The sequence below is a fragment of the Phragmites australis genome, chromosome 1, assembly GCF_958298935.1.
Source record: "Phragmites australis chromosome 1, lpPhrAust1.1, whole genome shotgun sequence".
Lineage (NCBI taxonomy): Eukaryota > Viridiplantae > Streptophyta > Magnoliopsida > Poales > Poaceae > Phragmites > Phragmites australis.
Genome location: NC_084921.1, coordinates 14,855,071 through 14,927,159, shown reverse-complemented (window position 1 = coordinate 14,927,159; position 72,089 = coordinate 14,855,071). Strand labels below are relative to the sequence as shown.

The window sequence follows — 72,089 nt, the reverse complement described above, 5'->3', positions numbered from 1 at the left end:
TAGTTACCTCCCGATTGTGAAACATGTCGTCAATCAGGTATGAGGTTGGCATAGTAATGTTGTGGGTGAGGAAGTAGTGTCGGAGCTTACGTGGGGCCATCAAGAGGGCATATGCCGTCTTCTTAAACTCGGTGTAGCATGTCCTGTCCCCCACCATGGCCTCCAATACGTAGGACATGGCTCACTGTATAGAAAGACTTTCGTTGTCCTCCTCCCGTATTAGCGTAGCACTTATGATAGAGGTGGAGGCGGATAAGTACAGAAGGAGCCCTCACCGAGAAGGGGTGTCGCAAGTATCTTAAGGGCAGAAAGGTGGGCCTTGAGTGCCTTAAAAGCGGCTTGGCACTCCGAGGTCCATGTAAAAGGCTCAGAGCTCCTCAGTGTTTTGAAAAATGGAAAGTTATGCTCAGCAGATTTGGCGAGGAAACAACTAAGTGCTATGAGGGTGACATTTCCATGATGGGGGTGACATTTGGCCAGGAAACGAATTTGGTGAGACTTCCTTCGTATTGTTTGGGGTGAAATTTCCATGATGGCATGAATTTACCAGGGTTGGCCTCAATGCCCCTCTGAGAGATGATGTATCCCAGCAGCCTGTCAGCCTTGGCAAAAAATACGCACTTCTTAGGATTAAGCTGCACGTTTGCAGCCCGGAGGCTGTCAAATGTTTCTTGGAGGTCAGTGATGTGGTCGGCCTCGATATTACTCTTTAAGACAATGTCATCGACGTAAGCCTCAATGTTTCGGCCTAATTGCTGCTCCAGAATCTTGTGTACCAAGCGGCAGAAGGTGGCTCTGGCGTTTCGGAGGCCAAAGGGTACCCGAATGTAGCAGTATACCTCGAAAGGGGTGATGAAGCTAGTCTTGCTCTCATCCTCCGTAGCTGTCCACACCTGGTGGTATCCGAAGTATGCGTCCAGAAAGCTCAACAACTCACAGACGGCGGTGGAATCTACTAGTTGGTCGATGCGAGGAAGGGGGTACAGATCTCGGGGGCGGGTTTTATTAAGTGAAGTAAAGTCGATGCACATGCGCCATTTCTCATTGTGTTTCTTGACTAGGACGGGGTTCAAGAGCCACTCGGAGTGTATGACCTCTCGAACGACGCTAGCCTTTAGCAGTTTCTGGACTTCCTCCTTTGCGACCTCCGTCTGCTCAGGGGAGAGTTTGCGGAGCCCCTAGTGCACTGACATCCGTTCGCTCGGGGGAGAGTTTGCGAAGGGCATGCTCGATGATGCAGCGATCGACCCCAAGGACGTCCTGTGGGGACCATGCAAAGACATCTAGGTTACCCCGCAGGGTAGTCAGGAGCTGGGCTTCCCGCCGTGGACTGAGGTCTGGCCCAATTTGGAAGGTTCGGTCGGGCTGGTCCAAACATGCTGAAACAAATTTCACTTCCCCCTCCGGTCATGGCTTTAGAGGGCCATAGTGCCCGGGGTATACCGAAGGGGGTCTTCGGAGCTCTCTGTGGCCACTTTATGGATGTGGCGTCTGAAGCATCTAGGCCTCTAATTCGTGTTTTGGTAATTAATGACAATATATCTTTTATGGACTAACATGTTTGAATGAGTTATTAAAAGGTTAGTCACAAAGATGTTGCGGAGTTAGAAGATGCATGAGAGGAAAACATGAAAATAACTAGCTCAAGGCAAATGTATAATTGTATGGTATTTTCTTTTGCTGGTCAAAAGAGATTAGAGAAGAAAAATTGACTAGATTGATAGGATAAGAGTCGTACTATTAAGAGAGGTTGATGTGCGTTTACTTGAGATATCTATAGTCACTATGTAAGAAACCATCAAAGGAGACAAGTAATTAGTGATAGTTGCTTAGTACGCATCACTAATGCACTAGTAGTGACGGATTAAATGATTACCTGTCACTAATATATGACCCGGGTTGGGACTCGGCCAAAACCCGTCACTAATGCGAGGTCATTAGTGACAGCGAGGGAATCTCCCGTCACTAAAGATAGTAGTGACGGGTTACCTAGAAACCCATAACTAATGATGGAGTTATTAATGACGGGTAGAGAGAGCACACTCATTAGTGACGAGTGACCTCAAAACCTTTCACTAATGATGGAGTCATTAGTGACGGGTAGAGAGAGCACACTCATTAGTGACAGGTGACCTCAAAGCTCATCACTAATGATGGAGTCATTAGTGATGGTAAAGAGAGCATACTCATTAGTGATGGGTTACCTAAAGGCCCACCACTAATGAGTCATTCATTAGTGACGGGTAGAGAGTGCACTCTCATTAGTAACGGGTGATAAAGACACCCGTCACTAATAACTGGTTGGATCCCGAGTCATTGCTGGTAGGGTAAAAAATTCATAACTTTTTATACTAACTCAGATGGGGAAAATTTATATGAAAATTTTAGCCATCAATGAGGTCTACAACTTTGTAGTTGATCATATTTTTATTTGAAACCATATAGATGCACAAATAAATATATAAAGACTATTGATGTAACCACACACAAGGCCACAAACTAAAGTGCTGGATCTAATATAAAATTAGTAGCAATCATTAAAAAAGACACACATATGGTCACAAAGTTGAAAATTGCAAATTCAAAAAAAATTATCGTGAGTTTGGAAACTTGGATTGATGAAACATCTGCGCAGCACTAACTTTCAGATGTAGCACTATGTCTCCAAAATTTTCCAAGAAAATCGGAGAAGGTCAATTTTCGATGAAATACTTCAAAAGGTCCTGTCAAGGGTCTTCTGAGCCTTTTTGGGGGTCAAGAAGACTTGTATTTTTTTCCAGATGCACCTCCTTGTTAACTTCAAAAGTAGAGGTCAAATGTCGAAATCGGATTCCATATGCAAAAGTTATGACTATTTTACTGAACATTGCACGGGTTGGATATAAACTTTTTCATATGGAGTTGGATGGAGACAAACTTTATATGAACGTTGTAGAACTCAGCGAGATTTACAACTTTATAGTTGACAAAATTTTCATATAAGATCATTTAGCAAAATTATAACCCTCGACAAAATTTGGTAAAATTAGTCATTAGTGACAGGTCATGGTTATGACGTGTTACTAATGACCTTTGGCAAAGAAGGTTAACAAGATAAAATATCCAGTTTCTATTACAATTACGTGATAGCAGAGGTGGTAAGGTGGCTACACAAGCGAGGAGGAGGTCGTGGGTTCGATTCCCATGGAACGCAAACTTGAAAACAATATGAAAAAGTGTGGCTTGTGAAGCATATGGGATAGGCCTGCATTGGGATGGCTCGAGTGAAAAAATATATTTTTTGACTTTTTTGTGTCAAAAAATATGAAAAATATTAATTGGTCATTAGTGACGGGTTAAGATTACATCGATGAAAATGTTACATCCCCCCCCCCCAAACACACACTGACACAAGACTCTTTGAAGAACCATGATAACAATGAGCCTATGCGACAAGTAGGAACTCAGAAGCAGAAATAATGGCATTAGAAACAGAAACAGTGTTGCTGCATATATACATCTTAACCTGTGAAAGAATAACATATTGACCTGCCAATAAGTCCAGAAAGGGGTCCATTTGTTATCCTGTGAAAAAAGAACATGTCAATAGTGGCGGATCACGGTTACGACCCGTCACTAATAATTGAACATTAGTGAAGGGTCATGATTATGATCTGTCACTAATGATCGTATGATGACAAAGCATAACTTTGAAGAGTTTGAGCATCTAATGGCATGTAGGGGAGAGTCGTGATCTTTACCGGGGCCTCGTGATGACAAATCCGAGGCTCTGGAAACTACGCACTGACTGCAGGGGGTGCCTCGTGGCGATGGGCTATGGGTATGAAGCCCTCGTCAGTCCTCGAAGCCAGGTCGAGGTGGTTCTAGCCGTTAAGGGAGAGGATGTGGTCCCACGGGTAGGTTGCTGTGCTGCCCGTAGGGCCATCTGTAGCTCATCCAGCTGAGTCTAGAGGACCACAATGCATGACTGTTACTCGGCAAAGGCAGTGTTCACAACGACGGTGCCAGCTGCAACCCCTAAGGACGCGACAGGTCCTTCATTATGCTACTGCTATAGGACCCCTAGGCGGGGCCCCTAGCACCAACCACATTTGTGGTCACGGCCAGGCTTCTGGTGGCCATAGGGCCCTCGTTCCCCCAGCTGGGGGCTGTTGCTGGTGTGGCGTGTGGTCCCTCGCACAGGCGTGACCAGGGCGTCGGCCGCCTGTGTTGTGGTCCCGGTGGTCTTCTTTTTGGGTAGCATCCTTCCTCTCTAGCACTTCTATGTTCTTCCCCACTGACGATGCGCTATTGGCACAAGAAGATATCCTGCACGAACAAGTGTGGCGCGAGCCCACTCATAGAAGTGTCTCAAACTTGGAGAAGAAGTGGAGAGGGAGGAACACCAAATATGCTAATGGTAAAAATGAATGGTCTTCAGCATGATGGCCAAGGGTCTGTATTTATAGTACCAGCAAGGTGTGAAATGTACAAGTATGCCCTGCAAAGATGGCGATACAAATATCGTCATATCGCAACCTAGAACCAGACGAATCACACAATATGGATCTAGGTGGGATGCGCTTACTCCTAATCGAAAGATATTCTTCTACTACGGTAACACAATGGTGCTAGTGGCTAGGGCGTGGTGCAAAACTGGTCGTCTATTGTGGTGCAGGACTGTTAGGATGTCAGAATGACCTCCACTTGCGCGGGGATGTCAAGATAGCCTCCAATTGCGTTGCACTAAATGTAGGTCACTTCCTTGTAGGGGGAGAATGGTTTGTGAGCCCCCTCTGGTTGATCTTTCTCCAAGGTCTGACAACTCACCCCCAGGGCTTCGAAAAGCCCATCCAGACTCCGAAGGACAAGGGTTCCAGAGACTGGGGCTCCGAAAGGCTAGGGCTCCGAAGGGTTCCAAAGCCTAGTGATCCGCAAAATCACCGAAGACCCGTTTATCAACAAGCGTAGGCTAGTAGGGCCAGAAGCATCGAGGATCCTTAATAACGACCTCCAACAGGCATCCATCCCTTTTTCTTCTTCCCCGCCTCTCCTATTGTGACATGATCAAAGCAAACAATCCTCAAGAAAGAAAAAATAGCCCAATCTCTTCGCATCCTCCCTTGTGACTGTAATATATTGTTTACAGGGCCAATACAGGTGTGGCATCTATTTTTGTCTTCTCCAGCCTCCTCTTCTATTACGGTAAAAATGGAAAAATAGACAACATATGTCACTATATTTCCTAAAAGAAATAACATATCAGTGTATTTACAAATCTAGCACCTGTATTTGGCACCTCAAATTCTGGAAAAAAAGCATGGAACGGTGGGCTCGGGCCATATTCAGCACCTGAGGTGCCAAATATGGGCAATAGTGCATCAGGTGCCGAATATGGGTAATAGTGTCGTATTCGACACCTCAGATGCCGAAATTAGGTGCCGAATATAGGCAACAGTACTGTATTTGGCACCTCAGGTGACGAATATGGCCCGGACAAGTGCGCCCATCCCATCTTGTCCTTGCTTTTGGCACGTGGTCATGCCGTGTCGTGTCGCCGTCACTTCAAAATGAAAGGGCATCCGTGAGGAGTAGCATCAGTGCATGCACGAGCCGCAGCACGAGAGGAGAGCAGAAGCACGAGCAAAGGAGGAGAGGAGAGGAGAAGCAGCGCAAGGTGAGAAGTAGCAGGGGATGCCAGAATAGGGACATCCAGATCAGGCAACAATTTCATAATAGGGGGGAGGTCATCCACTTTATTAGCAACTATGCTGTAATGACAAGAAGGGACCACAAATGCATCCGATTTTACCCTACGAAGTATGAGGTCAGGGGTTTCAAGCACTCGATTTGTCCTTACTTCGTACAAGCACATAAGCTGAAATATGAGAACTATTTTGTGATCAGTAGACACACCCTACATACATACAACGAAGAGGCTATTAGGAATGTGAGTCACGCCGTTGATACGAGGTTCATAGCCTAACTCCTCATCACCCTTGTTAGTACGAACATTTGTTTTCGCCAAAATCCATTATAAAGAAGGTGCATACTAAGACGGGTATGCTGATCAATTACCACATCGCGGGGCGAGCGAAGTAGAAGGCATTGAAGATGCTATTTGGAGGCTTCGAGGATTCTTACAACTATGCTCCAAGGCTATTGCAGAGGATTGCTATGACGAATCCAGGGACTCAGTGGGCGATGGCGGATGAACCGATCAAGCTAGAGGATGGGTCATACAGCACCACTGACCGATACCTCATTAGGTTATCCTGGTCCTTTGGACAATGCATCGAAGCTTTCAAACATTTTAGGCCGATTCTATGCGTGGATGCCACATTTCTGAGTGGCAAGTACCATGTACCCTTATGACAATGATGGTGGTGGATGCAAATAATCAGATCATTCCTCTCGCATTTGCAATGGTTGAGGGTGAGAACAATGATAGCTGGTTGTGGTTCCTCACTTTGTCGAGGACATGTGTCGTGGGCAACAGGGAACAAGTTTGCATCATCTCTGACCACAACAAGGGCATTCTGCATGTGTTGGATGTGCTGCTTGATAGCATAAACTACTCCATTGCATGACCTGATGCAGAGAGATGGTGGTGCATGCGCTACTTGGGAACGAACCTATACACAAGGTACCGCAGCAAGTCTCTTGTAAAGAGATTCAAATGTTTATGTCTGCAGAACCAGTAGGTGAAGTTCAACGAGATGTAGAGAGAGTCAAATGAGACCACTCGCAAGATGATGTCAGATCAACAAGAACAGGAGGGCTATGTGCGAAAGCAAATAGTTGGGGGATAAACTATCGTTAGCCGTCCACATGCTACGTTTAGCCAGTGGATAGCGGGGAAACCGGCGGAGCGTTGGGCCCTAATCCATGACACTCACGGTGCCAGGTTAGCACTTAGAATTTAAATGATCATATTGAACTCTATCTTATGCAAATAGGCCTTCTAAAATTTTTGTATCCCATGTTAGGTACACCATCATAACAACAAACATTGCGGAGATGTTCAACAATGTCCTAAAAGGAGTACGAGGCCTCCCGTTGTGTGCCATCATTGAGCTCACATTCTATAGAACAACAGATTACTTTCGAGACTGTGGTAATGTTGCTATGAATTGTAGCACGCGGTTCGCATCTAAGGTGGAGGCAATCTTATCCAGAATGAGGAACAAGGCACACTTTCATCAGATGAGGATCTACGACATGGCCAACAATGACTTTGAGGTCATGTGCCGTCGTAGGTATGCTTCAGGGTATAGCGCAGGGGACATCATGCAACAATGTCAACTTGGATCTCACGAGGTGAAATGCACATGCAATAAGCCAAAACTGCAACATATCTCGTGCTCGCATTTCTTAGCTGCTTGCAGGGACATAGGCGGCAATAACGGATCACAGTACATAGCATTGTACTTTTACGATAGATGAATTGAGGAGCACATGGTTTCCAAAGATGCGGTCCTTCAACATCAGAAGCAGTTACAAAGCGATCGAGGGGCCTACGTGGGTACCTTATCCCCGAGAACGATGCACAGATCCTGGAAGGCCTAGATCCATGAGGCTGCATGGTGTCATGGATGAAGCAGATGCTGTTGATGGCCTACGTAAGTGCAAACTTTGCAAATAACCTGGCTATGATAGGAGGACATGCCTGACCCGGTAGTAAACTATCATGCACTATCGAACTATAGTGTTTTAGAGTTGTTGCATTTTATTGAACCATGAAGCTTTTTTCACTTATTTATTGAACCGTGAAGCTTGTAACATATTCTAATTTGTTATTCACATACTTATTGAACCATAAAGAGTGCAGTATATTCTTTTTTGTTATTCACATACGTATTGAACCATGAAGCTTGTAATATATTCATATTTGTTATTCACCTGCTTATCGAACCATGTAGTTTGAAATTATTGTCATGGCTCATGCTGGTCTTCCCGAGCTTCTTCAGCAGTGTTATGATGAGAACCATAGAGGACAGATGATTTTCACAGGGCAGCAGGTACCACGATTATATGTGCTTTTTAATTGCCAAGATAATTTGCTACTAACTCAATACATGTATTAGATATCTTTTATAGTTGCTTCCGTTGCGAGCCCAGAGTGTCCATATGATTATGGAGTTGGACCATCGATTCCATGAGCCACTCGTATGGGCAAGCTTACTACTTTTCGCTCTCATGATAGTCGGAGCTCCCATGACGGGTGGTGGCAGGACACCTCTCCCGCCAATTGAGGAACCACTGCTCACATGTCTCGTTGATCGATGGCGTCCTCAGACGCACACGTTCCACTTTCATTTTGGCGAGATGACCGTAATATTGAGGGACGTGGCCATGCTAACAGGGCTGCCAATCAGGGGCGCCCTGTTAGTAGTTTCGCGACCAACGAATGAACAGTGAAAGGGTTACGTTGAGGGCAGTTAATTATTTTTTATGTACTGTACTTTAAATATTATAGTGCTATTCAAGCTTCATTGACCATCTGTATCTTGTACGTTTGGTGTGTCATATGATAAGAAGGATATTGGCCTCTCCATATCCTGGATTTATAGACTGCCACAGTTCGATCCATGCCCACCGAATGCGGACGAGGCTATAGTTATACAGCAGTATAAGGAGTACTTGTACGTCATGTCAGGAGGCATCATGTTCTGCAACAGAGCAAACGATTATGTCGTTCTCTATATTGTATGTTTAGCGAGTCAGCTCGTTTCACATCCTTATAAGTCGACATCTTACAATTAGGGATCTACTGTGCTAGCTACCACCTACAGAAAATTATGTGATGCAACCCAGAGATCAAAGAAGAAATGATCTAGATTTTTGAGAATTTATTTGAGCATTAAAAATTGCTAGAATTTATAAAAGTTGGTTTATTTGGAGAATTTTAATTAAATATTGGCTCAATCTTTTGAATCAAACCAGTTAAAATGGTTTGCTAGTGATCTCTAGTTTGCTCGTGAAAACGTTTAGATTTTTTAGGCTATTTTTTACTCAAAAAATCATGAGTGAAATAAAAACTTGCACTTTTACGTCTTCTTAAGCTTCAGCTTCTCGCTCGGCGTATGGTACATGTCGTATTCGGCATCTCAGGTGCTGGAAACAATGGGGCCAGTCTTTTTTCGGTGTTTCAGTAGCGAAATCGGGTTTTCAGATTTTAGATACTGAATGTATGTGCTAGATTTGCAAATACGTCGGTCTGTTATCTATTGTGATAAATATACCAATGTATATTATTTATTTTTACATTTTTACCATTTTATTACAACATGAACAGAGCAAGTAATCGGCCTCCAGCTGAAAAAAAAAACAACACAACTGCTTCGCAATCTTCTTCGTCTCCTACTCTTTTGCGACATGAATAGATGGTGCAGTTTGATCCGGTGTAGTCTCCAAAACTAGACTTTGACGGTAAATTTCTGTTGTATTACATAGTTCATGATAACAAAATTATGATCATAGAAAACTACTTTGAAATATGAATTGACTGTAGCAATTTTGAATCCATATAATGCTAGACTAATTATAGGTAAAAATTATATAAAGAAATGGAGGAAGCAGTACTTTGACAATCATGTCATGCGTGTCGTACTCAGATTTAACCTCACTCTACGCACGTTGTACTTATTATGAAATCATATCGTGCGCTACTGGTACCATGCCATCTATCACAGTCACAATCATACAAGAGGGGAAGAACCAGCTCAAGCACTGATATTGGCAGTGACGGAGCTTGAAGAAAATTATTAAGAGAACAAACTATGATGTTTTTGTTAGTACGCAGCTGATGGATATTAAAGTTTTCTAAATAAAATTTTTATCTAAGGGGCGGCCATGACCACCTCTTGCCAAAAGGAAGCTCCTCCGCTGGCTATGGGACCTCGGTTGGTGTCTCCCGTCCCCTTTGTTCTTCTCGGTAAAATATAGGAAAGATAGATAATATATGTCAATGTATTTGTTAAGAGAGACAATGTGTAGTTATAAACCTAGTACTCATATTCAGTATCTCAAATTCTAAAAAAATCTTGGAACGATAGACCATTATTCGGCACCTTAGATGAGGTACCGAATATAGGCAACAATATCGTATTTGGCATATCAGGTACCGAAAATTGCCTGTATTCAGCACCTCAGACGCCGAATACAGTCTGCCTGCTGTGCGGTCACATCCTGCTTTCGGTGTGTGGTGTTTTCGGCATCTAAGGTGTCAAATACAGGGAGTTTTTAGCGCCCGAGGTGTCGAATACGGTGAACAAATGTTGAATACAGTGGGGTTGATCTTTTTTCGGTGTTTGAGGTACCGAATTTTGATTTTCGGATTTTAAGATGCCGAATATAAGTGTTAGATTTGTAAATATAGGGAGTTTTTAGCACTGAGGTGCCAAATACGGTGAACAGTCCCGTATTCGGCACCTTAGGTGCCGATGCTTTTCGGTGTTTAAGGTACTAAATTCGGGTTTTCGAATTTTAAGGCACCGAATACATGTGCTAAATTTACAAATACACCGATCTGTTATCTATTTTGATAAATACGCTGACGCATATTATCTATTTTTGCATTTTTATTGTTCTTCACTCGTCTTTGTACAACTTGGATTGCACATAAACATGTGTAGAATAGTTTCTCAAAAAAGAAATTCTCAAAAGATGTGTAAAATAAAGATACCGGTCGTGCACTCGTGCTAACCGGCTACCCGATACTATGAGTTAGTGAGTTTTCTTCCTGGAGTTACTGACAATATATTTTACTATTTTTAAGATGTATATATTATTTTTAAAGATATATATATTTATAAGTAAAATATATATTTTTTTAAAAAAATGTATATACTTCTTTATAAATATCCATAAGAGGGATATGCATACCTAATAGTACAGAAAATATTTCATGTATAGTTTGCTTGTCGATCGTGCGGTGTGGGGTTGAAGCCTGAGGGAGTGGGTAACTTTGGCTACTGTACAATGCTTTAATTTCCCAAATGGAACGAACAGTGCGCCCACTGTGGCCTCCCACATCAACTGACTAGAGACTTAGACCTAAGTAAACCGAGACAGATCTTTAATGTTAATGTCACGATAATTTTGTCGTTGATACATAAACTTCTGACGTCTACGTCATGTGATTTCGTTGCTCGCTAACGCGTGAGCTCAACCCCACGTGTCAGCGGCGGTGCTAACTAGATCTAAATAAACCGAGGCAGATTTCTAACGTCGATGTCACGATAACTTCATCGTTGATACATAATCTTCTGACGTCAACATCATAGTAATTTCATTACTCGCTAACGCGTGAGTTCAACCCCACACGTCAGCGACGGTACATGATATCAGAGAATCCTCATCCCAGCGAGACACCCACACTCACGGGCTCTCGCACTTGCGGGTGAGGGGGCGTCATCCTACCACTCACAACGGTGCTCTAGTCTGCTACGATGGCAGGTGTTTTCGTATTCTCTTCTTTTTAATTCAGATATTAGATAGTAAAATGAATAATATAAATAAAATTTTATAAAAATCTTTTTAAACAGTGCTTGTAGAATTTGCTTACTGGTCGGACACGGAGCGGCGCGCGGTGGTGTGTCGGGCACGGACGAGAGGCAGCAGCAGGTGGCCGCCCGCATTTACAGCCGTCCTGTCGCCGGTGAGGCTGACGTGACGGCCGGTCACATGTCTGCCTGCCGTTTGTCTACTTGGCTGGCTGGGTTGGTACACGTTTGCTTTGTCCTTTTACTATTAATATTTTTTTGCGACGATTACTATTAATATAGGGTGCTAGCAAGTAATTTTTAAAAGTGGTGTTTGCTTAGGCATGAGCTGATAGTATTAAATAAATAATTGAGAGAAAAGAGATGAGAGCTGGAGAAGGAATTTTTATAGTATATTGTGAGATTTATCTAGAAAAGAGGTGTTATATATGACAGAGAAAAATAAAACTTAGTATCTTTGTAAGGTGGTAGACTCTAGCATGTCTCATGAATTATATATTGGAGTTGTACTTGAACCATTATTAAATACTTAAAAATCTATCTCTTGTAATACTATTACATCATCTTCAGTAGATATTTTAAAATTTTATTTCTATAATACTATTACAGTATCTTCTAACACTAACAGCTATTATATTTTTTACCTTACATTACTCTCCCTTTTCTTTAAAACCTATAACCATCATCTTATAAACAGTCACATTAACATCAGAGATAATCAACAAATTTAAAATACATCGTTCTATCCGAAACAATATAGCAGCAATGTAGCACTGGAAAAGGCTGTGTACTGGAGAGGTTTGCCGGCAAGGTGATCGGTAAAAGGCGGCACAATATTATGGCACAGTATTTTGCCGTTGCCGCTGAGTTGTCCTTAGATGAGGATCCCGTAGCACTAGTTTCTCGGGATTATTAATTTCTGTAGCAGCAGTACCTCCAAACGTACGTACCACAGCTGCATCCTGCCTGCGCAACGAGGCCATTGCAGTGCACAAATCTGCTTTGCATCTGAGAATAGGATCACGTACTAGTTGATGGTATCAATGTTCTGATCAAATCTAGTTAGTGGACGCCGACGCATGAGGTTGAGGACCACAAAACGGCCGGTCAGGAGGTACCGGTGCGACGCGGTTGGGGCTGGACCACAAACGGCTCTTCCTCGGACGCACAGAACACGGCAAAGGCGCATCATCGAGATCTCCAGGTGAGTATTTTGCAGGGTGCAACGCATGCCATCGAGGACCACTGCTGCCTCTTATAAAGGGATAAAAGAAGACTAATGCCCCATTTGGAATGCAGAAACTTTGAACGATTTCACACGAAACCCTTGTGTCTTTGCTTTGTTGGTCAAAAAAATGTGAGAGTTCTTTTTTTAAAAAGAGAGAGTAAATTTTACAAAATTATAATTGTTTATACCATTATAACAAAAAACTACAATTTTTAAAGTATATTTTATAAAACTACAATTACTTGATCTTTATTAACAAGAAACTATAATTTTTTGTTTGATTCCATCTGTCAGCCACACATATGTCACATGGTTTGATCCCATCCGTCAACTACACATATGCCACAAAAATTATAATCTCTTATTACCGAGGGTCAAATTAGTTATAGTTTTACGAAATAAAATTAAATAATTATAGTGTTAGGGGTTGTTATTAAGGACCCCCGACGGCTCCTTGGCTTAATTAGCTCAACCTCCCAAAGGCTGAGCCTATTCCCGCCTTCCGAAACCCCGTCCTTCCAGAGCTCAGCCTCCTAAAGGTTCGGTCTCCGAGGCTCCTCCCGAAGCCTCGGCCTTCTGGAGCTCCGCCTCCCGAAGGCCCGGTCCCCGAGGCTTCGGCCTCCCGCTGCTCAGGTCGGCTTCCCGGAGGTTACTAGGTGAGTTATCAGGCCTCAAGAAAAATCTCCCAAAAGGCAAGAACCAGTCGTACTTTGCCTGCGAGGAAGTGACCTGCATTAAATACCTAGGCTAGTGGATGCCGCTCTGACACCCCAACACGATGATACCTATCCTGACACCCATGGCGTTGCGGCGTCAGGCCGCAGTTGGCGACCAGCTCGGCCCCTTCAGGGAGCAGGCACCATAATAATTACCACGATGGATATTTATCTCCCAATAGGATAGAAGGTAGCCATCTGGGATAAGGCTCAGTAATTTGGCTGGATCCTAGATATTTGTACATTATGATAACTTGTACGTCAAGCTATACATGGCCCTATAAATAGGAGGCGATGGTCTTCTGGGCAACGAACGGATACAGAACCCGTATCACGGCAAATCTATGATTCTCCCCCCAGATTGATCCATTTTTCTATCAGCAATATACTCGTGATGTTCCTTCCTCTTAAACTTCGTCTCCAAGCTTGAGTCTCCTCCTTAGAAGAAACTCTCGCCGTATTTGCTAGGGTAAGACAAACTCTTGCTCCAACAGCGTGCCATCCGTGGGGACTCGAACACAGAAGTGCTAAGAGAGGTAGGATGCCACCCAAGAAAAAGACCACTAAGGCCGCATCGGCAGCGGCCGAACCCCCAGTCACGCCTTCGTGGCAGTCCAGGTGGCTATACACGGTCGGCACCGACGACGGCCCCCCAGCCGGGGGGAACAGGAGCCTTATGGCCACCACCGATCCAACCAAAACTACAGCTGTGGGCGACATCGAAGGGTTCTCTACCCCGGGGACCCAGCAGCAGCAAGGTGAGGCCCCCGCTGCACCCCTAGGGGCAGCGACCGGCGCTGCCACCGGAAACACCGCTCCGCCCGAGCAGCAATCACGCTTGGCGGCACTCCTGGCATAGATGGAGGAGCTACGGACGGCCCTATGGGCCGAGTAGGAAGCTACCCACACCTTCGTCGCCGCTCCCGGGACGACCGGCGCATTTTCGACCCAAGCTCTATGAATAGGTGAGCTCCTTGGTGCAAGGACACGACCCGTTCAATCCCCGGAGCCCTAGGGCCAGCGTCGTGAGGACCCCCTGCAGGACCACGACTCTCCCCTACGGGCCGACCTGCAGGCCATACCCTTCCCGGAGGGTTTTCGGACCCCCGAAGTTGCCCAAGTTTAAAGGCAATTCAGACCCCAACGAGTTTGCCCGATCCTACGCTCTAGCCATAGAGGCCAGCGGGGACGGACCGGCCACCATGGCTAAATGCTTCCCCCTCACCCTAGAAGGGGTGGTCATACGCTGGTTCTGTACGCTGGACCCCAACACCATTCACACCTGGTTCCAACTCCGAGACCTCTTCCGCAGCAACTTCCAGGGCACCTTCATCGAACCAGTAACCTCTGGCAGCCTGTTCACTATTAGGCAGGGGCCAGATGAAACCCTCTGGGACTACTTTCGAAGGTTCTCCCAGACCAAAGTCCAGATTAGGGGCATATCAGACTCTTCGGTCATCGATGCCGCAACCCAGGGCCTGGCCGAAGGCCCCAGGCCCCCTGTATGATCAACTAAACCGGCGCCCAATACGCACGGTAGAAATCCTCATGAGCAAGTTTGAGGAATATGCACGGGCAGAGGAGGAAAAGCTCCATCGAAGGTGCTCACAAGATGGCGAAGCTTCTCATGCTAGCACCGAGAGACCACACTCACAAGACGGATCGTCACACGCCACGGCTCCCCCGACAAAAAGGAGCTTCGAGGAGGCCCTTACCGCCGCGTCCCAATGGGGGCGACAATGGCAACGCCGAAACGTCAGCAATATCAGCCCAAGTTGTGGGGTTCCAAACCAAAGCCACCCTAGGGGACGCCACTGAAGACGCTCCAGAGGCCTCCCAGAGCGAAGCCACGCCCCAAACCTGTGTTTCGAGGAAGAATCCTGGTGCACTCTACACAACGCGGGACGAGGGCGCAATACCGATAATTGTCGAACCCTCACCACCTTCCGAGAGGAGTACCTCAGGAGGCAAGCGGCCCTCGCCTCCAACGGTGGGGCCCCCAAGAGGCATTTCGAAGATCGCAGGCCATCGGCCAACCGACGGGTAGACCACTTGGCCCTACAAAATCCTCCACAGCTGGCCCTACCTTCACCAACCCAGTCATCCCTAGAACAGCACGGTGACGAAGGAGCACGGGGCAAACGGATCGTCCTCGCCATCACCGGCGGAGGGAGCTCCGGAGGCACTTCAAAACGACAGTGACGAGACTACGCTCGCGGGGTGCACCACATCGGAGCAACTAGCATCCACCGACAGGCCCCCAACTGGGCCGACGCCCCCGTAACATTCACCGTAGATGACTCCGAAGGGGTAAAATTCCCCCACTTCGATGCCCTAGTCCTCTCAGCCAATATCGCCGAAGTCGAGGTCTGAAGAATACTGATCGACAGATGCAGCTCGGCGGACCTCCTATTAATGCATGCCTTCGACCAGCTCTGAATTTTGCAAAGCCAGCTCTCACCAAGCAGCAGACCCCTCCTGGGATTCAATGGAGCCCCCCCTCAACGCCCTAGGACAGATAGAATTCCTGGTCATCTTCGGCGAGGGCTCTGCATCACGATCCGAGGTTATCACCTTTGACATTGTGGATGTACCATACGCCTACAATGTCATCCTACGACAGGGAACCCTGAACAGATTCGGAGCTGTACCCCATCACAATTACCTCTGCCTAAAAAGACTCGGACCCCAGGGGCTAATAACCATCCACGACGACCAAGACCTGGCTAGACGCATCGAGTATGGGCACCCCACTCTGCTCCCCATTCGCCATATCCACACCATGACATGGGAGGACTCGAAAGATCCTCCATCGGCGCACCCCGGGCACCACTGCCCTCTGAGGCCACAACCAGAAGGGGACATAAAGCTAGTCCCACACACCAAGACCAACCCGACCGGACCTTTCAAATAGGGGCAGACCTCACCTCCGGGCAAGAAACCCAACTTCTCACCGTCTTACGGAGTAACCTCGACATCTTCGCATGGTCCTCACAGGACCTCTTAGGAGTCGACCGTAGCATCATCAAGCACTCGCTCCAGGTCGACCCGAAGACAAGGCTCGTACGCCAGGGGCTTCGCAAGCTCTCCCCGGAGCGGGCAAAAGTCGCAAAAGAAGAAGTCCAGAAGCTGCTGAAAGCCGGTGTTATTCAAGAGGTTATCCACTCCGATTGGCTCTCGAACACTGTCCTGGTCAAAAAACATAGCCGAAAATAGCGTATGTGCATCGATTTCACGTCATTAAACAAAGTAGGCCCCCGGGATCCGTACCCTCTCCCCCGCATCGACTAGCTGGTGGAATCTACCGCCGGTTGTGAAATGCTAAGATTCCTCGATGACTACTCCGGATACCACCAGGTGTGGATAGCAACGGAGGATGATAACAAGACCAGCTTTATTACCCCCTTCGGAGTATACTGCTACGTCCGAATGCCCTTTGGTCTTCAAAACGTCGAGTACACGTTCTCCCGCCTAGTACACAAGGTGCTGCAACAACAGATGGGCCGCAACATTGAGGCCTACGTAGACGATATCGTGGTAAAAAGCCAACTAGAAGCTACCCACGTTGCCGACCTACAAGAAACATTCAACAGCCTCCGAGCCGCTGGCGTACGGCTAAACCCTGAAAAATGCGTATTTAGCGCCAGAGGTGGAAAAATGCTAGGATATCTTGTCTCCCGAAGAGGCATCGAGGCCAACCCGGGCAAGATTCGTGCTATCGCGGAAATGTCATCTCCCACCAATCCTAAAGAAGTATAGCGCCTGGCCGACCGTCTCGCAGCCCTCAGTCGCTTCCTCGCGAAATCCGCTGAGCACAACCTCCCTTTCTTTAAAACGCTAAGGGGCTTCGAGCTGTTTAGCTGGACACCGGACTGACAGGCAGCATTCGAGGCCCTAAAAGTGCACATTTCCCACCTCGAAACACTCGCCATGCCCCTCCCCGGCGAAGGACTACTCCTTTACCTATCCGTCTCTGCATCCACCGTTAGCGTCGCCCTGGTACGAGAGGAAAAAAGTGGCAGTTGCCCTACTCAAAGGGTTGTATACTACGTCTCAGAGGCCTTAGCCGGGGCCAAGACATGTTACACTGAGCTCAAAAAAATAGCCGACGCCTACTGATGGCCTCGCGCAAGCTCCAGCACTACTTCCTTGCCTACGACATCACTGTCCCAACCGCGTACCCGCTGGGCGACATGTTCCGCAACTGAGAGGTGACGGGACGCATCGGCAAGTGGGTGGTAGAGTTAGCCCCCTTCGTCGTAAGGTTTGTAGCCCGCACTGCCATAAAATCCCAAATCTTGGTAGACTTCATCGCCGAATGGACCCCGGCAACAACCGAACCCAACACCACACCCACCCAAGACATCTGGACCATCTACACCGACGGAGCATACTGCTCCACGAGCACCGGAGCTGGCACGGTCCTCATCTTCCCCACAGGCCAGTAGGTCCAATGCGCCGCTCGCGTAGATTTCAAGACGACCAATAACATAGTTGACTACAAGGCCATCCTCCTAGGCCTCTGAAAGGCCCGAGCCTTAGGAGCAACCAGAGTCATCATCCGAACTGACACTCAAATCATCACCGGTCATGTCAACAAGGACTTTCAAATCCGCCATCCATACATGGTAACATACCTCGAGGCCATTCGCAAAGCCGAGGCACACTTCCGCGGCATATCCATACGAAGTATACCACGGGCGGACAACAATCAGGTAGACACCTTAGCAAAAGCTGCAGCCACGGGCAGAAACCCACCAATAGGCACCTTCCTCGAGACCCTGCACCAGCCGACCGCCAGAACCCATGATGAGACAGCCGTCGCCATCCTCCCCATCCAAACTGCAGACTGGAGGGCCCCCTCCTATCGTTCATGAGAGGAACAGCATAACTGGACGGCCCAATTGCACTCCGCCACATCCAACATGGCGCCAGGGGCTACCACCTCATAAATAACACCCTTTACAAGACAGGTGTCTGCGCCCCCTCCTTCGATGCATCACTAAACAAGAAGGAGCCAACCTCCTCAGAGAAATACACGAAGGCATGTGCGGCAGTCATCTGGCACCTCGTGCTCTAGCCGGTAAGCCACTCCGTCAGGGGCTCCATTGGCCTACGATCATGTTTGACGCGAAAGAACTCGTCCGTACATGCCAAGGATGCCAATGGATGGGATGACGAAGCCACTGACCTCCAACTCCTTTGCAACCAATTACCCCTGTCTGGCCCCTGGCTCGTTGGGGTATGGACCTCATCGGTCCATTTCCCCGTGCCAAAGAAAACCTCCAGTACGCAGTGGTCGCATTGGAATATTTTTCCAAATGGGTCGAGGCCGAACCCTTCACTGCGATCACATCAAAAAATGTCCAGAAATTCTTCTGGAAGAACATAATCTGCCACTTCGGCGTCCCACGACAGCTCACGGTGGACAACGGCACACAATTGGACTCCAGACCTTTTAGACAGTTCACTGACGACCTCGGCATCGAATTATACTTCACAGCAGTTTAACACCCTCAATCCAATAGAGCTGTCAAAAGGGCCAATGGCAACATCCTCTCCGGTCTAAATTGATGCCTCATCGACTTAGCTCGAGGCCTATGGGTCGACAAATTACCCAAGGTTTTATGGTTCCTCCGTACCATTGTCACACGGACCACCGGGTTCACACCCTTTCGCCTCCTATACGGAGACGAAGCCATGACCCCCACCGAGGTCATGGCCTGCTCACTTAGGGTACAACTCCCACAAACTGACGGAGAAAGGGAGGTCTCCCTCGACCTTACCGAAGGCACACGGCTCCACGCCATTCAGAACCTTGATCACTACATTAAGAAAACTAAGGCTTGGTACGATCCAAGGGTTGCGCCGCGAAACTTCAAACTTGGCGAACTCGTGCTTCGACGCGCCCTAGCCCTAGGAAAGCTACGCAACAAATGGGAAGGTCCATACCTGATCTTCAAGTCTAACAGATCCGACTCCTACCGACTGGCCGATGCAGAGAGGACCCCACCTGAACATAGTTGGAATGCAGAGACCCTCCGCAAGTATTATGTATAAAGAACCCCAACCTCAACACACAAAAAAAAACCCAGCATCTTGGAGGCATAAGCCTCAGTGCTGGACAGGCATTCCGTTCGCCATCTTTAAGGTCTCGCCAACCTATGTGGTGGATAGGAAAAAACCGCTCCAGCATCTTAAAGGCATAAGCCTCCGTGCTGGACAGGCATTCCGTCCGCCATCTTTAAGGTCTCGCTAACCTACGTGGCAGATATGCAAAGACCACTCCAGCATCTTAAGGCACAAGCCTCCATGTTGGACAGACATTCCGTCCGTCATCTTTAAGGTCTAGCTAACCTACATGGCAGATAGGTAAAGACCGCTCCAGCATCTTGAAGACAAAAGTCTCCATGCTGGATAGGCATTCTGTCTGTCATCATTTGGGCCTAGCAAACCTAAAATGTCGGATAGGCAAAGACCACTTCGGCATCTTGAAGGTAGTGCCTTCATACCAGACAGCCATAACACCCCCTGTCATTTCTAAGGATAGGCCGCCCTAGGCATGGAGAGGGGATAAAAACCACAACAAAACTGAGTTGTCACCCGACCCTTCTGATGCCCCTCAAAGTCTCACACCCCGTGGCCGCCAGACAACGACGGGATGTGAAGGGGCTGGGACAAGGGGCACAGGTGAAACATCGGCGCAATCAATCATAAAAAAGGGACCGAAAAAAGAACATACAAAATTCTTTTTATACAGTTAATGCTGTACATCGAATCTATACCCAGCAAACTGGCTAGCCTACTACGCCCCCCGTATACCACTATGGGAAGACGAGGGCGCCCGACCGCCATGCCTCCCAGACACACCACGGAACCTGGAGAGTCGTCCACGATAACTGCGCACGGGAGGCTGATGCGAGCCCCCTCCACCAAAGGGGCTGCTACCCAAAACAGAGACTCGACCTCGGGAAGACGAAAAATACACCGAGAAGGGATACGAGTCGAAGGCCGAGAAGTCCAGCTTTTCCCCCTGCCCCGTCGACGAGGCCTCCAGGGCATGTGCCTCCTCCACCTTCACCTCACCCAAGGTAGACTCAAGAATTTCCGAAGGCACCCTTCCGTCAGAACCCCTAGGAAGAACGAAGTGCCGTAAGAAGCGTGAGCCAGCAACCTCCCGAGCCATTTGGGCCGCACACTAGTCATCTCTTACAGTAAAGCATACATCCAGAGCGGACACCCGGGGATCCTCCGGCTCAACCTTAACCAAAACATCGGTAGCCACTTGCGGGTCAACACGCCCATCAGAATCGCGGGGCATAACAAAGCGACTCCGCCGACGAATGAATGGGGGTAGCCTCCGACGCACCAGACACACTTGATCCCTCCCCGAAGGCACTATCCAAGGTACGGACGAGGCCTCCTCTGGCCTCGGGCCGCCGTACCTATACACGCAGAGCAGACTCTGGTTAAAACTCAAAGGCTCAAACGTCCCAGAAACAACATAGGTAAAACACAGGAAGACAAGCGCGATTTCCATCAAATAAAGGAAAGATTATATACATAAAGCAGAAGGAGACAGTCAACATACTAGAACTCAGCCCCCTCCCCGGGAAAGAAAAGAAAATAAAGACAGCCGCGATAGAGCTACACCTCCGGGACATCCATGCTTGGCTTCGGAGGGGCAACAACGCAAGACAAAGCTCCCCCAGAGGGCCGTGAAGCACCTGTAGACTCTGAGTGAAGCACTAGGCCTCCCAATGAAGAACTCGGGCGAAGGCCCCCCAGGCACCCAGAGCCCCCTAACCGGCCATAAAGCGCAACGTCACGCTCTGGCCATGCTTCGCCCATACACCGCGACGGAAGCTCTTCAAGGCTGCGATAATCTCCACCAGAGGTGCCTTTGGCTGGAAGGCCTCGACCACGGAGTCCGGCACCGGCCGCTCCATGCTTCGAAGGGACCAACCCCCGCCTGGTGTAGCAGGGTCAGCTGAAGTTCAGCAGCCACACGAGCGCTGGACCTTGCATATGCCTTCGCGGCCCTAACCATAACCTTCGCGGTAGACCGAAGCCAGAAGAATGGCATGACCGACGCCTTCGAGTCGAAGGGCAATGGCGGACATCGAGCCCCTAGGCCGCTCATGGCATCAGAGGTAATACGGGCCACCTCCGACGCTAGCGCCGTTAACTGCTAGCACTCCGAACGCAGTGCCCCATCTGATGCCCAAACCTCCTCCAGCTCTCGCCACATATCTACCACCGCCACCCGAAGGGTGTCAGCGTCACTCTCGGCAGACACATGGGTCGTGTTGGCCACATCGGCAACCTCCTTTGCCTCCCGGAGGTCTTCGACAGCCTTTTACGCCTCAGCCTCTGTACGCTCATGAATCACCATCTCCTCATGAAGATGGCCCTCCGTGGACACTGCCTATTTTCGGGCCTCTTCCAAAGCCTGGCGTCCGCCACCTCCCAGCGCCCTCATCAAAATTACTTGTTGCAAAGCACCACAAAAAGATGGAAAAAGACAAGATAAGCTACCCAAGACCCAACACCAGACCCGACGATCATAACTAACACTACCGACCTGAAGGGCTGCCGCTGCCAATCGCGCCTCCAGGGGACGCTGGGACAACGCACTCTCGACCTCCCCACTCTGAAGCAAAGAGGAGGCCGCAGCAAAAGCCCTTGACACCTCTGGGTACAGCGCGAAGTCATCCGGGGTCAGGATCCCGAGGCCAGGGCCCCCCTCAACCGCTCCGAAGGGACTCCCGGTGGAAGGCACGGCGCCTCGGGCACCAGCTGCCGCGGACGGGCCACCAGCTGACTCCGGACCCTGCAGGAACGAAGCCACGTCCCCCAAGATGGCCCTCAGAGACCCCTTCGGAGGAGTCCGCGATCTCCGCTAGGCCTCCGAGGCTCCGAGGAGTGGATTCAAGGTCGCATCCACCTAGAAGGTCACTACAACAAAAAAAAGAAATACAAATTAAGATCCTAGTGCACGACAAAAAGGGTATGACTAACAAAGCAAACCACACCTGGTTCCCCCAAACCTCTTACAATAGGACCTGTAGCATCCTCAGCATTCGAGTCGACAAGACCGAATTCGAAGTCCACGGAGGCCACGCCTTGCCGTTGGCTCTAGCCGTGACCCACAATATCCGGGGAGGCCCGGTCCTTCCCCCGGTCATCGCCGCCACCCTGGCCCTCGCCTCTGGACTGATCGCTCACACTCCCCACCCGCCTCAGGCGCTTCTTGCGAACTAGGGGTGCCTTCAACGAATCGGACATCGAACCAGTATGCGAGCCTCCGGATGCTGAGGGCCGCCAGGCCTGGAGCGTCCTTGTACGAATGGGAGGGCCCGCACTTGCTCGTTTTCCAGCAGCACTCGGCTCTGGAGGATCCCGCAAGGCCGGAGCCCCCACGCCAAGGTAAAAGTAGACACGATTGTACTGCTCCCAACTCCGTGCTAGGGCCACTCGCCGCTCCCGCTCCACGATAGTAGGGGGGCCCAGGATCACCTCCGCGATCTCCGCCATGCGCTCCAGCGGGACACAGCTCTCTAAAAGAAAAAGACGGCTCACATCGGTAGATCGAGAACCCAACTAGAAAAGGAACTCACCAGCACTGACGGTGGACCGGAATACACCTTCGGCCACTCTTCCACACCTTGCTCAAAAATGCAGTTCCAGCCAGTTTGGAGGGGCCGGACACGCAGCATGGTGAACTCCTCCATGAGGTCACGCATGCTCATCTTCCCGGCCACCCTCCGGAGAAGGGCCATCCGTGAGGCTAACTGGTTGTCCGTAATCCCCGTCTCCGACTTCGGAACATACGCGATATCCTGGTTCGTGGAGTGAAGGGGCAATGCAGGGCCGACGCTGTAGTAAAACCAACACTGCAACCAGTCGGTATACCATCGGCCGTTGATGGCCTTCGCCATGAATGCATCGCGATACAGCGGTTGTATCTGGAAGTTGATACTCCCAAAACTGAGGGCCTCTTCGTCCCCTCGACTTTGATCAACTTCGGCTGGCAGCTGGCAAAGTGGAGGGCCGCGAAGAAATCTACCCTCCCTTCACACCTCTCCTGCCGCATGGCCCACTCAAAGGTGGCCAGGCGGGCAATGGTGTTAGAGTGGAGCTCCAGGAGCTCCACATAGAAGTGGCGGAGCACCTCTTCAAGCAACGGCATTGAAGGAAAACCCAGGCCCGCCTCGAAGAAGGCTTCAAACAGCACGATCTCATGGGCCAGAGGTCGAGCAACGGCTTGGGAGGGGAAACTATCTGGTCGAGCTCCTCGTCACCGATGACAGACAATCCCATTGTGGTGGTTTTCCGAGAGTGGTTTTTACTGGCGCGCTAGAGCTCCACTCTCAGCGGCGGCCCCATCAGCAATGGGGAAGCCGATGACACCTGAGGGTCCCCCACCACAGCTACTCCGGCCATCTCCCCCGCCGCCTGAGTTTCGGCTTCTGTTGGAGGATGAACTCCTCAAGCGAGGATCTCCAGGGACCCCCTTTGAGATTCGGCCGGGGATGATTCTGAAATCTACCTCGTACATGGATTTAATGCAGGTATGAGAGATGTAGGCGGGACGGAGGATCATCTGTTAGTGGGAGTAAATGATCAAGGGATTTTAGACAGGTTCGGGCCGCACGGAGCGTAATGCCCTACTCCTGTGTGTATGCTATTAATGCTCTAGGAATACCTTTCTCTGGATCTCTTGTGTTACAAGGTTTTTTGTCTAAGTCTAGAGCTTTGGTCTTCAAGTGCCGACCTCTAACTATGTGCTAGAGCTTCTTCTTCTTCGATCCGTCAAAGCTTGTACTCCGGCTTGTCCGAACTTGTTCTTCTCCAAGGTGCACCCCCCTTTTATCCTGTTGGGGGAGGCTTGGCGTGCCCAGAAAGGAGGGTACGAGTTCCCATGAGCCATAAATAGAAAGCAACCATCATGGGGTTGCAGGTTGATGTTACAGGAGGTTGAAAATGTGCCCTCGGCCAGTCCTGTCGCCCATTACGCCACCTTTTAGCGGGTGCAGCAGGGGGGGCCACCGGGCAGCCACCGAGCAACCCCGCATGCCCGCTCGGTCAGAGCAGGTCTGACACAGCAGGCGGCAGGCGATATCTCCAAGCCGTGCAGGGTGACACGCGATGGGACTCATCGCATTAGATGTCCCCATGCCTTCCTGCCAGGCGGTGGCAGGGACTGACGTACTCAGTACGACAAGCGTGGGGGGAGTGGTTGGAAATGATAGGCCTTGCTCCCTCTTAAATGCAGCATCGGGCCTCTCACCAATTAACACCTCACCGCTAAGCCCCTGTGGGGTCCACCAGCAAGGGGCTTCTCAGGTCCTTGGGGAACTCTGGGTGCTCGGGGACTACTGTTTATAGCCCCGAGCACCCTCTCCCGGATATGTCTCTTCTCGGTCCTCGAGGAACTCCGTGTACTCGGGGGCCACTGTTCATGGCCCCGAGCACCCCTCCTGGAACTGGCTCTTCTCGAGTCCTCAGGGAACTACGGGTACTCGGGGATCATTGTTCATGGCCCCGAGCACCCCTCTAGGAACTGTGTCTTCTCGGGTCCTTGGGGAACTATGGGTACTCGGGGACCACTGTTTATGGCCCCGAGCACCCCTCCCGGAACTATGTCTCCTCGGGTCCTCGGGGAACTACGGGTACTCGGGGACCACTGCTCATGGCCCCGAGCACCCCTCTCGGAACTGGATCTTCTCGGGCCTCGGGGAGACGGTCCCCGAGGGAAGGCGCCACGTGGCATTTGCTGTCATGGCCTCGGGACTCGGGGACCCCTGATTCCCATGTCACCGACAGCTTCACTCAAGGTAGTCAGGTCGGCCATATGAACCGCAAGAGGATGGCGAAAGATGCTAAACTACGAGAGAGAGAGAGGGGAGTAGAGATCAAGGAACAACTCATGCAAGGCAAGAGGCGCCGAAGACAGAGGTAGATGAGAATGAGGAGTCGGCAAAAGGGTTGCTCTGGGCAATCCCCCTGCTGCTACAAATAGGGAGCAACTTGCCCCCTCCAGGCGGTGGGCGCACACGCCGTCCTTTCGCCTACCAGCCCGAAATCATGGGGGAGCAAAACCGACTCCCTTGCCCCACAACGACAAGACGACACGTGTCCCACGCTTCGCCAGATAGGGCAGTACTACACCTCTCCCCAGGGCGCATTCAGTGCCTCCTGTCACCAACGTCATCCAACACGTTGTTCCGTCACCCGGGTCAAATCGTCCCGGGCAAGCCAAGCGATTCTTGAACAACGAGCCACCAACCACAAGCCAGGGACCGCCGAGGGCCCTGCTCTGAAGGAATTGCGGGCCCAACCGCTCCGCTGGCCACCCCCGCAAGGGGCTACTGTTAGGGGTCGTTATTAAGGACCCCTGACGGCCTCTTGGCTTAATTAGCTCAGCCTCCCAAAGGCTGAGCCTGTTCCCGCCTTCCGAAGCCCTAGCCTTCTGGAGCTCAGCTTTCTAAAGGTTCGGTCTCTGAGGCTTCGGCCTCCCGAAGCCTCCCCCTTCCGAAGCCCTAGCCTTCCGAAGCTCCACCTCCCGAAGGCCCGGTTCCCAAGGCTTCAGCCTCTCGCTGCCCAGGTCAGCTTCCCGGAGGTTACTGGGTGAGTCATCAGGCCTTAGGAAAAATATGTCAAAAGGCAAGAACCAGTCGTACTTTGCCTGCGAAGAAGCGACCGGCATTAAATGCCTAGGCTAGTGGACGCCGCTCTAACACCCCAGCACGATGGTACATATCCTGACACCCCTGACGGTGCAGCGCCGAGCCGCAATTGGCGATCGGCTCGCCCCCTTCAAGGGGCGGTACCATGATAATTACCATGATGGATATTTATCTTCCGACAGGATAGAAAGTAGTCATCCGGGATAAGACTAAGTAATTTGACCGGATCTTGTATATTTGTATATTATGATAACTTGTTCGCCAAGCTATGTATAACCCTATAAATAGGAGGCCATGATCCTATGAGCAACGAACAGACACATAACCCGCATTACAGCAAACCTACGATTCTCCCTCCAGATCGATCTATTTTTGTATCATCAATATACCCGTAGTGTTCCTTTCTCTTAAGCTTCGTCTCTAAACTTGAGTCTCGTCCTTAGAAAAAAATTCTCGTCATATTTGCTAGGACAAGACGAACTCTTATTCTAACATATAGTTTTGTGCTATAATGATATAAATAGTTATAGTTTTATAAGATTTAATAAAAAATATGAGAGTTCACGACTAGGGCCACCTTGCCCTCCTTTGGTTCCTCGGGGAAAAAAACCTTACGTTCTAAAAGGGAACGTTTTTTTAGGGTGCATTAAAATTTTCCTGAAAAGAACGATGCAAAGTGTATTTTCGTTTTTCAAGAAAGATCATACACCTGAGATCTATGGTTCGGACAATAGTACTTCACCAGCAGTCTTACCTCCCCCTGACAGTAAGCTCGTCTAAAGCTGCACTAGTGCAAACTCTGACATGCATGCAAGATGTTACTGTAGTAGTGCTAGAGAAAGAGAACAAAGCCTGTCTCCCTAGAGCCTGTACTGTGCCCGCTCACCATTTTTTTACTAGCCATCTGAAAGTCCCGAGAGAGCCTCGATGTGGGATGCTTAGCCTTAAATAATGGTTTTGTATAGTGTGTGCATCCAGAAAGTTGGTCAGATTCGGTCTCGGCTACTAAAAGTTTTTTTCCCTAGTTTAAGCCTACTTCAAAGTCTTCGCCTTTAGAGTAAAATCTGTGTCCGCCCAGCAAGAAAACGTATCATCATGGGAATTAGGACTAGGGCTTTCAAACGATGAGCACGAGCGAACCCGTGGCTTAAATTTGATCTTGATAGAAACTCGATTTAAGTCAAAACTCTAGTCAAATCTATAATCAGATTTGAGCTTAGGTTATTAGGTCTCAAGCTGTAACAACCCAAAGTCCTTAAATATATCATTAAGCAAGCATGAGCACCATTAGCATTATAATTGAAATTTTGAGTAATTAATTAATACAATTAACAATTAAATAGAAATTGTTAAAATTAATTTTTAGTGATGTTTTGTGAAGCAACTAATAAATTTTCTATGCAACATATGGTTTGAAATAATTTTAGAATTTAGTCCATACGATGCAAAGAATATTAGTGAATTTTCCAATTTTTGGGAATTAAATTGGAGCCTTAAAAATTTGTGTAAGTTATAAAAAGTTGTATTTTTGGATAATTTTAATTCAAAATTGGCTCAGGCGTGTTAGGTCAAACAAATTAAAATGGATTGCACAAGAATTATAGAGTCCAACAAAATTCGTCCTAGAAATTTTAAGGCTTGAAAGGTGTTCATTTTGATCACAGAAGGAGAAACCAAAGTATTGTTCTACTGGTCACTTTTCATCGTGGCCCCACAGTCATCCTCTCTCTCCTCTGTCTCAATCGGCAGCTTTGACAGGGTGGCCGCCACTTTCATTGACGTTAGCAGCCGACCAGCCATGTCATCGGCCATTGAGGCATCCAGTGCCTTCGGCTGCCCTTATCCCTTCCCCTTGCGTCTCTATCTCTCTCCCTTCCTCACTTGCTCTCCCTCTGCTCTCTCTCTCCCGGCCAGCAGCACTGAGCATAGCACATCCCACCACCACGCAGCCGTGAACTCCATCGAGCTCGGCCTCGATTTGATCAGGCTCGAGCCCCTTGAAGCAAGGAGGAAGGTCTCTAGAGCCCTCCCTAATCATATTGTTGCGTTTTCCCGCCGGATTGAAGCTTGCGTCATCTTCTTCGTCGCCAGCACTTTCCTTCGCCCCTCCACCGTTGAGCCCACCATGTCGTCTCTTTGGCTCAGCCAACTGCGCGGTGCGCTTCATATCGTTCACCTCTTCCTTGCACCCGCGTCCTTTTCTCTTTAGCTTGTCGCCAACGCAGTAGTCCACAGCGGCCGAGCTGCCATCGCCCGTGTGCGCTCGCCGCTAGTTGAGCCGTTGAAATGTACGAGATGTCACTTAGAGGGGGGGGGGGGGTGAATAGGCGATTCCTAAAATTTAAAAACTTTGCAGCGGATTACTGATTCCGGATACTTCGGGTTAACCTGGAGACTCCTGGTTATATAGAACCCAGATACTCTGGCCTTATTCGGATAGTCTGGATTATACAGAAAATTGAAACTAATGAACTTTCGAGTAAATCTAAGTGATTCTATAAGTTACCACAGGTTCTAAGAGAAGTCTAAATACCTTAATACCAACAACCTGCAGTCACACGCACACAAACAAGTAGATCGGAAAAATCCCTAAAGATTGACTAAAACAAGTAAATGTGCAACAAAGTAAAGGAGACAAGAATTTATTCCCGAAGTTCGGCCACTTCACAAAGAGATGCCTACATCTCCGTTGATGAGCTCACAAAGAGGCGGATCTTTTTCAACCCTTTTCTCTTCCAAGCGACCACAAAGATCAAGCGAGGGTTTTTACTCAAATCAAATAGGGTAATACAAACTTTCCGGGGCACTCCACAAAATTGGGTGCTCTCCGGGTGACGTCTTGCCATCTAGGAGCTCAAAGCTCCAAGAGAAAAGAATGTGAATCGAAAGCTTGGCGATGACCTCAAGTGCTCAAGAGTGGATTTTTGCTTTCTAGCAATCAATCTCACTTCCCAAAGCATAATATCCAAATCTTGCACAAATTAAAGCTCTAGAGGAGTTAGGAGGGTTATTGAATAGCTTTGAGTGTGTTTGTCCACGAGTTGGTTCAACAGCTACACAAGAGGGGGGTTGTGGAGTATTTATAGCTCACTTAAAAAAATTAGCCGTTACAGTGTATTTTGAATTGACCTGGAGTCTCCGGGTCTTCAAAAAACAAGTCGTTACAGTGTATTTTGAACTGACCCGGAGTATCGAAGACTCCGGGTAACACAAAGTAATGCAGGTAAAAACACTGTCCAGAGCCTCACCGGAGGGTCCAGAAACACCAGAACCCGAAGTATCCGGGCCAACCTGGAGACTCTGGGTTAAGCACTTAAGGCCTACCCAAGACTCTCTGAAGGAGTCTCTGATGAGGACATCACTCCCTCGGATACATACAATGATCCTCCATTGAACTTTCAAGGTCCAATCACAAGAGCTCGCGCACGACAATTAAATTTAGAGGTGAGCTCGTTCCTAAGCAACTCTTTATATAATTTTGAGAATAGATTACTACCTAATGATTATGTGTTGGTTAGGAATCATGGAGAGGACAAGGAGACACATAGAGGAAGGCTTGGAGGCGTGGAGGAGCAGCTAGGACGTCCAACAACAGCAGGAGGTCCAGTCCAACTCGAGTCCGAATCAACCTCGACCTCCAGGACCAGCGAGCAGTAAAACGGACGCCCAGGACGTATCCGGACTCCGTTTTCGACGATTCACATATGGTTGGAAAGATAATTTCATAAGGAAACCAATGGCGTTGGTTTGAGGTCCAAATTCCTTCTGAGTCAACGGAAAACGTCGAAACAAGTCAGCGTCCAGAATCTGTCCCGGTGCTGCATCACCGTTTTTGGTCCGTTGGGCCATGTATCGTGTTGGAGTCTATTAGGGACACGTCCAGGGGTCCTTGGCCGACCCTAATCCTTTATATACAGTAGCCGCCGCCCTAATTAGGGTTGGGTTTTGCTTAGATTATTCTGTCAAGAACAGTTTCGCCGTTTCGTCGGTTTGTGAGACCCCAACTCGTGAGATTAATCATTCATCTGCAATTTGGTTGCATTCTTCCTTGTTCTTGCTTGTGTTCTTCGATTCGCAGGCAAGGATTTTAGCCTTCTTGGCGAGGTCAACCGTGCAACGCCGGTTGATAACCAGAGGAGACGTGGTGCTGCGATTGCGGGGTTTCGGATCGTGTTGTTCGGAAGCCGGATCGACTTGTGTCTCGTTTCCACCAAATCAAGAGTTACCAGAACCTTTCGGAAGATCGGGAACCCTTGTTCATATTAAGTGGTATTCAGAGCTTCAGGTATACCGTCAGGTTCATATCTACCCTTAGTTTCGAGTGTTTTCGCCTTCGTTCCATAGTCCACTGCCATATCGTTTTTTTTTTCCTGTCCTACAACCCTTCCGCGCCTTTAGCTTTTGCATATTTCAGTTTCAGAGTTCGTCGTGTTGAGTTTGTGTCCTGGTCAAGGTCTTGTTGCTGGTTAGGTCGTGTTAGAGTCCAGTTCGTGTGTTTTCCCCCACCGTTTCCATCAAACCCTAGCCTCCGTCGCATATTTTCCCCACTTTCTTCCCGTTTTGTCCTCTAATTCGGAGTCGTTTCTCAAATCGGGCATAACTTTCGCATACGAACTCCGTTTTCAGAAAAGTCATAGAGTTTTTCGCATCGAAACAGCGTTTCGGATCCGTTCGTCCCCGCTTTATCGGGTTCGGCGAAATCAGAATTCCCAAATTCGCCTCCGAAGTTTGAGTTTTCAATTTCCAAATATTTTTCTCATTTTACGGCTGAACTTCAGAAAATTCTACAGGTCACGTCTTTCACTTGTTCAAGCTCAAATTTTCTGTGGTTACCTCTTGTGTGCTCCTAAGTGAAAAAAAAATATCAAAAAAATAAAAATAAAAAGTCGAATTTTCCCAAAAAAACAACAACAGCCAAAAAAAATAGAAAAAAGAGAGGGGCAAAAGAGGAACAATATCTAGAGGAGCACATAGAGAAGGGCAAAGTGAGCTGTGTTAGCGTGTGCTGTTTAGTTCTTTGTTTCTGTTGCTCTTGCTATCCATCATACTTGTTTCTCCACCTTGTTTAACACACATACTTGGTACTTGCAACACTCTAGGCCAGCAACGAGAACAAGTACTTGGGACTATAATTCAGCATTACTATCTGTTTCTGATTTGTGTTCCACATATACATATTTGTTCTCTTTGTGTGCCTTCCAAGCCCCACAGATTCTTCTGAACAGCACTGGTTTGCATCCCTGCAATCGCTCGCACGCCTTCCAGGTATCCTTTGCTTTGCTGGTAAGAACCCTGGTAAGAGCTTGGTAAGGTGTCTACCTTTGCTGATCTTGATTGAGAGGCACCACTCCATCTTTGTAGTACGATTATTAGGGATAACCTTCACTGTTTGTTGTTGTGTTTGTTTCCACAATGTCAGTTGAAGGAGATAAAACGCCAAAGGACTTCAAGGAGTGTGTCAGCCAAGAGCAGCTACAAGCTGTTGTAGACAATGCTCAGAAGGAGATGAGGGAGACAGTCATCAAGGCTGTCACTGAAGCGATAATTGAGATGAAACTCGCAAACGCGGTTGAGCGGGTGGACAAACGGTTATCCGAGCTCACCGACAGGGTAAATGCTTTGGAAAACCGTTCTGTGCACAACGAAGATGTGAATGGAAGCAACACCGGTGATGATTTGTATGATGACGATGTTAATGTTGATCCAGCGGCGACATTGCAAAACAGATTACGGCGTCGTCTTCGCACTAACACCACAGGTATGGGTGGCGTCCCACATCACCACCACCATCGAGGTATGTATAATCGAGCTCCTGAAGATCCTTATGCTAAGGTTAAATTTACTATACCTTCTTTTTCGGGACATTATGATGCTGAGGGATATCTTGATTGGGAGATGACAGTAGAGCAAAAATTTAGTGCCCATCAAGTACCTGAACAACATAGAGTTAGACAAGCCACTAGTGAGTTTAAAGATTTTGCTATTATTTGGTGGACTGGTTTAGCTGCAGATGGTGCCACACCTCGTACATGGGAAGAGCTTAAGGTTGCTATGCGTGATAGATTTGTTCCCCCATCTTATCATAGAGACTTGCGTAAGAAATTGATGCGCTTAGAACAGGGAGATAAATCTGTGCAGGATTATTATGGTGAGCTTCAAAAGGGCTTGATGCGTTGTGGCATAGTAGAGGGAAACGAAGATTCTATTTGTCGATTTTATTCGGGTTTGAGACGTGAAATCCAGGATATTATTGATTATAAAGAATTTAACAATGTCAACCAGTTGTTTCAGTTTGCTATGCTTGCAGAGAAGGAGTTGCAGGGGCGTGAGCAGCAGGGTAAGTACAAGGCCAGCACCACATACACGCCGCGCACAGGACCATCATTTGGGCTGTCCAAACCATCCACTTACAGGGCTCCCTCACCAGCGAGCAAGCAACAAGCAGCTACGGCACCAAATCCTGTCACTACACGACCTTCGGGCTCAGGTAAAAATTCTGTTTTGCAGGGACCTTCCAAGAGTGCTTCCTCTGTTGCATCAACGGGACGCACCTCTGGCATTCAATGCCGTCGCTGCCATGGATTCGGTCATGTGCAGAAGGATTGCCCAAGTCAGCGGGCATACATTGCAACGGAAGATGGGTACATCAGCGCCTCTGACATTGAAGAAGAAGAAGAACCAGTTGTTGAGGAGAGCAACGAAATCTTGGGCAGTGATGACACAGCGACCTATAGGAGCATCATTGTGCAGCGGGCGCTCAGCACAAAGGTACAACAACCAGAGAAGCTGCAACGCCATAACTTGTTCCAGATTTTCTTCGTCATCCAAAATCGGCGAGCACGTGTCATCATCGATGGAGGTAGTTGTAATAATTTGGTGAGTTCAGATTTGGTCAAGAAGCTTGGCTTGACCACACGCCAACACCCCCATCCATATAATCTTCAGTGGTTTAATGATGCTGGAAAAGCTAAGGTAACACAAACTTGCAGAGTTTCTTTTTCCATTGGTTCCTATGCTGATTATGTTGACTGTGATGTGGTACCTATGGAAGCTTGCTCACTTTTATTGGGTCGACCTTGGGAATTTGATAATGATGCTATACACCATGGTAGAAGTAATACATATACTTTTATGCATAAAGGAAAGAAAATTACTTTGGTTCCTATGACCCCTGCTGAAATTGTACAAGCTGATAAAGAACGAGCTGCTAATTTGCGTGATACTAAATCTGAAAATCAGCAAGTTGCTAATTCTCTTTACCCACCTAAAAATGATAAGTCTGCACCTAGTTCTAAGGTACAGGGCATAAAATTGAAGGGTGGTGTTATGCTTGCACTAAAAAGTGACCTTGCTGAAATTTCTAATAATGATATTTGCTACACCTTGGTTTGCAAACGAGTTTTATATTCGCTTGATGATGTTATTAGTGCGATACCTCCTGCTGTCACTAACCTTTTGCAGGAGTATGAGGATGTTTTTCCAGCTGAGATACCCCCGGGACTGCCACCTATGAGAGGGATAGAGCATCAAATCGATTTGATCCCGGGAGCAACATTGCCAAATCGTGCTGCGTATCGAGCCAATCCCGATGAGACTAAGAAAATTCAGCGGCAAGTCCAAGAGCTTTTGGACCGCGGGTATGTACGTGAGAGCCTTAGTCCTTGTGCTGTTCCTGTGATTTTGGTTCCTAAGAAAGATGGTACTTGGCGTATGTGTGTTGATTGTAGAGCCATCAATAACATTACTATTCGATATCGCCATCCTATTCCTAGACTTGATGATATGCTTGATGAGTTGTGTGGCTCTGTAATTTTTACAAAGATCGACTTGCGTAGTGGTTACCACCAAATTAGAATGAAACTTGGAGATGAATGAAAAACAGCTTTCAAAACTAAATTCGGATTATATGAGTGGTTAGTAATGCCTTTTGGTTTAACTAATGCACCTAGCACTTTCATGCGTTTGATGAATGAGGTTTTAAGAACTTTTATTGGACGATTTGTGGTGGTTTACTTTGATGACATATTGATTTATAGCAAGTCTTTGGATGAACATATGGATCACTTACGTGCTGTTTTTAATGCTTTACGTGATGCACGTTTATTTGGTAACCTTGAGAAGTGCATCTTTTGCACGGATCGAGTCTCTTTTCTTGGCTATGTTATTACTCCACAGGGAATTGAGGTGGATGAGATGAAAATTGAAGCCATAAAGAGTTGGCCGGTGCCCCAAAACATCAAACAGGTGAGAAGTTTTCTTGGACTTGCAGATTTTTATCGTCGTTTCGTGAAGGATTTCAGCGCCATTGCTGCCCCCTTACACGAGTTGACAAAGAAAGGTGTGGTGTTCCATTGGGGTAAGGCACAAGAGGAATCCTTTGACACTTTGAAGGACAAGCTTACGCACGCGCCATTGCTGCAACTTCCAAATTTTGGTAAGACCTTTGAGCTAGAATGTGATGCTAGTGGAGTTGGCATTGGAGGTGTTTTGATGCAAGAAGGTAAGCCCGTTGCATACTTTAGCGAAAAATTGCATGGCCCTGTTCTTAATTACTCTACGTATGATAAGGAATTGTATGCACTTGTACGTTCTTTAGAGACGTGGCGTCATTATTTGTGGCCTAAAGAATTTGTTATACATTCAGATCATGAATCGCTTAAGTATCTTCGTTCTCAAAATAATCTGAATCGTAGACATGCTAAGTGGGTTGAATTTATTGAATCTTTTCCTTATGTTATCAAACACAAGAAAGGGAAGGATAATATAATTGCTGATGCTTTGTCTAGACGATATGCTTTGTTGTCCCAACTTGATTATAGAATTTTTGGACTTGACTCAATAAAAGAACAATATGTGCTTGATCCTGATTTTAAAGATGTATTGCTGAACTGTAAAGAGGGACGTACATGGAACAAGTTTGTGATCAATGATGGATTTGTGTTTAGAGCTAACCGTCTATGCATTCCAGTTGGTTCCGTTCGTCTTTTGTTATTGCAGGAAGCACATGGAGGAGGATTGATGGGACATTTTGGTGCTAAGAAGACGGAGGCTATGTTGGCCACACATTTCTTTTGGCCAAAGATGAGGAGAGATGTTGAGCGGTTCGTGGCACGCTGTACTACATGTCAAAAGGCTAAGTCTCGCTTGAATCCACATGGTTTGTATATGCCTCTTCCTGTTCCTTCTATTCCTTGGGCAGATATTTCGATGGACTTTGTTTTGGGATTGCCTAGGACTAAGAGAGGGAGGGATATCATTTTTGTTGTTGTGGATCGTTTTTCTAAGATGGCACATTTTATACCTTGTTATAAAAGTGATGATGCCGTTTATATTGCTGACCTCTTTTTCAAAGAGATTGTTCGCTTGCATGGTATGCCTTCTACTATTGTTTCAGATCGCGACGCTAAATTTTTGAGTCACTTTTGGCGCACTCTATGGAATAAGTTGGGTACAAAACTATTGTTTTCTACTACTTGCCACCCACAAACTGATGGCCAAACGGAGGTAGTGAACCGCACTTTGGGTACCATGTTGAGAGCTATTTTGAAGAAAAATTTGAAGATGTGGGAAGAATATTTGCCCCACGTGGAGTTTGCTTATAATCGGGCAACACATTCTACCACCAAGGTAAGTCCTTTTCAGGTAGTGTATGGTTTTACCCCTCGCGCTCCTATTGATCTTTTGCCTTTACCTACCACTGAAAGAACACATAGTGATGCTAGTGCACGTGCTGATTTTATTCGTAAGTTGCATGAAACAACTAAAATAAATATCGAAAAGATGAATGAAAAGTATAGAATTGCTGGTAGTGAAGGTAGGAAAGAAGTCAAACTTGAACCAGGTGATTTAGTGTGGTTACATTTAAGAAAAGATAGGTTTCCAGAGCTGCGTAAGTCTAAATTAATGCCAAGAGCTGCTGGTCCTTATAAGATAATTGAGAAAATAAATGATAATGCATATAAACTTGAGTTGCCACCCGAGTTCGGGGTTAGTCTTTCTTTTAACATTGCAGATTTGAAACCTTACTTGGGAGCCGATGATGAGCTTGAGTCGAGGACGACTCCAATTCAAGAGGGGGAGGATGATGAGGTCATCACTCCCTCGGATACATACAATGATCCTCCATTGAACTTTCAAGGTCCAATCACAAGAGCTCGCGCACGACAATTAAATTTAGAGGTGAGCTCGTTCCTAAGCAACTCTTTATATAATTTTGAGAATAGATTACTACCTAATGATTATGTGTTGGTTAGGAATCATGGAGAGGACAAGGAGACACATAGAGGAAGGCTTGGAGGCGTGGAGGAGCAGCTAGGACGTCCAACAACAGCAGGAGGTCCAGTCCAACTCGAGTCCGAATCAACCTCGACCTCCAGGACCAGCGAGCAGTAAAACGGACGCCCAGGACGTATCCGGACTCCGTTTTCGACGATTCACATATGGTTGGAAAGATAATTTCATAAGGAAACCAATGGCGTTGGTTTGAGGTCCAAATTCCTTCTGAGTCAACGGAAAACGTCGAAACAAGTCAGCGTCCAGAATCTGTCCCGGTGCTGCATCACCGTTTTTGGTCCGTTGGGCCATGTATCGTGTTGGAGTCTATTAGGGACACGTCCAGGGGTCCTTGGCCGACCCTAATCCTTTATATACAGTAGCCGCCGCCCTAATTAGGGTTGGGTTTTGCTTAGATTATTCTGTCAAGAACAGTTTCGCCGTTTCGTCGGTTTGTGAGACCCCAACTCGTGAGATTAATCATTCATCTGCAATTTGGTTGCATTCTTCCTTGTTCTTGCTTGTGTTCTTCGATTCGCAGGCAAGGATTTTAGCCTTCTTGGCGAGGTCAACCGTGCAACGCCGGTTGATAACCAGAGGAGACGTGGTGCTGCGATTGCGGGGTTTCGGATCGTGTTGTTCGGAAGCCGGATCGACTTGTGTTTCGTTTCCACCAAATCGAGAGTTACCAGAACCTTTCGGAAGATCGGGAACCCTTGTTCATATTAGTCTCACTCGGAGACTCCGGCTACAAACAGAACTTTGGAGTATCCGGTCTAACTTGGAGACTCCGGGTTAAGCACACAAGGATTACCTGATACTTTTTAGCGGAGTCTCACTCGAAAACTCCGGCCACAAACAGAACACCGGAGTATCTGGGCTAACTCGAAGACTTCGGGTTAAGCACACAAGGCTTACCTGAGACTCTCTGGTGGAGTCTTATTAGGAGACTCCGACCAACTGAATAGAGTCCGGAGTATCCAAGTTCACCCGAAGACTCCAAGCTCAGACAACTAAAACGTTTTACTGGTGTCCGTGACTGATTGTGTCTCTCAACTTTTAGTCCTAAAAGGATATTTTGAGCACTGAGACACCTTCAAAACTATCAACATTCATCCCTCTTGATAGTACGGCTATCCGTAACTCAAACTCAAAATAAAATGAATTAAAGCCTATTGAGTAACTACACGTTGCTTCTCTTTTCTTTTTGAGGGACGCCAATTTCTCTTAACTTAACCAATGTGATTTAAAACATGTTCATAACTTCAGCAAACCCATTAGTCTCTTAATCGTTTGTCATCAATAAGCCAAAACCCATGTAAGGAGCCTAGATGCACTTTCAGCTGTAGCCAAGCCCATCAGCAACTAGCTGTGCCGTTGCATTCACACATCCACGTAGATGCTGTAGGGGTACTCAGTCGGGTCGATTGCGTTGCCGTTTAGCCACCGGCGCGTTGGACCGAGCCACCGCCATGTAGCTACCGCCGCTTGCCATCGCTGGTCGCTCCTCGGACCTCGCCGTCCACCACGTGTGCCACCGGCATAATCCCTGCGTTGCTTGGTATCACTGGTGCTGCTTGATGGCCGGACCGCGCCGCCATTCGCCACTGGCGAGCTTGCCCGTTCCGCCTGGCACTGTGTCGCCCCGCCTCCGGTCGACTTTGACCGGGATTAGCTAGCCGGGCCCGCTGTCAGCCTCTGTGGCTAGCATCCCCTGGGTGAAAAAGTAATTTAGGCATTTAAATATTTGGTAAAATCAGAAAATGCGAAATAGAATATTGGCTCAACTATTAAATCGGTTGAAACGTGTAAAACACATATAAAATTGAATATAACTCCAAAAATTGTAAAACCAATTTTGTTAGTTTTGTTTATTCATGATCTACATGTTGAAAATACTAGGAGTCATGAAATATGTTTGAAGATTTCTTTGATTTATAAAATGTGTTTACACTTCATTAATTCTTAATTAATATTGGTAACTCCAAAATTGATGAAATCATTTTGTTAATCTTATTATATTATGCAATGTTCATTAAAAACACTCACACTCATGTTAAATATAGTTAACTTTCTAATTTGAATTGAGCTTGGTTAAAACTCACACTCATCCTTAATGCTTAAAGCTCATGTCATGATACATTACATCTCCACTTTGGTCATACACTATGGAGCATCTTTCATTGCATATCATCATACTCATTACGATGCACTATCATCTTTATTTAGAAACTGACGCTTCGGAGTGTCGCGTGGTTAAAATAGAAAACAAGCAGAGTTTTGTGAGTGTTGCGCAGGAAGCGTCAGGTAGGCGCCAGGCAAGCATCTATCATATCTCCGCTATATTTTTATGAATTGTTGGTCAATTTACTAGGTCTTGCTATATGTTGTATATGCATGTTTTAGTGAGTCGATGTCGGAAATTGGGTAGATCCTATTTATTGCATAGTACATACCTTGATCAAGTTGTTAATCCTGATCCTTGTAGCCTGGGTATAACGTATCATGGTCCAACTTAAAAGTGATATGAGAATTGCTTAGCCTTTGCATAGGTCATCGGTAGAAGTCGAGCGATGGATGTCACTGTCGTTCGCGAGCTACAGGACTTTCAACTACTGTTACAAGGGAATGATAAGCTGGGATGATGAGTTGGAAAAAATGAGATGAGATGTGAGCGGGTGTTAGGGACAGTTTAGGAGAGGAGACCTGGGTGCCATAAACCGCTTGCATCGTTTAAGCACCGTCTGTGTGTCATTTGACTTACTTTCCATACTTACCACATGTCGATCTAATAGTAAGATAAGCTGATTATCAAATATCGTGCTAACATTTGACTTACGACCCTACGACGTGTAAGAAAAAAAAGATGAGTATATGCAAGGTGGCAGAGAGCCGGAGGTGTCTGGAACACGCTCGCGGTAATCCTGGTGCCATAGGGGCATGTATAAGTGGATAGTTCCAGGTATGAGAAAGGTTGTCTCAGGGGACAAGAGGATAGACTTGAGTTGTGTGGATAAAGATGCAGGGTGTAAGAACAGTTCGAATTATCGCACTCTCGGTTATGAGTATGCTTATGTCCATTGGGCAACATCGTAGAGTTTTGATCAGTTTGGAAAAGGAACGGAAAGTATGTGGGCTTTTGGGAGAAGCATGTGATGATACTTGTTTAAGTTGAGCAAATTTTACTTTATTAGAGTTTATGTTTATTGTCGGTTGATGCTAGTTGTTTATGTCATTATATTGATTAAATGTGCTTTTTTGCTGAATCAAATTAACCTTGTGGCTATTCTCTTCTATTCAACCAAATGCATTATCCTTGTAGTCGGGATAGTATATACCTATATTTTGTAAGTCTCATGAGTACCTTTGTACTCAGGGTGCTGCCCTTAAGTTGATGGAGGTAACGACAAACTCGTATACTGCTGATGCTGGAGATGGCTAGGCGTAGAGATCGAATGTCTGACCTAGTCCTGGTGGCGCCTTATGGGCAATGGTCCCATTGGTCTTTTATTTTATCAATATCTTTCTGCTGCGTATGAAAACTCTAATCTAAGTAGAAATTGGAACTCGGAACAAGGTTTGTAATAAAAGTTAAAACTTTTGCACTATGTTCATATATTGTGTTGAAACTATATTTTAAATGGTATATGCTATGATCTTGAGCTTTGTTGAGCATATATCGGGACTGCCGGAATTACATCCATTTTAATCTACTTAATTATCGATTAAGTCGGGTGTAATTTGGACAGACTGACACAAGCCAAGCTTGAATCGAGCTTATAGTGAGTCGAGTTCAAGTAGTTCTCAAGTCTTGAGCTTTTTTTATAGCCCTATCTATAAGCCACATGTGTATGTAGTCAATGCTCTTGAGGTTGGACGATTGGACTTTGGGTTGGATGGTGAGGTTAAAAAATGAACTTTTCTAGAGTGAATGGATATAGCTTTGCCTCGACGGAAAGCAGTTGGAGTTACCTGAGCTTTTGACGAGCTATTTGAGCACGAGCTCGATAGGCTCGCGAGCTTGTGGCTAGACTTAAGCTTGGCTTGTTAGGGTCTCAAGTTGAGCTCGAATCGACCCTATAGCGAGTTGAGTTCGCGTAGCTCGCGAGTCTCAATCTTTTTTGACAGCCCTAATTAGGACGTGGCTTCAACCATGAACTATTTTTTGCGTGCACAATCCAAATAGCTTGGTCAAATTTATGATTAGTGGTGATGAGAATTGGGAGGTGAAAAAAACTGAGAAGGATGGCATAGTGAAACCATGATACTACTATATTGATATGGAAGATTTGCCACAACTGCTTTTGGGGTGCACAGTTAAGTACTCCATTTGTTTATGGTACCAGAAATTATGATGAGTAGTGTGGTTTTGTCCAACAGATACAATCATTAGCGTGGGATCTGCAATAAATCACATATTTCCCAAAGAAGAAAGGGGGGATATTGGACGGGGCAAGAGAAGGAAAGGGCAAAGAATCCTGAGGATTGGTAAAGATTAACAACTGGCGAAGTGAGCGGTGGCATTGCGCATAGTAGGATAACAAAAGGATGCCACTAATCAGTTACTCAAGTGTACCATTTGTTTAAGCGTCGAGGATTGCGTGGTTAGATTCGTGGATTCGGCTGGCGAAATGTGGACCAGTGACCCTTTAGCTCTTGGGTGGCGAATCTTGGTCCAACTCTAACCGATAAGGGAATAGTCTGATTTTCTCGACGTAGGATCACTAAAGATACTTGGCGAATCATAGGCATATACCCGTTTATATTGTAGGGACATGTGCCTCTTTAATTCATTAATGATAGAACAAGAAACTCGTCGAATCCGTAGGCGTTCATCCACTGCCATTACATAGGCTTGTACCTCTATAGATCAGTTGAATCATACGCTTATTTGGTGAATCATAGGTGTTCACATGTTGCTATTACAAGAACTTGTGTCTCTTTAATCCACCAAAGATAGAACATGAAACTTATCAAATACATAGGCATTCACCTGCTGCCATTGAAGGGACTTGTGCTTCTATAGATCAATTGAATTATACGCTGAAAGATAATTATTGGACCCTCAATTTTCAGCAGAAAAAACAAGCACAATCTTAATTGGAACGTCCTATTCCCCTCTATGTTGGTTACGTCTAATCATAGAAAGAATGAGTATGACACCCTCATCATAGGAGCAGCTTGCAGCTAAAACATATTCATAATATCGAATATAAGACCCCCATTTTGGCATGATTCTGGATTCTCCTAAAAGCGTTTTAAATTTGGATTATCCTTGGAAATGGTTTCTACGATGAATCCAGATCAATTTGTAAAATCGTTTGATAAGTTCAGTAGATTCGGATTCCTGAAGATTGTATGGGAGAGGGGATGGTTTTAGTGAGAAACATAATTTTAAGTGATTCTCCTGCTAGTAAAAAACACATAAATGTTTCTCTTAGTTTGTTGCAAGAATCAGAAACCAAGCTACTCGTTTGGTAAAGATTCTTCTGTTTCTGATAAGAATCAAGAAACATTTCTCATTTCTAAACACACTCTGAGTTACATGGGTGCACACATCTAACTTATATAGACTCACGAGACATATAAAACATACTCATTACACAATTTGGACTTGAATAAACAGAGACTAAACTTTATGCGGTCGGTTTGTCTTTGATATTGCGGTGCAACCAAAAGAAAATAGAGGTTGAGACTAGATCTATTGTGTGAGACATCAAATAAGCTTTCTAATGGATACTCACACACGTTCGAAACGGATTTTGTACATGGAAGTTAGACTTTTTAATCTGTATATGCTTGGCTACGACGAGGTGAATCTAAATCGACTTCAAACTCTCATATATTTAATCTCCACGTTTAGGATGACTTGAATCCATAAAGAGGTTGTAAAGGAAGTCCTTTAAACCTAGAAAAATTTATGGCATAGTTAGATGATATTATCTAGAAGTGTCTCGTAAACCACAGATTCTTCATGTTCGGTCAAGTTCTTGTGTCACTGTACAACCTGTGCATCTTTCAATGAAACTGTCATATTTCTTAGAAGGAAACTCCAAATCTCGAACAATTTGATCCTTTAGAAAGAAGACTTGATATCCTTTCCAAATATCAATATTGTTTGCCTTGGAATCCTCTGTACACGTGAGCTTAATTGACTGAACTTGAATTGCATTGCGTGTTGACTAGCCTCCCACTTCTTCTCTCTGGCCCAAAACGTGAATAGGCACTGCATTTCATCGTCACCAACCTTGTTGCAGGATGACTTGTAGGGATAAAAGCGGTATAGGAATATCTCATTCCATCTCGCGATCGTTTTCCATTTTTTCTGACCACTTTCGTTTTCCCGGTTCTTATGCGGGAACGAGACGGTGACGTTCGGAAATAGGGGCAAAAACAGTTGAGAACTCGTCCCGTCTATTAATCCCATTTTTAGCCAAGATAATCCACATTTTTAACTCGTTTTTCACTTCCTACACGCTTCCAACCACAACTCCACAAGCCCAGCCCACAACTTGCAAATCGGTTGCTAACAACGTGGCATCCGAGCTGCCTTTCCTGGAGCGCCCATACGACGACATGCCACACGCGAGGGAGGTCCGAGCCATGGAGCAGTTTGCGGAGCTGAAGGAGATGCTTCTATCCTTGGATTAGAAGTTGGACAAGTTCAGTTCAACCGGGGATGCCATCTCCGACAGCCTCGACGTGAAGCCCATGCAGTTGCTACTGGGTGCATCGGCATCACCATCTCCAACCGCACCACCATGACGGGTTCGGCATCGGCTCTGCTCCGAGGTCCCGCCGCATCCATTATCACCAAGAGGTCGTCCCCGACATTGGCCCTGATGCCACAGCCCCACCGACGAGCGACGCCGACACCGACACTGACACCGCAGACTTCATCGCCAAGGCACCCGCTAGGTGCTCGACAAAATGCCCGGGCGCCATAATCAACATCCTGGCGTCTGCGAGTATTCTGTCGCTGCTCCGACATCATCTCCGACCCGTATGCTACTCTTAAAGGCAGTGCAGGAGACTGGTTCCTGTCCGATACCATTTGTTTGCGTCATATGTGTGCTAATATGAGGATGCCAAATTGCATGATTGAGGATGCGCATGCTGCTGCCTGTTGCTACCCTCAATCAGGTGGGGGACAATGCTGAGTGTGTGTTCATGGAGATTGATGAATGTGTAGTCAACCTGGATGTTAGGAGTAGGGTACTGCATAAGGTATACGTGGTGACAAAATGGATCCATGCTGGGCTCGGGTCATAGACATATGTTATTAGGTTTGGTCTTTTCGATTTTAATCATTAGTTTATGTTTGGTATCCATATATTTTTGTTTGGATTGTTTCGTTTTCGTATAACCGGTAATCCATGTTTGTTTTTTTCCTCTGGTTTTCTCATTTTTTATTTCAGTCCGGTTAAGAAGATAAAAAAGCAAAAACGGTTAGGGATTTTTCAACCGTTTCCATTTGTTTTCATCCGTAATAACTTTGTCAATCATGTGTTTGCTGGCCCGAACGTGGGAGGGAGTAAGGTTCAAGGTCCGGATGAAAGTAGAACACCAGGCCTGTTGCTAACTGGAGGCCCATAGGGCACAGACTGGTGCAGCGTCTGGGTAGTTGACCCTTGACGGAAGCATGACGTGGCAGCTCGGCCCATCACGGTGCAGTAGCTTCGCTTGTGCCGGGCTCGAGGACTGCTGCTGCCTCCCGTCTTCTTCCCCTCTTCACCAGCCGACTCTACTATTTCCCTCAAAAAAAAAAAAAAAAAAAACACACCTCAGCCATGCTGCGCGCGGCGGCGCGGCGGGGCATCTCGCTGGCCCCGGCAAGATCGGCGCAGGCGCCACAGGTGGGTGGCCCGGAGCGGCGGGCTATGGAGGCGTCGTGGGTCCCGCTCTACACGAGGCTCGCGACGCTCCCCCCTGGCAGGCCGCCAGGGAGCGTCGCGGCGGAGCTGGACGCGTGGCTCCGTGAGAGGCGCCCGCTCTCGGAAGAGCAGATTGTCGCCTACGTACGCAAGCTCCGCAAGTTCAGCCAGAAAGCGTGCGCCCTTGAGGTGAGACCCGGACTCCCCAATTCCTCCGCGAAATGCTGGCCTTATTTGGATCGGGATGTACTTGCGCCTTTGTTTTGTTGTTAGACGCCGCATTTGCGGAATCCTGCGATGAACTTTGATAAGAGACGTGGCAAAGGGAGAAAGTGGGCTTGGAGTTTGGATTGGGATTAGTGAGTGGGTTTGGAGTTTGGACAGGAATGGGTGGATTCAAATGATAAGGTTTTGACTGAAGCCCCATCTTTATTCTTTGTAAGGATATATATATATATATATATTTTAAGTTTGGTTCAGTTTTGGATGTGCACAGTGAAAATTGGAAGTTTCTTTTCTACTGAACCAATTGGACAGGGTCAACTGATTGTGTTGCCAACCATCGCAGAGAGATTGCATTTTAGATGCAATTTTGATATCTGACGATAACACGTAAACTAGGTGCCATACTGCAGCATTGCTGCAGGTTAAGCCTACTGAAATTTTGAGAGGTCCACACACTAGTTAAGACGGGAATTGGATATCTTATGCTAACAATGATTGAAAATATAGGTGTCATGCTGCGATGCTGCTCGTTCTTCCCGTGAACTTTAAGAGCTCCAGATAGGATAGCATGACCGTAATTATATCATTTCTATTTTATTTCCAGTATGTGTATAAAAGAGGGCGAGCAGTTTATATTCCATTGGGAAACAGTTTAATATTATAGCTGACATTGTTCACTCTCACTAATTGACGAAGTTATAGGAAATAGATTCTGAGCGTAATGATTGTCTAACAAGATGTTTTGAGTATCAACCTCAAAATATTGAGGTGAATTTTACTAAAGTGTCTTAAACACTAATCATTTACTGCATAAATGACCACAGTGAGCCAGTAACTATATTTTGTATTACCTAATACATTAATTATATCCGAACAATCATTAAGAACTGAAAGAAGAATCAGTGATATACATGCCCATGTGTTTGTGATTGTAATTCAAATAGAACTTTTGTTTCTGTTATCTTATATCTCGTTGTATGCAAATTCAAGTGTGACATAGTGACACAAACATGTGGCATGAACCATGCATATGATTCCTGTCTATCCAGGAATGTTCAACAGACAGGAATGTTCAACATTCAGTTAACAAAAAAAAAAGAAAAAAAAAGTTGAATTCAGAAAACCTGGGGTTTTGTTGTTATTGTTTGAGAAAACCCTGGGTTTGTTTACATGTGGTACACAACCCTAGCATGTGTGGTCCATATGTTTTACAAAACGTCAAAACCCCATTCCCACCTAAATAACTACATATTTGACTTGTAAGATCCATGTGCAGGTTAATGTGTTGATTTAATGTGTCCACCCAGACTGCTAGCATGTAGGGGAGACATGTCAGATGGTTTTATTTGTAACGGATCAGTAGTCAGATCTGTTGTTATTTAACAGATCGATAGTCAAATCTATTGTTATTTAGGTGGGGGTTGGGTTTTGTGAAGCAAATAGGCCACAAATGATGAGGCTATATGCAACATGTCAACGAACCAGCAAACCCGCAGTTTTCTGAAACTACAACCACAAAACCCCGGATTTTCTGAAATTGACACTAAAAAATAGCAACCAGATGGAATTAGCTAAATTGTATTTTATTTATTTATTCTAGGAACAAACTTGAAATTGAGTTGCAAGTCGTTGAAATTGAACAATTTATAGATCTAAGCAATGATTCAGTCATCTTGAATTATTGAAAAAGCATACATTAAGGTTAGAATTAAAGCCAAAAGAATACATGTCATTATGATAAAAAGATAGTAGACCATGAGCACACTTTTTTTTTTCCTAAAAATGAAAAAAAAAAGTGCAAATACTATTTGCAGGCACTTGAATGCTCAGCTATGATTGGTAATGATTAATGCTGTCATTTAGTCAATAAATTGAGAAGAAGATACATGTGCCAGAAAGCTAGTTTGATCAGAAGAATGAATGTTGTGCCAACATTAGTTGTTTCAAACAAACATCTTTTCATGCGCTGTACACATACTCGCAGATCAAACACATATGGTTCAAGATTCAAGCCTTGAGGTCTACCACGTAAACATCGATGCATAAGAATGGTCTTTAAAAGAATCAATTTCCATTTTCATGAAAATTATCTGTTATTGGGAGCTTGCCCACAGTATACTCCACTGTTGAGTGGGGGATCTCTATTCTCACACATGAATAGGCAAACCTAAAGAAAAATGTTATAGGGGGAAGAAGTAAGACTTAACAACAGGAAGTGAAGATTATGGTCTAACTGCAGAAGGTACAAACTGTGATAATGTTACAACAACACCTTCAAGCTTCTTTCCTAAGGCTGAAGAATTGGGAATAGGAAAGAGGAGGCATAAAAAAAAATGGGGTAGGAGCTTACCAGCAATATCAACAAATAACACCCTGAATTCAAGCCCGACTCCTGACAATGCAAGTTTTGGTGGCTCCTTTGTACGTGTTATTTTTCCATCTGAGTAAAAAAAAAAGAGTAAATGTGTTCGTCACAATAATAACATGTTCCAACACTCTGGCTCTAGTGAGCAGCTGCTTGTCAGTTTTGTACTTGTATCTGCTGTTTTGGTGCAACCCCTTTCTGAGCAAGGTATTTTTTATGTTCACTATATAATATCCGGTCGTGTTGTTTTGTTCCCAGCTGATGGACTGGATGGAAGCTCGTGGAGCAAAGTTGAATCTTGGGCATCACGCGTTGCGGCTTGACCTCGTATCAAAAGTGAACGGGATACAAGCTGCTGAAGAATACTTCTGGAGCCTTCCAGATATATTTAAGTCAGTGAAAACTTATTCCTCTCTGCTTAACTGCTATGCCGAACACAAGATTGCAGACAAAGGCCTGGAACTCTATGAACAGATGAAAGCCATGAACTTTGTTCCAAGTACACTGGTGTACAACAACCTGATGACCTTGTACCAAAAGACGGGCCAGCCAGAGAAAATCCCCAACGTATTTAAAGAAATGCAAGAAAGCGGTATACATGCCGATAATTTTACGTACTTTATGCTGACAGAAAGCTATGTTACAATGAATGACCTGGACTCCGCTGAGAAGGTCTTGGAAGAACTGCAGGAGGTGACTCCAGTTCATTGGTCCTTGTACACCATGATGGCTAACAATTACATTAAACTAGGGCAGTTTGGCAAGGTGGATGTGGCTCTAAAGAAAGCTGAGGAAGTTATGGACAAGGGTGAGATGCCCCCTTGGCATTACCTCCTCTCCCTCTATGCTCGTTCTGGCAATTCATCCGAGGTTAAGAGGATCTGGGAGTCTTTGAAGTCCACATTCAAGAAATGTTCAAATAGAAGCTACCTTGTGATGCTTTTAGCTCTGAGAACATTAGATGATTTTGACTCCTTGGAGCAAATCTTTAAGGAGTGGCAATCCAGTAATCAGCACTATGACATGAGGATAGCAAATGTTATGATTGCGGCTTACCTTGATAAGGGTATGATAGACGAAGCTGAGGCTATCCGTCAGAATGCCATGGCTCAGGGTCGTTGCAATGATAAGACGGTTTACATATTTACAGAGTTCTATTTTGATAAATCTAAAGTTAAAGAGGCACTAGAGATTTTGAGAGACGGAAAGAACATGGTGAGGGCACACAAGTGGGTGCCATCGAAAGAGCTTGTGAACAGATTTCTGAAGCATTATGAAGAGGCAAAGGACGTTGATGGTATGGAGTCTTTTTGCGAGTGCCTGAAGAAGCTCGAATGCCTTGATGCAGAAGCTTATGAGGCATTGATGCGGACCTATATATCTGCAGGTAGAACAAATCCATCCATTGCTCAGCGCATCGAAGATGACGGGATTCACATAGAACCTGAGATAGCAAAATTGCTGAAAAGTGTCTCCGGCTGTTAAAAAGAAAAAGAAAAAGGTGTTTCTTTAAGTTTTTTTAGAAGTTGAGGCTACTTTATCTACTTCACTTTCATTATTGAGCAGTATTTTAACTTGTGGAAGAGTGAAATGTCATTATCTCGTGAAAAACAGGTGATGCAATTCTGTCCTGATCTTCTGAAATGTGAGAAAATACTCGATTTATGGAGTTTCGGTGTTGATGATAAAAAAGGCTACGATCGAAAAGATTCGTAACTATTACTCTATCCTTATCAGCCGTGTTGAACGCAGTTGATCTAAAGCTATTCTAATGGGTCATGCCTATTAAGCAAGTATGAAACCTGCCACTAAGGGGTGCAAATAGGTTGTATTTTTTTCGCTCGTCCGATCGCTCGATCTGTTTGAGATGCTTATCGGATCTTGGATACCCAAAAAAAATCTTAGATATCATCTGGGATATTGGATTGGATCTTGGATAGTTGTATCGGATTTGCATATAGGGAACTAGGTATCCATCAAATATCGGATATTTGAGAATAAATTCGGATATATCCGAAGATTATCCGAGTCTATCGTACAGAACTTTTAACTTCTTATACAGAGTTGGATGTAGATAATCTTTATATGAAAATTATAGTTCTTAATGAGGTCTACAAGTTTATAGTTGATACTTTTTTCAATTGAATTTATTAATATGTTCAAATAATTAATAGCAGCTTCAGCTAGCATATTGAGCACTTATAGCTTCTTCGATTTTGCTCTAACATAATTTCTTTCATAGGAGTATATTACTAATTTGCTTGTTAGACCTCTAATGTAGTTGAGTTTTGAATACGTGGAATGGTCGAACAATTATAACATATGCGATATATTTGGTTGTTTATCCGAATAAATATTCGTGACTGCATTGTCTGTATTTGACTCGTCACATATTTGATATGTATCGGTCTGTATTCATGATCGAGACTATCCGCATCTATATCTATATCTGACACCATCTGTGTCCGGCTTCGTTTCTGATAAAAAAATATAAGATAGGATATATGATCAACGATTACACCCTTATTGCCACTGTAGGCACGAGCCAGTCTGGCATAGACACGACCCGGCCAAGCACGACACGGTAGCGGCTTGGCTCGGCCGCTCAGGCACGCCGAGGCACAGCACAGCCCACTTGGCACTTTTGGTCCAGCCAAGAGTTGTTGCGCGTGGGCTCGGCTCAACGAGGCACGGTCGGCACGGGGGCTAGGCACGTGGGGGCACGACCGAGTTAACGGGTTGAAAGGGCATGTTCGACCTGTTTAACCCATTTATTTTGAATTTCGTAGCCATTTTGTGACCGTTTGAGCTCTAAAAATTCAAAAAAAAAAAAAGATTACAAAAACCACCATTCTCACCTATAAATAGAGAACCATCATGCCCTTCCATTTCATACCAGCAACAACATTTGCTCTCTTGTTTCCTCCTCATTCTTGTCTCAAAGTTCCTAAGAATTTACGATAATTTGGCAAAATTAGTTTCAATTGTTGCAAAAAATTTGAGAAATTTCAACACCCTCATCCTACCGTGTTGAAGAAATATTGGTGATTTTTTTGCAGCGTTGTTCTTTCTTGTTTTTTCCATTCTTTGTTTGTTATTTGATTATTTCTAACTCCGAATATTTGAATTTTTTTAGTGCCATTCGCTATTAACCATGGACGCCGATGGTCATGATCATGATAATACGTTCATCGATCATGATTTTTTTCTTCAAAGATTTGAAGGGGACTACGGCCCCTTTGATAGCAATGTTGCAGGTGACGGACCTGAAGGTGAACCTCCAGCAACATTTCTATCATCAGGCTCTACAAGTGCACACATGTTAGCAAGCACTGGCTCTAAAAGATCAAAGCAACTATTTTTAAAGTTTGGCAAGACTTCGAAATGATCTACATAGATGAAGAAGTTGTAAGTGTCAGGTATGCTAGGTGTTGTATTTGTAAAAATGAATTATCTACAAAGTCTAAAGGTGAAATGGGACAATTGATAAGGTACGCTAGAACTTACAAGCGAAAGAGTAGAGCAGGCATGAAGCAGATAGTACTACAGTATAACCCCTACAACTCTGTTCGTCATTGGGAGTATGACTTTGTCAATGCTTGAAAAGAGCTATATCGCTTCATTGTAAGAGCGCATCTACCACTCAACAACGGTGAGTTTTCAAATTTGAAGATTACATTAAGCTAGCTCATAATCCTAGTTTCTCGCATATTTGTAAACTGACAACAACTAGGGATATGGTAAAATACTTGTACGACGGTTTTTTTTACCGTGTTTCTGCGTAATCCTCCTTTTTCTCCCCTGGCCGTGTGGCCCAGCCTAGCTGGCCGGCCTCCTTCCCGCACCGAGTCAGCCCGGCCCGCTCGCCCCTCCTTATCCCATCGCCCGCCGCCCTAGAGGCGTCGGCTGGCTCCTGTGCCTCTTCCTCGCGTGCGCCGCCCGCCCCACTTCCTCGCACGCGCCGCTGCTTCTCTCCTCGCGCCCCTGAGCCGTGCCACCGGCCGAGCCAGGCCGCTCCTCCCCCGCTGTCCCCTTTCCCCTTTCTCCCTGGTCCTCGCCTCCCTATTCCCTGGGCCTTGCACCCGAGCACGCGCCTCGGCCGCGCCGCCCTCTCCCGAGTCTTTCGCTCGTGCCTATCCTTATCCCCTCCAAAGCCACGTCGATCCATTTTTGCCGTGTGGAGGGCCCTAGCCGCTGATATATAGCTCGGACAGGGTACCCACGTTAGGAGAGAGGCCGGATCTGAGAGGGAGAGAGGATAAGAGAGAGAGAGAGAGAGAGAGAGAGAGGGAGGGAGAAAGCTCACCGCCTCAATCTTTGCTTGGTCATCGCTTTTTTTTTGTTTGCCAGAGTGCCATGGCCGTCCTCGCCTCATGTGCCGGTGGGTCTCTGCCATAGCTGCGCCTTCCCCTCCTTCTATTCATTACAGGGCCGCCGGTCGGCATTTGTGTCACGTCGTGCAATGAGTGGGTGGCCGGTCGGCTCCTCGGCGCCGCGCCCGTGCAGGCGGATGGCCGGCTGGCCTTCGGGTCGCATTCACGCGTGAGCAGGTGGTGCCGGCCGGCCTTCGAGCCACGTTCGCGTGTGAGCAAGTGGTGCCGGCTGGCCTTTATGCCACGTCCATGGAGGTATCATGATATGTGGTTTTGATGTTGGCCGGCGGCTGTTGTTCTGTTGCTTTGGTCTTGGCCGGCGGTGCTATTGTTTTGGGTGAGATGGTGTTATGAGTTGGCCGGCTGATGTTCTTGGTGCTGTGATGAGATTCGGCTATTCTGCCGCATCCGTGGAGGTGTTGTGATCTGTGGTTTTTGATGTTGGCCGGCAGCTGTTGTTCTGTTGCTTTGGTCTTGGCTGGCGGCGTTGTTGTTTTGGGTGAGATGGTGTTATGAGTTGGCTGGCTAATGTTCTCGGTGCTGTGATGAAATTCGGCTATTATGCCATGTCCGTGAAGGTAGCTTGGTGCTATGGTGAGAGCTGGCCGGTGCTTTGCGCCATGGCTGTGAAGGCATGTGGGCTATCATGAGTTTTAGTGGGCATATATATGTTGTTGCCCCTCCTTTCTGTTTGTTGTAGTGCTCATAGGTTGCTGGTAGGGAATCAGAGAGCCGCCGGTTTGCCGGTAGGGTGTCCGAATGCCGTCGCATTCGAGCACCGTTGGGTGAATGATCTGTTGCCGTGTTTGAGCGCTTGATCTGAGCACCATCGTCCACAGAATACGTTGGCAGCCAACTCATATTTGTTGTGGCCAACGCACCGATTCGGCTAGGAACTTGGGCACCGTCGTGCTGGGGCGGTACTGGCGCAGCTGGGGGCTTGAGTGTCGTCGGGCCGAACGTATGCCGTCATGCTGACTACCTTAGGTGTTGTTTCTGTGATGGATGGTGAGATTGGCAGTTGTTGTGGCCGTTACCCATGGGGCTATGTGGCTTGTTATCACCCTTCACCTTTGTGGTATTTGCCTGTGTGGCTCTATTGCTATGGGATAGGTCGAGAGTAGAGGTTGTAGATGGGAGTCTAGAGACATCACTGTTCGTCGAGCTCCCAATAGGTTGTAGCTGGTAAACAGACATGTAGCTAGATTCTCTCTCCCTCTATCTCTCCATAGTACTTGAGGCTACGCCGATGATGAGGGGACTACAATTCTGAGGCCTGTGTGACCAATGATGATCTGGGATGTATAAACAGTCCATAAGGTTCATGCCATATTGTTTGTCCCGTTTCTTTTACTATTTTGATTTCTGACACTTACTTGGCTTGGTCTGTGATGTATGTGACTACAGCCTTGCAGACTCGGAGATGACCTGAGTAAGACGACTAGAAGCGCAGTGTAATCGAAGGTAGCTCGATAGACGGGTGTAATTAACCGGAGGTTTCACGAGGCCACGGGAACCAGGAGGACACAGTCGCCAGAAGTAGTCAGATAGCGTGTGCGTTGTACTCATGTGTGTGACATTGTATTCATATGAAACTGTACTTTATGAATTCGAGATTGAATGAATAAAGTTACGTGTTTCAATTACAATTGTCTCCTGTTCTTCGTATACAATAGTATATTGGCACGCCCGCGATACATATACAGTGATACAATACAACAATTTGAAATACCAAGCGCAGTTGTTTCGAATCCGCGAAACAAAATCACGCCCGATGGGACCATGGTTCTCCTCCCATCTTTGCTGCGCTGCGCTAGTCGTCAGATGGTCTCTCTAGTCTACAAGAGCTGCTTGCAAAAGAAATTGTCGAGAAAATACAGATCAAGAGACGTTGTGGCTGCAGGAGGATTCGTCCCTGCCCGCGACTTGATTCCAATGGTCCTGCAGTTTGGGACACTCCCACCGGTGGTCATCTTCAAGCACGAGGACGCGATTTATTCCAAGATGACGAAGGAGCCAACTCAATCTCCTATAATGAATAGGGCTCAGAAGAGAGCCTTCTCACAAGTCAAGGAGGAGTGCCACGACATCATTGCCGAGGCCAAAGCCATGTTGGAGGGTTTTCCTCTTACTGGTAAAACGAAAGCTGAGTTGGTCGTGGCACTAGACGCGGTTTGTGAGAACTTGCGTCGAAGCATGACCCTTGCTCGTTCAGATGGGAGACTGCACGCACGTCGGAACTACCGACGAAGGATCGCTAAAGTCCAGGGGCTCCGACAACGAATCACCTCCCGTCTCACGCCAGTTTGCATTACAAAAGAAGAAGTGGCTTCAAGTAGGGCCATTCCCCACGCATGGTCTCACCATGCGTCGCGAGCTAGGCTCTCCGCTCGGGAAGCCATAATAGAGGAGTTTTTGTCTCAGCGCCTCGGAAGGAGGTGTAGGCTCTACAACCCCAGTCTTTCTAGCCCTCAGCACTGAGTGCCTTGCTATCACGTCGATGTGATGCCCAACCCGTCTTCTACAAAGAACACAAACCAGTGCGCCGTGCTTCCAAGTGAAGTGCCGGCGCCTCGCCCAGATGAGCTGCAAAGACAGCTATAGCAGCTTAGAGACCAAATGAATGGTCTCGAGAGATAGCTTCGCAGCGCTGCTACAACAGAGACTTCGCTACCTGGGAGCAATCCCCGTCCCGCGAATCATTATGAATAGCAAGACAGGCGTATTGAGGCTCCTTGGCCAAGAGGTCCTCCACCTTCATCCTATCAGCTACGCCAAATTCGGACACCTATCAGATGGGACAAAGAAGCACGGTGTTAAGAATATGCAAGAAGGCCTTGTGGGCGCGACCGGAGACCCCCCTACGAGGTGGCTTCTTCCAGTCGCGAGGCCCCTAGGCGCGGGGCTCTTGCGCGACAGGCGTGTCGTCTCGCTTCACCTAACAGATACCCGGTGCCGTATGCTCTTCATGGGAATCAGCGGAGGCGCGAGCGAAGGAAGAGGAACCACTAAGCGTGGTTCTGAGAGCTACAAGACCTTGTGCTGCGTCACGTTCAGGTCCGTGTCCGAGCAGATGGCCAAGTCCATCCGGAAGATGGAAGAGTGAGTGTTCAGGTAACACCGAACCTTTAACAAAATCCTAGGTACAATTTCCTCCTGGAACGCCTGGCGCCAAGGTCACACCAGACACAAGACGCCAGCACTGCCCCTGTTACACCAGGGCCTGCCACGCAGCAGCAGAGGGTCGAGACACCTCAACCTTCGTCCATCATTGATACAAAAGAAAGTGAAAAACCAATAATAGAGGGCAAATCTGAGACTGCCCCCAAGCAAGTGGCATCACCATCTATCATTGATGCACCCCAGCAGCCTGTAGAACCAGGCTCAGACGCGTCGACAAACTACGACACTACATCCGAAGGATCAAAGAAGTCTAATGATGCAGATGTCATGATGCGCGACACAATCGAGGTATTGAGCCCCGAAGGGTCGGATTCCGACTGGGAGCCTCTTCCCGTCACACACGAGCTAGGGTACTCCTCCGATGAAGAGATTGTGCCGAATCCAAGGGCGTGGTTCAACAGATCCTCACAACTCGTTGCAAAGCTACAAAAGGAGGCCATGATTACCCCTTTGTCAGAGGATGAACTCCTGTCGCAGGGATCCCGAGAGACCCCTTTTTAAAGATTCGGCCGAGGGGATGATCCTGAACGAGCTCGTCCGGAAAATAAATGAAAACGGAAATAAATGCAACGGCGGGTGGTGGTGGAGGATGATCGACCTAGTGCAAAAGAGATAGATGCACCAGGGTTTAGACAGGTTCGGGCCGCACGGGGGCGTAACACCCTACTCCTCTGTGAGTGCAATATCTTTCCTTGAAGGGAATTCTTCAAGGATGTATTTGGTTACAAGGGTGTGTCGCCTACAGAGAGCTTGAGGCTCCCGTGTTCTAGCTCTGCTCGAGCTTGTTTGTGATGTTCTTGTTCTACTGTGTTCGTCGCGCTTCTTCTATGTCTCTTGTTTGTGCTGTATCGTCTGGTCTGATCTCTTTTTTGCTTCTTCGCCTCGTCTTTTTTTTTTCTTTTCGCTTGTTCTCCATCCTTTCATTTTATAGGCGCGCCGACCTTGACTTATCCTGAATGGGAAAGAGGGGGCGCGAGTGCCAAGGCGCCACGGAGAAAGGCGTCATCATTCCGTCTTGGCGAAGTGACAGGGGCGGTGGAAAAATGCGGCGCGCATCCGACCACCCGCCACTGTGGACATCCTCTGGTGCCATTAAGAGGGCCCACCGGGCAGCCATAGAGGCGCCCGGTGCGCCCACCCTGTCTTGTTCTTCTGTCAGGGCAGGGTGGCAGGAGGAGCACTTCGATCCTGGCAACGTTATCCCGAGGCACCCGGATGATACGGGACGGGACCCGTGCATTTAATGGACCCACGTCCCCCTGCCAAAGCATGGAAGGGTCTGACACTAGGGCGTGAGCAGCTGAGAATGTCAGGATGTCAGGCCGCGCGTGCCTATTAAATGCGGCATTGGACCTTTGACTGGCTGACACCCCGCCGATGGGACCCTTCGGGTCGTCGGGCGATCTTGCGCGAACCTTCGGGGAACCAAGTGCTCGGGGGCTGCCACGTGCAGCCCCGAGCACTCTCTCCTGAGCACTTCGGTAGGACCTTCGGGGAACCGAGTCCTCGGGGGCTGCCACGTGCAGCCCCGAGCACTCTCTCCCGAGCACTTTGGTGAAACCTTCGGGGAACCGAGTCCTCAGGGGCTGCCACGTGCAGCCTCGAGCACTCTCTTCCGAGCACTTGGCTGTCTGGATCATCAGGGGACTACGGTACTCGGGGGTAAGTGGGAACCCTTCCGAGTACTTTCTTTCCGGTACTTGGACTCTGCGGGTTATCGGGGGACTGGGGTGCTCGGAAACCAGAGGCTGCGGCCCCGAGCACATTCTCCCGGAACTTAAGCTCTTCTCATCTTGCAGGGGGACCTCGCGGGATGGTGACACGTGGCGGATGGCCGGCCTGGTCTCGGGACTCAGGGACCCCTAGTTCCTGATACACCGACAGTAGCCCCCGGGCCCATTGGTAGGCGACGGAACGGAGACTGCGAATGGGCCCTTCGTCGCGGCCGAGGCCGAGGCTGGTGCAGACGCCACATGGCAGGCTTTTCGAGAGGTGGCCCTTGCGGACCCAGACCTCAGGTACGACCTAGTGGGAAAATGAGTGGACGCGTGTCCATACAACTTCCGAAGGGTATGACGACCGTACGGGCGGCACGCGCGGCCGCCGCGCAGATCGAGGAAAATACGCCTGGCAGCCGCTGATGCCGCACGATCGGCGGGAGATTCGCCTGCGTTTGCGTCGACCGAGGCGACGCTTCGCCGAGCGAACCGTTGGGCGGCAATTTTTGAACTTTGAGATATAAAAGGGGGAAGGGATCGGTCCGTCCCCCTCTTTGCGCCTTCTTGCACTTCTGCTCTTGCTTTCTTTGTGCTCCGAAGCCCTTAGGAAATTCTCAGGCGACCGGAGCACTCTTCCTTCTCTTCCTCCACCACCAAAACACTTCTATTCTTGCCGAGATGACGAGGGTCGGAGGGGGCCGCCGGGACAAGGCTTCGGACAGCATCTTGCCGGAGTCTCGTCTGAGGAACGAGGAGGCGACAGACAACATCAGGAAACTGCTGGTGCCCGAGGGGCAAGCAGGAGCTGTGGTGGTGACGCCGGAGAGCCTGACGCCGACGACGACCGTCCCTGGGCGGATCGTCCTCTTCACATCTTTCGTGGCGGCGGGGTTGGTGCCGCCGTTCTCCACCTTCTTCTTGCAAGTGCTGGAGACCTACGGCATTCAATTGGTGCACCTAAGCCCCAACTCCGTGGTGGTGTTGGCGATCTTCGCGCACCTCTGCGAGATGTTCGTGGGGGTGGCGCCTTCGGCGACGCTGCTTCGCCATTTCTTCATCCTTCGGCCGGTGGGGAAGAAGAGGGGGCATTCCACGGCGGACGTCGCGGGGTGCTGCAACCTTCGGCTTCGGGACGGCCTGGGGGATCATTACATTCCCCAGGTGCTGCGCAACAAGTGGGAGGAGTGGCGACGGGACTGGTTCTTCATCGACGTCGACCCCCACGAGCGCCTCGAACTGCCAGAGGCGGCGGCGGAACCCCGGAGGTCGACGTGGGAGGCGCCGCCGCCAGAAGACGCGAGGCTGAAGCCGGTGCTGGAGCGCATCCAGGAGCTACGCGAGTCCGGGCTGACTTTCGTCATGGTGGTGGTGGACTTCCTGCGCCGTCGGCTGGCGCCTCTACGAGAGCGGGCCCAGCCGAGTTGGTTCTACACCGGGCCGGAGGACATCACCAGGACCCAGATCAGCGCGAGCTGGGACCTGGGCCCGGCGGAGTTGCGGGGAATGACTCGGGTGATCACCAGAGTGGAGGACATGGGCCGGGCGGAACTCCCGTGGCCAGAGATGGCGCTCTGCGCCAATCCCGACCGGGTGGCAATCATGGCGCGGCTGCCGGAGTTCGACGCCCAGGGGCCCGTGGACCGGCCGAGGAGCCGGAGTCCCGAGGCCTCCGAACTCCCCGGATTGGAGGAGCTGCTCGGCGAGGAGGCTACAATCAGCTCGGCGTGGGCTGGTGACGGGGCCGCTGCAGGCAGCAGCCGCAGTGCCAAAGAGGAGGGCGCCTCCGAAATCGCCGTGGAGGTGGCGCCAGGGGACCGGGGAAAGCGTCCCCGAGCCCTCATTCTAGTGCCGGATTCTCCGCCGTCGCCGACGGCAGCGGCGGCATTCCCGGTGCTAGAGCCGCGGCTGGTGTGGATGGGGCCTGCGCCGGCGCTTGAGACCCGCGCAGCGGCCCCGCCGAGCCCCCAGCGGAAGAGGCGGCGGGAGGAATCCGGGCCGGCGCCGCCGGACCCGGACTTCAGGCTCCCAGGGGCAAGTGGCAGTACCGGTGAGTCTCTTTCCTTGCTCTTTCCTGGGCGTTTCTTGCCCGAACTGAGTTTTGACATTGATCTTCTATCTCCCGTAGGCCGGCTGCGGGAGCCACCGCGACTGAAGGGGCGCGGGCGCCGAGGCCGGAGCCGAGCCCGCCGGCCGCATCGACGCAGGCGGGCGCAGGGACGGCGGAGGCGCTGATAGTCGTGGCGGCTACTGGGACAGAGGCGGAGGTGGCAGCCGAGAGGAGGACGGAGCAGCCGTCCGAATCCTCGGCGCCGGCGGAACCTACCCCGGGCGCGAAGAGCCCGGGGCGGACGACGGTGGAGGTGGAAGTCTTGCCGGGGTCGGCGGACGTGGCGGCCGATGCAGGAACACGGCCGCCGTCCGAGTCCTCGGAGCCGGCGGAGCCTACCCCGGGCAGGCAAAGCCCGGGGCGGATGGTGGTGCGAGGCCCTGCGGAGAGCTCGGACCCCCCGGAGGCAATCTGCGGGGAGGCCTGGGCCCCACCAGCGCTCGGCCAGCCCGCCGATCCCTTCCTGGCCGCCATCGAAGGCGTCCAAGTGGCGGTCGGGCGGCTGGGCACGGCGGTGAATGCCAAGGAGGAGGAGCTTGAGGCCGAGCGCGCCCGCCTGGCGTCGAAGAAGGCGCAGCTGGCGGGCGCCCAGGAGGAGGCCCGCGCGGCGGCCGCGTGGGAACAGAAGCTCCTAGAAGACACCCGCGCGGAAGTCGCGCGGGAACAAGGAATTTTGAAGGCCGCGCGGGCAGAAGCCACGCGGGAATGAGAAGACGCCGCCCGCCTGGCTGAGGCGTCGAGGCAGTAGGCTGCCGAGGCCCTTGCCAGGATGGGGCAGGCGCAGGAGAGAGAGGCGGCAGTCGCAGCTCGCAAGCAGGCGGCGGAGGAGCTGCGAGCCGAGCTGACCCGCCGGGAGGGCGCGGCCGAGAAGACGCGCGCCGACCTCCAGCATTGGGAAGACGACCTCCGGAAAATCAGAGAAGATATCTACCGCTGGGAGGGGGATGTCTCCCTTCGGGAGGTGGACAATGAGTTGTCGGCGGCAGACCTCGGCGCCCGGGAGGATTCGGTGGCCCAACAGGAGGACGCACTGGCCCGGTGGGAGGGCGAGCTGAGTCGCCGAGAAGGTGAACTGAGTCGTCGAGAGGGCGAGGCTGCTGCGGCGGCAACGGCCGCTGCTACCAGGGCGGAGGAGAATGCGAAGCACGAGGCAGAACTGACCGCCCGTGAACGCGCCTTATCCGAGATGGTGGCCAAGACGAAGCAGGCTGCCGGCCCCGCAGCCGTTGGCGGTTCTTCTGGTCCGGTCGGGGACCAGGGACTTGAGGCACAGCTGCGGGCCGCCAAGGAGAAGCTTGAGACCTCTTTTGTCTCACGGGTCAACCTGCAGCATATGCTAGAGGATATACTCCAGCGGATGCGGCGGGCCGTAGAGAAGGGCGGTCTCGGGCGGCTCATTGAAGACCAGAAGAGCGAGAGCCCTGCACGACAAGTGCTGGGGCTCCAACAGGTCTGCGAGCGCCTTGAGGCCCTGCCTTGGGCAGTCCAAGAACTTGCCGCCCGGGAGGGACGTGGCTTGGCACATGCAGTGGCCGAGCACGTCCTGGCCTGCTACCGAAGTAGGGACCCGAACTTCCCGCTGGAGCCGGCGCGGGAGGGAGTGGTCGAAGCTGAGGGAGAGGCCGCCCGGGAAGCGGTCCGGAGTACCACCGCCGAGGTGGCGGCCGGCTTCAAGCGGGAGGTGCCGCCGCTGCCAGCCCCCGGGGACGACTCAGAGGACTCAGCTGTCGCCTCCGCCGCCGACTAGATCTTTTGTAGTTGTTTCTTTCTTTTGTTGTCTTGATGAATGTAAATATAGGAGTGATCCCTTAGAAACGCTTTGTATATGCCTTGTGAATATAGTGGCAGCTTTTCTTTGGGCTCGCAACTCCAATTTCTTTGAGTGCTTGATGTTCCTTCTGATGTTTTGCCTTGAAGTCCCGGGGAGTACTCAGTCGGACCGTTCCCGACCTTCCCATCCCCGAGAACGAAGTTGTCCCGATTGCTGTTTGTTGGCGCAGTCGGCCCTCGAGCTCTCGCGAGTCCGCGTCGTCTGAGTTAAAAAACAAAGACACGAACTTCCTTGCCCGGGAGATAGATCGATCCAGCACGGGACACACCGTGCCCGGTGAACACTTTTTCACTTCGCGACCACTCAGTTAGTAGACGGGAGACGCGTGCGGGCGAGAATGTGACCAAGAGTCCTCGTGGTCCGGTGGTGCTCGGGCTTAAGACGGACCGGACCGAGCACTGACAGCCCGCCCCCGAGGCCTGAGCTCCGGACTACTCGAGCAGCTCGAGCGATAGGATTACCCAGGGCACCCAAGGACTCGGTAGTGCTCGGGGTCCTTAAAAGCGGACCGAACACCACGACCACCACGAAGGGCTTTGGTCAGACATTATCGTACGCGCGGTACTCCTTTCTACGAACCGCTCTGACGTTTCAGGAAAAAGTAGACACGCGGTTGGGTTTTGTGCGCGAGGAGATCACCTCACCGAACAAATTAAAGCGCGAGAGCCCCCGAGGATGACTCGGGAACATAAATTTACTGAAAGCAGACTTGTCTGAATATAACCACTCACCGGACAGCTGTCGGCCTTCCGGCCAACCGATCCAGGAGAGGTGTGCTTCCGAGCTCGGGGTGCCCGGGGACTTGGTTCTTCCAGCGGAGCGCCAGAGCGCCCAGAGGCACACGAGGCTCCCGTGGTCGGGTGATCTCGACCACTCATGCCTAAGTGGTAGGACCATCCGAGGACCCTTGGGGCCGACCAGAGACCGGGGCATTGAAGCCCTTGCGGTCGAACTGCTCTTGATTGTTGGCCTGTGACTTAAGAGAGAGAGTATAGAATTTCTTTGTCTGGTGCGCTCTATTAGTGCGGTACTTGTTATAGACTGCTCTCGTTTTCGACCCGAGACCTCTTGAATACCCAAACCGGTGGACAAGAGCGGACAGAGGCATAACCCAGAGGTCCTATGGTTCGGTGGCGCCCGGGTATGACAGACCAGACCGAGCACCGACAGCCCGCTCCGGGGGCCTGAGCTCCGGACTACTCGAGCAGCTCGAGCGATAGGATTACCCAGAGCGCTCCGGAACTCGGTAGTGCCCGGGAGTCTGCCACGACACCAAACACCATAGCCTACCATGCCGGACGTAAGTCGGCGGCGACTGCTCGCATGCATACCGATTGGGATTCTTTTATCAGCGGGGAAGATGAGAGAGCGAACTTTTTCTCGCACAACCGAGCACCTCACCAGACAGATTAAACATACGGAATCCAGAAAAATAATTCAACATAGCGATTGCCTATTGAAATGTTGAATGTACAATGTTTGCAAGGTTAGGCGACGGTGACTTACCCAAGGGGTGGAGCCCTCGGTCTGCTTGGGCGGCGGGAAGCCCCCGGCCTGGCTGACCTGAGCTGCGAGCACGACCATCTACGGGTAGAACCTTCGGAGATGCTCGATGTTCCACGGGTTCGGGAGTGGCTGTCCTTCCTCTGTCGCCAACCTGAAAGAACCTTCTCGCGGGACCGCGATCACGGTGAAGGGACCTTCCCACATAGGGGACAGCTTATTCATTCCTTCGCGCGACTGGACGCGTCGGAGAACTAGGTCCCCCACCTTGAGAGATCGGGCCCGGACATGGCGCAGATGATAACGCCACAGACTCTGCTGGTACCGAGCCGCCCGGACGGCGGCACGCCGCCGGTGCTCTTCCAGGTAGTCCACGTCGTCGCGCATTTGCTGCTCCTGCTCACCCTCAGAATACGCATGCACTCGAGGGGAGCCCAGAGTGAGCTCGGAGGGGAGGACTGCCTCGGCGCCGTAGACGAGGAAGAACGGAGTCTCCCCGGTGGCACGGCTTGGCGTAGTCCGGTTAGCCCACAGCACGGCTGGCAGCTCGTCCACCCATCCCTTCCCGTGCTTGGCGAGCACGTTATAGGTCCGGGTTTTGAGGCCCTTCAGTATCTCCACGTTGGCGCGCTCGACCTACCCGTTACTCCGAGGATGAGCGACGGAGGCGAAACAGAGCTTGATGCCGAGGTCTTCGCAATAGTCCCCGAACAGGGCACTCGTGAACTGGGTGCCGTTGTCGGTGATGATCCGGTTCGGGACGCCAAAGCGGCTGGTGATGCCGCGGATAAACTTGAGTGCCGTGTTCTTGGTCACCTTGATGACTGGGACCGCCTCCGGCCATTTGGTAAATTTGTCGATGGCGACATATAGGTATGCATAGCCCCCGATTGCTCGGGGGAATGGACCCAGAATGTCCAGACCCCAGACCGCGAAAGGCCATGACAGGGGAATGGTATGAAGAGCCTGAGCTGGTTGGTGAATCTGCTTTGCATGGAACTGGCACGCCCTGCAGCGCCGAACCAGCTCGGAAGCATCCTGGAGAGCTGTAGGCCAGTAAAAACCTTGCCGGAAGGCCTTCCCGACCAGCGTGCGGAACGATGAATGGCCACCGCACTCGCCCTCGTGGACCTCAGCGAGAAGATCGCCGCCTTCTGCCCGGGAGATGCATTTCAGGAGGACACCTCCTGCGCTACGCCGGTAGAGATCCCCATCTACTATGGCATAGCGTCTGGACTGCCAAGCAACTCTTTCGGCAGACGCCTCATCCCCGGGTAGGAACTTTTCTTTCAAGTACCCTCGGATGTCAGACATCCACGAGGCATCTTGAGAACATTCGGCGAGCGCAGCGCACTCGCCGGACGGTGGCGCCCTGACGGGGCTTCCCACTGAGGGCACCGCCGGGGTCCCCTGAATTGAGTTCGAGGTTTCCCCTTCATCCTGTTCGGCAGGCAGGACGGAAGGCCGTGTGAGTCTTTCTTCAAAGACTCCGGCAGGGACGCGCGCACGGGAGGAGGCCAGGCGGGAGAGCTCGTCGGCCAGAGTGTTGTCGCGGCGAAGGATGTGCCGCAACTCCAGGCCATCGAAGCCCCTCTCGAGCTTCCTGACCGCAGCCACGTACGCCGCCATTTGAGGATCCGTGCACTGGTACTCCTTGGATACCTGGTTGACGACCAGTTGGGAGTCCCCTTTGACCAGGAGGCGACGAATCCCGAGCCCCACCGCAGCCTGGAGGCCGGCGATGAGACCTTCATATTCCGCCATGTTGTTGGATGCGCGGAACTGCAACTGTACGACGTACCAGAGCTCTTCACCTGTTGGGGAGGTGAGAACCACTCCGGCCCCTGCGCCTTTCAGCGAGAGGGAGCCGTCGAAGTGCATGACCCAGTACCCAGGCGCGTCGTGCCCGGGATAGGCAGAGATCTCCTTTGGGACGATGTAGGGGACGGGCGTCCACTCTGCCACGAAGTCGAAGAGCGCCTGGCTTTTGATCGCCTGGCGACTGACGAAGTGTAGGTCGAACTCCGCCAGCTCCACTGCCCATTTGACAATGCGCCCGGTGCCTTCCCGGTTTCGGAGAATGGGTCCCAGTGGATACGTGGTAACCACCGAGACCTTGTGCGCCTGGAAGTAGTGGCACAGCTTCCGGAAAGCGACGAGCATGGCATAGAGCAGCTTCTGAGCCTGGGGATATCTTGTCTTGGCTTCCCGGAGGGCTTCACTGACGAAGTACACCGGTCGCTGTACCCGGCGGGCCCGGATGGCGGCTCCACCCAGGGGGCTGCTGCAGCCCCCAGGCTCGGCGGTATGGTCGGGGCTGGCCGGGCATTCGGGCTCGACTCCCTGGCTGGGAGGAGCAGTGTGCTCGGGCTCGACCCCTTGCCCAGGGGGAGCCGCGAGGACAGGTGAGTGGTCAGGGGCCTCTGGGAGCTGGGACCCAGCACCCGGCCCTGAACACTCGTCGCGCTCCACCAACAGCACCATGCTTACGACCTGAGGAGTGGCCGAAACGTAGAGCAGTAGGGGCTCACCTTGAGAGGGAGCCACCAGCACGGGTGGCGAAGTGAGGTACTTCTTTAGGTCGCGGAAGGCCTGCTCGACCTCCGGCGTCCAGTCGAAACGACCGGACTTCTTCAGAAGCTTGAAGAGGGGGAGCCCTCGCTCCCCGAGCTTGGAGATAAAGCGCCCGAGGGCTGCCATGCAGCCGGCAAGATGCTGGACCTCCTTGAGTCGAGTCGGGGGTCGCATCTGCTCGATGGCCCGGATCTTCTCTGGGTTGACCTCGATTCCTCGGCCAGAAACCAAGAAACCAAGGAGCTTGCCCGCCGGCACCCCGAAGACACATTTCTCCGGGTTGAGCTTGAGGCGGGTAGTGCGGAGACTGTTGAAAGTCTCGGCAAGGTCCTCAAGCAGGGTGGCGCGGTCTCGGGTTTTGACCACGAGATCGTCGATGTAAGCTTCGACGTTGCGACCAACCTGCGAGTCAAGGGTAATATGAATAGCGCGCTGGAAGGAGGATCCAGCGTTGCGCAAGCCAAAAGGCATTGACATGTAGCAATAAGTCCCCACCGGAGTGGTAAAAGCAGTTTTTTCCTCGTCCCCTACGGCCATGCGAATCTGGTGATACCCAGAATTTGCATCTAAAAAGCATAAAAGATCGCATCCCGCAGTCGTATCTACAATTTGATCAATGCGAGGTAAGGGGAAGGGATCTTTAGGGCAAGGCTTATTCAGGTCGGTGTAGTCCACGCACATGCGGAGCTTGCCGTTGGCCTTCGGGACGATGACTGGGTTTGCCAGCCAGTCGGGGTGGAGGACTTCTCGGATAAATCCGGCGTCGAGGAGCTTGCTGACCTGCTCGCGGATAAACTCCTGGCGCTCAGGCGCCTGCCGCCGGACCTTCTGCTTCACCGGGCGGGCGTCCGGACGCACCGCCAAGTGATGCTCGATCACCTCTCTAGGGATCCCGGGCATGTCGAACGGTTGCCAGGCAAACACGTCTGCGTTAGCCCGGAGGAAGGCGACGAGCGCGCTTTCCTATTTGCTGCCCAGGTCATCGCCGATTCGGACGACCTGGGTAGCGCCTTCGCCCACCACGACCTCCTTCGTCGGAACAGAGGCGTCGGCAGCGAGTCGGGGTTTGGATGGAGAGGGTTCCGGGCCCCCTGGAGAGCCATCGACCTCGGCCAGCGCTGAGACCAGAGCCATGTATGACTGCTCAGCGCAGGAGACGGCACCGCCGGAGTCGGCGATCACGGAGATGGGGCCCGCGGGGCCCGGCATCTTAACCGTGAGGTATGCGTAGTGCACGGCCATCATAAACTTGGCGAGCGCCGGACGCCCGAGGATGGCGTTGTAGGGGAGAGGGAGCTCCGCAACGTCGAAGAGGACGCACTCCATGCGGAAGTTGTCCCGGCTCCCGAACGTCACGGGCAACTCGACCTGCCTGAGGGGCAGGGAGTGCCCGGGGGTCACTCCGCAGAAGGGGAGCGACGGCTTTAGGCGCCTGGAGGACACCTGCAGCTTCTCAAAAGCCTCCTTGGAAAGGAGGTTGAGGCCGGCACCACCGTTGATCAGCACTCTGCCGACCTTAACATTGCAGACAGTGGGGGACACTACCAGAGGTAGTCGCCCCACGGCTGCAGTACTGGCGGGGTGATCAGCCATGCTGAACGTGATCGGAGCGTCCGACCACCTCAGGGGTCTAGCGGCCTCCTCGCTCGGGGTTGCCGAGCACACCTCGCGTCGCATGACCTTGATGCCACGGCGCGAGGAAGGCGTGTACGCGCCTCCGTCGATGAAGGCGACGGCGTGCTCGGGCTCCTGGAAACCGAGCTCGGCATTGTCGGGGGCGACCTCAGCATCGCCTCCTCCACGGGACTCGTCGCGCTCCCTCTGGAGCTGCTCCACGAGTCCTTTGACCGTATGACACTCCGTGAGGTCGTGCCATCTGGTCTGGTGTATGGGACACCATTTACCTGGCTCGGGCCCCGCTGGAGCGGGGGCCCTTGCTGGAACAGGAGGGAGCCGGTGCCCTAGCTGGTGCCGGGGCCCTCATGGGCACGGAGGCCCGAGGAGGAGCCCTAGCAGGGGCCCTAGCGGGACGTCGGTCGACGCCCGGCCGGCGCTCTTGCCGGCGGTCGGGCTCTTGCGGCGCCCTATGGGCGGGGCCCTGGGTCGGCTCGATAGGAGCGGCCTCGCGCTTCCTTCTCTTCTTCTTTTCCCGCTTGTCGGAGCGGGAAGAACTTGGCTGGTCGGTGGCGGGGCGAGGAGCATGCCACGCCCTGGCCTCCTCAGCCTTGGCGCACTTATCGGCCAGTGCGAAGAGCTCCGCAGTGGTCTCGATCTCATGCGTACCTAGCTTTTCGAGCATCCGCTCGTCGCGGACGCCCTGCCGGAAAGCAACAATAACAGTATGGGGGGCTACTCGCGGAATAGTGTTGCGAACCTGGCTGAAACGCTGTATAAAGCGCCGCAGTGTCTCCCCTTCCTGCTGTTGGACGGCGTGGAGGTCGCACTCCAAGCCGGGGCGCATAAACGTGCCCTAAAAATTGGCCACGAACTTGTGGCAAAGGTCATCCCAGGAGCTAATAGACCCTGGGGGTAAGTTCATAAGCCAAGAGCGGGCAGAGCCCCTCAAGGCAACATGAAAATAGTTTGCCATCACCTTTTCGCTGCCTCCGGCCGCTTGGACGGCCGTTTTGTAGATCTGGAGGAACTCGACGGGGTCGATGGACCCGTCGTAATTCTCCGGCAACTCGGGGCGGAACATGGAAGGCCACCTGACCCGGCGGAGCTCGGCGATGAAGGCACGGCAGCCGATGCCGTACCCCGCAGCGCGAGCGGGGGTCCTCGGTGGCGAGTGGCGGCGAGCCGGGGATTCCCGGTGGCCTTGGGTCGGGAGAGAGGAAGCCTGGTCCTCTGCCCCGAGCTCCTGCCGGGTCTCCCGCTGGCGCTCGAGAGTAACTAGGGCATCCTCGTGGCCCCTCCGCTCGTCAAGACGCAAGCGGAGGTCCCGGGCTTCGGACACGGCCAGGGGGACGGCACTCCGCCTGGAGGCCCCTCGGCCCGTGTGGACGTTGCCTGTTGAGGAGCCGGCTCTGGCGGCGCCACGCTGAGAGGTGGTGCGAGGACTCCCGGCCTGCACCTGGCGGCGAGCAGTGCCAACCAAAGCGACGACATCTTAGATCCACCGGCCTTCTGGAGTATTCAGCGTGGCCTGAACGGGCAGGTGCCTGAGGAGAGCATGCGCTGCAAGCAGCGCGCTCTCCGGGCCGGCCTCGCTGAACGCAAGCCTGCACCGGGGTGGCACCCGACGCGGTCCAGAGGCGGACCTAGCGGCCGGGGTCCCGACCTCCTGCTGGGGGTCGGAAAGTGCATCAGCAGCGGTGGCGGCGGCCCTGCTGGGCCCAGCGCCTTGATCCCCTTGAGCGGGAAAAACCGCGCACGTGGATAGCGGCTGCTGCTGGAACGCAGCAGCGACTGGGCTCTCCCGGGCGTCGGGCAGCACTTCGTCACTAGAAGTGGAGCCGGAACGCTGGAGACGGTGCCCACCAGCCATCTTTTCCTGTGGAAAAAAGCAAACGAACAAATCCAGGGATATTCCCCCCTACCTGGCGCGCCAGCTGTCGGAGGATGAACTCCTGTCGCAGGGATCCCGAGAGACCCCTTTTTAAAGATTCGGCCGGGGGGATGATCCTGAACGAGCTCGTCCGGGAAATAAATGAAAACGGAAATAAATGCAACGGTGGGTGGTGGTGGAGGATGATCGACCTAGTGCAAAAGAGATAGATGCACCGGGGTTTAGACAGGTTCGGGCCGCACGGGGGCGTAACACCCTACTCCTGTGTGAGTGCAATATCTTTCCTTGAAGGGAATTCTTCAAGGATGTATTTGGTTACAAGGGTGTGTCGCCTACAGAGAGCTTGAGGCTCCCGTGTTCTAGCTCTGCTCGAGCTTGTTTGTGATGTTCTTGTTCTACTGTGTTCGTCGCGCTTCTTCTATGTCTCTTGTTTGTGCTGTATCGTCTGGTCTGATCTCTTTTTTGCTTCTTCGCCTCGTCTTTTTTTTTCTTTTCGCTTGTTCTCCATCCTGTCCTTTTATAGGCGCGCCGACCTCGACTTATCCTGAATGGGAAAGAGGGAGTGCGAGTGCCAAGGCGCCATGGAGAAAGGCGTTATCATTCCGTCTTGGCGAAGTGACAGGGGCGGTGGAAAAATGCGGCGCGCATCCAACCACCCACCACTGTGGACATCCTCTGGTGCCATTAAGAGGGCCCACCGGGCAGCCATAGAGGCGCCCGGTGCGCCCACCCTGTCTTGTTCTTCTGTCAGGGCAGGGTGGCAGGAGGAGCGCTTCGATCCTGGCAACGTTATCCCGAGGCACCCGGATGATACGGGACGGGACCCGTGCATTTAATGGACCCACGTCCCCCTGCCAAAGCATGGCAGGGTCTGACACTAGGGCGTGGGCAGCTGAGAATGTCAGGATGTCAGGCCGTGCGTACCTATTAAATGCGGCATTGGACCTTTGACTGGCTGACACCCCGCCGATGGGACCCTTCGGGTCGTCGGGCGATCTTGCGCGAACCTTCGGGGAACCAAGTGCTCGGGGGCTTCCACGTGCAGCCCCGAGCACTCTCTCCCGAGCACTTCGGTAGGACCTTCGGGGAACCGAGTCCTCGGGGGCTGCCACGTGCAGCCCCGAGCACTCTCTCCCGAGCACTTGGCTGTCTGGATCATCGGGGGACTACGGTACTCGGGGGTAAGTGGGAACCCTTCCGAGTACTTTCTTTCCGGTACTTGGACTATGCGGGTCATCGGGGGACTGGGGTGCTCGGAAACCAGAGGCTGCGGCCCCGAGCACCTTCTCCCGGAACTTAAGCTCTTCTCATCCTGCAGGGGGGACCTCGCGGGATGGTGACACGTGGCGGTTGGCCGGCCCGGTCTCGGGACTCAGGGACCCCTGGTTCCTGATACACCGACACCCTTGCTTTCCGGTATCTGAAAGATGCAAGTCACTTGACGGGGGTCATCTCCATGTGATCACGACAGCACTTACAAGAGTATTCCATCACATTTGCCGCAAGATAAAGGGCAGTTACACACGGTGGCTACACATGCTGGCCTCGATACACGCTTGAAGATGACTGCTCGACAAAGAATAGAGAGTAGCCCCGGTACATCCGAGGATGAAAGACAATCTAGCCCTGGGGCTCATGCAGTAGACTCTCTGGAAACCCGCTCTTAGTTGCCGCATTATTCCCAGCTAGCACATTCAGCTTTGTCTGGGGATGAAGGAGAGCTAGAAGGCAACAACATTGTGTCTGTAAACATGGCTAATGAAAATGAAGGTATTCATGAAGAACCACCCGCAGGGACGGGTACAAATGGGAAAAACCAGCAGGTACCCCCGCATCCGAGCGCTCAAGATGAGCAAAATAGCGTCCTTGGAAGACAAGTGAGTGAGCTGTCTGCAAGAGTGGACCAACTCTGTGCCATGATGCTGCATTTCAACGCCTCATACATTACGAGTTTCTCAAGTTGACCTGCAATTTGCAGAGATGGAAGCCGGGTCCCAGTCACACCATCCTCCTCCGATGGGGCAGGGGGTGCACCTAGCCATGAGATAGGCGCCACTCCTCCATCTATTATTGCTGCACTGGCAAATCGGGACATTGTAATTTGTAATACATATGCATCTGAAATCTAATTTGGCTCGCAACCTTTCCTTGTCAGGAGTTGGTTGCAATTTGTTTATATTCATCCTGGTCTTGGGCTTGGTTTGACATTACACTGGCTTTTAGTTTACACTTATACTTTTGCTGTTTTAGGGTATATTAACTAATTATAACATTTTTTAGCCATATGACCCATAACAGAGTATTTTACTGTAATTGGTAAAGATTCTCCTAACTAGATTCCCTAGTACAGCATGTGCTTGTGGCACACCAAAGCAGTGCCAAACTGCCCATTTCTGTAGGTTTTGTTTTGGGGAATCAGCGTGTTTGCCGTCTCAAACTCCCAATTGCAATATCTGTAATAGTATGTAAGCACAACTAAACCCTCAGTTGTCTTCACGGTCACAAAATCTTAATGTTCTTGAAGTTATCAACTCGTTGTGTTGGTAGTACTTCAACTATAATTTGGTGTCTTTTTCATGCAGTTAATGTGTTGGATCAAGGGGTATGAACATGTCACACGCTAACCATGCAATACGCCTGGATCTCATCTATAAAGTGCGTGGCATTCAAGCAGCTGAGAATTATTTTGATGGCCTCCCTGATCCAGCCAAAAACCATCGAACTTATGGTGCACTTTTGAATTGTTACTGCTCAGCAAAAATGGAAGAGAAAGCAACAGATCTCTACTGCAAGATGGACGGGCTTGGCATCTCGTCCAGTACACTACCCATCAATAATATGATGACCCTCTACATGAAGTTAGGCCAGCATAGCAAGGTTGATATACTGTTTGAGGAGATGAAAGTGAAGAATGTTAAACCGGATAGCCTCACATGCTGCATTCTGATGACCAGCTATGCAGCATCAAACAAAATGGATGCTGTTGAAGAACTTCTAAAAGAAATGGTAGAAACAGGTGTAGTTCCAGGGTGGTCTGCATATAGTACTCTCGCTTCTATCTATGTGAATGCTGGTCAGGTTGAGAAGGCAGAGTCTGCTCTGAAGAAACTCGAGGGTCTTGTTGGTGCTGCTGATGGCAGGCAACCTTTTGATTTCCTTACGAGCCTATATGCCTCAGTAGGCAATTTGAGCGAGGTCAATAGGGTGTGGGACGTGATAAAGGCCAAATTCTCTAAGGTGACCAACACAAGCTACCTCGGCATGCTTCAAGCTCTCTATAAGCTCAATGATTTCAATCGCCTGAAGCAGATTTTTGAGTAGTGGGAATCCAATTGTGAAAACTATTATGTGAGGCTGACAAATATGATGATTCGTGCCCATCTGAAGAGTGGCATGACCGAAGAAGCGGAGTCGTTGTGGGAGAAGGCCAAGGAAAAAGGTGCAGATTTTGACTCCAAAACATGCGAGTTGTTTCTTGATCTCTACATGGGTAAGGGGGACATGAACTTGGCACTGAACTGGGTAGAGAATATGACCAAACTCCCCAAGAAAGAAGGGAAACTCGATCAGGATAAGATCCACAAATTCCAGAAGTATTTCGAAGAACACAAGGATGATGGCGGTGCCGAGAGATTCTGCAAGTGCCTGAGGACGCTAGGGTGCATCGACGGGAAAGCGAACGAGTCCCTCCTATTCACATACTTGGCAGCCGGTAAGAGAAACCATTCACTCCATCAACAGATCAAAGACGAAGATTGAGATCTGCTACAACATGGGGAAGTTACTGAAGTGGATGGACGACAAAGGACGATGATTCATATTTAGTTTCTTCTTCAGTCTACTTCAGTTATTTAATTCTGAACTGATCCCTTCCTTGAGCATCAGAAAGCTTATATGATAAAAGCCAACTGTGTTTTGGAGTTCTTTCGCTGTTCCATGTAAAGGGTAGGATAGTTCATGGTTGGGCTTTCTTTCCAGCTTTTGGTGCTCTTACAAGAAGCACTCCGGAGCAATGACAATGTGAGGTCTTGTCTGACTAGGCCTTTTCCCGATACTTCCTTTTTTACTTTTCTTCTGAATGAAATTGCTGTACTCTAGCAAGAATCCTACTACAGAGTCGCTTCCCTTTCCAAGTCTTTGTGGTCAGTGTGCCATCAGTTTGATACCCCTGACAATGATATTTCATGCTCCCCAAGTGTGGTGTGGATATGTCTTTGTGAACAGGGCAGCCATTCAGACCGGAAATAATTGCGTGCGTGACGGTAGGCTAAACCTGTGCACAAATACTGTTGCATAGGCGTCTGTCGTGTCATAACTCATACCGTGTAAAATGGTTGAAAACATAATTTTTTCTTTTGAAAAAGGAATTTTATTACATTCCACGACTTCTGAAGAAGCTAGAACAAGTCCGAGAGTACGAACGAACGAACAGAA

At 49.6% G+C, this 72,089-nt stretch overlaps 1 protein-coding gene and 1 pseudogene across 1 annotated transcript; both read left to right on the top strand.

Annotated features, from left to right (window-relative positions):
* The first annotated feature begins 44,114 nt into the window (after positions 1-44,114).
* Positions 44,115-48,527, top strand: LOC133910848 (pentatricopeptide repeat-containing protein At4g01990, mitochondrial-like). Its single transcript, XM_062353090.1, has 2 exons — positions 44,115-44,457; positions 47,117-48,527. The coding sequence occupies exons 1-2, from the start codon at positions 44,185-44,187 to the stop codon at positions 48,341-48,343; spliced, it is 1,500 nt and encodes a 499-aa protein (XP_062209074.1). The 5' UTR covers positions 44,115-44,184; the 3' UTR covers positions 48,344-48,527.
* A 5,672-nt stretch (positions 48,528-54,199) lies between these two features.
* Positions 54,200-71,469, top strand: LOC133931327 (large ribosomal subunit protein mL101 (rPPR4)-like; annotated as a pseudogene).
* Positions 71,470-72,089: the final 620 nt, after the last annotated feature.

Bases quoted from the DNA above. Each gene is read 5' to 3' on its own strand.
- LOC133910848 (XM_062353090.1), top strand. From the start codon at position 44,185: ATGCTGCGCGCGGCGGCGCGGCGGGGCATCTCGCTGGCCCCGGCAAGA. The intron at 44,458-47,116 runs GTGAGACCCGGA...TTTTGTTCCCAG, and splicing joins AGAAAGCGTGCGCCCTTGAG to CTGATGGACTGGATGGAAGC.